Below are 72089 nucleotides of genomic sequence, written 5' to 3'. Positions count from 1 at the left end.
AGGCAACAGTAACAACAGCAGGAACAAAACGCAGCAGGAGGAAGTAGAACTAGCAAGTAACATGAAGAGACCAGCAATGCACTTAATCGACTTAATCACAGAAATGCTTAAATAGAAAGAGATCATAAGCTGGGAGGAGATATAGCAGGAAGTTATCATAACTATATTGAGTTGAGAAGGTTCCATGGAACTACTAATTATAAATTGCCCTAGGACGTGATAAAACTTGTGAAGAAATTCCAGGAAACAATATGTCAGGAAAAGCTGCAAAATCATCAGCATCTACACGGAACCAATGAACAGAGCCAAGAGTCAGAGCCGCCGTGATTCTATCAGTGTTCAGTGGACACATTCCTATAGTCAGAGTATTCAGTCAGAGACCAGCAGTATGCATGCAACACTCTCGATCAGCAGTCCTGTGCTAGCTACAATCCTAGGGAGCCCACAGCAGACGAGGGTTGGTAAACCAGAGAATATTGACAAGTGTGTGTTGTATGTCAATACAGGTTGCATCTCGCAGCATCTCATTCGACAGCACACTCCCCATGTTGACCAGACTAGGTGATATTACCCCTCTTAAAATGTTACGTATGGGGTGTCAACAACCCTGGCACAACAAGACAGGTTTTTGTGTATTTTGATTGACACAAGGTTGATGTTGCGCTCCTACAAGAGACCTACATTGCTGCTCAATTGAACCCGTCCATAATCTCCAGATGGAGCAGTCACCGCTCACTTAACAACTACTCGTCATAAGCCTGCAGGGAGGCTGTGTTAGTCAGGAAGGGATGGCCTATCCACCTGTTGTAGGAGAACAGTGCCAGAGGCAGATACAACATCCTCCAGTGGGTGGTAAGGGGGAAACACATTACACTTGTAAACTCCTACATTCCCAACATTGATGACTCAGATTTCATCAGAAGCATATGGAATAAATGTCATACTTTGGTACACCAAAGAGTATTATGGCAGGTGGGGGAATTTTAACCTGGTTCTGGATAGACAACTGGATTGCTCAAACTTGGTGACACACACCCACCATTCAGCTGCTCTAACCCGCACAATAAATACTCATGGAATGAGGGACAACTAAAGAGCCAGGTAAGCCATCCAAACGGAGGGCACCCATATGTCTACGGCACACGGGACCTGAGTGAGGCTGGGCAACTCGCTCTGTAAAGATGATATCGGTGGGTGGATGACAGGGGGAAAACTACCTCCCATGCATGCTCTCTGACCACTCGCTGATCAAATTAACTATAACAGCCCCGGTCATTAAACATTAAACATTCACTTGGTCCTTCTTGCCTTAGTCCCTGCTCAAAACAGCATTTACTGACAACCTGAAAAGCGAAATACTAACATACTTTCAACTAAACAAAGACTCTGTACAGTCTCTGGGCATACTTTGGGACACCTTCAAGGTGTACCTGAAGAGCATTTCCATCGCAAAGCATGTCAGTCGAAACCTTCTTAGTAGAATCCTTCATTGGCTTGAGGAGGGATTTGAACACTTACAGCTACATACTCCGCTGCCCCATCATCTAACATACTGATCAAGATCAAGGAAAAGCATACTGAGTACATGGAGGCATTGGACCAGGGGTTTAAAGCATTCACAAAAACATGCCAGGGCCAAGATATATGGGAGGTGGAGAGACCGACCAGAACTCTGGCCACTCTGTCATGACCTGGCAGGCTTTTACAGGTAATTACCTGTTTGCAGAAAGAGGATGGTACTATCCTATACTGCTCTTATGCAATACTGACAAAACTAATTTACTACTACTCTAGCCTCTATACTTTGTGCATATATCTAGATCGCAGTACAATTTCATAGAGTATTTCTAAGAGCAGGGGCAGATGCTGGTCATACAATGGCCCTGATCATGCTTGACCTAAGCGCGGCTTTTGACACCGTAGCGCATTCCATCTTGCTACGGTGTCTGAACGAAGCTGGGGTCGCTGGTCCTGCCCTGGGCTGGCTACAATCTTTCCTTACAGAGAGATGTTTCCAGGTTCAGCAGGGGACATGCCGCTCAGGGGAGATGTCACTAGACCAGGGAGTGCCTCAGGGCTCGGCTTTGAGCCCCACTCTTTTTAATTTATACATGGCCTCCCTGGCGAAAGTTGTACACTCTTTTGGGGTGGAATTAGTGTCGTACGCTGACGACACTCAGCTGCTGATCTCCCTATCTCAGAGTACCACCAACACCCCTAAAAATTTTAAATCTTGTATGCAGGCACTAGCAGAGTGGATGGATGCCCATTGTCTAAAACTCAATGGCTCCAAAACAGAGGTGCTGGTGGTAGGGGGAAAAAGCGAAAAATGGTCGGATGAGTGGTGGCCGTCATGCCTGGGCCCTACCCCCATACCATGTCAGGAGGCTAAGAATCTGGGAATTTGGATGAACCCCTCGCTCTCATATGAAGGCCACATAAGGCGCCTTGTGGGCAAATGTTTTGGAGTCCTAAAGACCCTAAACAAAACCTTAGACCTCCTCCCTTTATCGGCCAGAAGAACACTAACGCAGGCACTGGTGACCTCGCGGTTAGATTATGGCAACATTCTGTTCCTTGGGGCAACCGAGGGCAGCATAGGTCGCCTACAAGTCATCCAGAACTCCTCCGCCAGACTGGTGTTAAGAAGACCCAGGAGAGCTAGCTCGAAATTGGCGCTGGATGCGCTTCATTGGCTGCCGGTGAAGAAGCGTGTGCTATTTAAGTGCCTCCTTTTCTGCCACCGTATTGTCTGGGACAAGTCACCAACATATCTGAAGGAGCTAGTTAGCCGATATGAGCCTACCAGGACCCTCCGTTCAGAGGGTACCGGTTTGCTGACAGTCCCCAGGATCAGGAAGGCGAGAATAGGTGGACGGTCCTTCGCGTTACTAGCAGCTCAAAATTGGAACAAATTACCTCCTGTACTGCGTCTGGAGGGCAATGAACTACGGTTCAGGGCTCTGCTCAAAACTCACCTTTATACTGCATAGAGTCTGGGTGTTCTAGGCTGGTTCACTGGTAGCTTAGCGCGGGGACACGCCGTGATGGCGTTACTGAGCGCTCTATAAGCTCTAAAAAAAATAAATAAATAAATTTCTAGCGTATAGCTCTAGCTTGGATGGAGCACTCCCAATGACGATTACTGGAGGAACCACTCACCCTCGAGGGAATCCGAGCTACAATAGCAGGACTCTCCAGAGGCAAAAAGTTTTACAAATGATATGCTAACCTCCTTCCCCACAACATTTGCATGTATTTGAAGATGCACTTAGCTGGAGACACTGCCACCCTAGATGCCTGAGTCTTTAATAGTCACATTCCTTAAACTGGGTAAATCACCCATTTATCCAGAGTCCTATAGACCATTGTTCCTCATAAAAATAGATGTAGAAATCCTGCCCTAGAGCCTAACTAACTGGCTGCTCCCCTTACTAATGGCCCTAGTATGCCGAGACCCGACAGGATTCCTGCCTGGTAGGCCGACTGCGCATAATCTGCACATACTATCAGCTCTTCTCCACCGGTGGACCCCGAGCAAGAGGCGACGGCTGTATTCCTAGATGCTGCTAAAACCTTTGATTCTATGGAATGGCGAGCATGGGGATTACCAAAGAAAATTGTCAGTTGAGCACAACTTCTGCATACATTTTCCTCCTCTCAGATAAGGATGGGAGGTCTCCTGTCTGAGTTGTTCCATATAGGCAGGGGCACCAGAGAGGGATTCCCTTTTGCCCAAAATACTCTACTCCCAGGCAACCACTGGCGTGCTCAATTCTCCAGCTACATGCAGCTACATGGGGGGGGGAGGGCTTGCATTCTCTCATCGTACGTGTGTTTACACTATTCAGTGCCGTCTCAGGTGTCACTGTCAATTGGAATGAATATACTATTTTCCTACTCACACAGGGGACACAACTCTGACTATTAGAATATCCATTGTTTTGGACCTCATATTTCATTACATACCTTTGGGTATGGAATAACCACAATAAAGTGATACAAGATAACATGGTACTGCCATGACCCTAATAGAAGGGCAAATCCGGAGTTGGATATTACTGTTGTTGTCGCTAATGGGGCACACAGCACTAATGAAAATGGTTATCCTAACCAAGCTGCTCTAATTATTCTGTAATATTCCCATACCACCAACCCGACACTTCATGGGGTGTTGACCTGGGGATATCATTGAATAAGAATATTCCAGTTGATCATTGGAAAACTGACATCTCCCGCAGCCAGTTTCCCACCCTAGGCCAGCGGTTATTGCCGCACACACAGCATATCCATATTGTAGCCAGCAGCAAAGTCAGCAAGCATTTATAAACATACCTGCTGGTCCACGATATTGGGGACGCAGATACAGAAGAAGCGGGCAAGAACCGAACGTGCAGACCCACACTATGTATGTCCGAGATGTGTTGGCGCTTGCGGATATGGGGGCGGCTTACTAACTACTAGTGCAGAGGGAAACGCTAATTTCACTTGTGAAATGTGGGTCAGTGCCATGTACTGATGGATCACCCAATGGGGCATCTAGAACGATCACTATTGAGATCACTGTTCTGCCACGATTGTCGAGCACAGTATACCAAATAATGTTGAGCTGTGCTTGCTTGTTTTGTTTTTGAACTGTATCATTAATGTAAAACTGCCTAAAACAAGTATACGTTTTTTTAAAAAAACCTATGTAAGTAGGGCTTGAAGGCCTCAAGGTTCTACTTACAGGCGACTTGGCTAATTTTAACAGTAGGCTTTTAAATATACCAAAATGTTAATTTTGACATGTGCTCTCTGCAGCTAGGCCTACATTGAGTTAGACCTGCAGGGGGCATGCTTTAGAGACACTGGGGGCCAGACTTAGTACTTTATTGTGTTGCCCTTGCGTCACATATGATGTCACACGGGCAACGCAATACTTAAATCAGATTTTCCAAGCAACGCAAGGCCATTTACTTGCGCTGCCTAGCGTTACTCTGCCCTGGGAAGGCATTCCATTGTGGGGTATTGGTGTTCCCATGCAGCCAACCATGGGTGTTGGTGCATTTTCAGATTTACTAAGACTGGTGAACCTGGGAATTTGTCAAAATGCTTTGTCTTCTCAAGGGAGGAGCACCAAGGAGAAATATCTTTATTCCTTCCGCAGCACACTTAGAAAGTGGAAAAAGCATCTACGGATTTTTTTGTGCAGGAAGGTGTCTCTTCCTGCATAAAAATAATAATCCACGTTTGTAAAGCGCGAACAATCACCCATAAGGGACCGGTCTCTAGGCGCTGAGGCCGGCCGTCGGGAAGATTAAGCAAGCTATTGCCCAGAGTCACATGGTGGTGGGCTAACCGGGGATCGAACCGTGATCCCCAGATTCCAGCATCAGTCGCCCTGGCCGCGGTGCCACACCTCTCCCTCATGATCCCCAGATTCCAGCGTCAGTCGCCCTGGCCGCGGCGCTACACCTCTCCCTGCCTGCAATGCAGGCACCCTTGCACCATTGCACAAGGGGGCCTGCCTTGGCGCTAGGCAGGAGGTGGTGTGCCAGTACAGGCAGAGAGCAGGAATGTGGCTAAGGCTGGTAAATATGGCGCATTCCTGCTCTCTCCCTTTTACGCAGCGCAGCGCAGGAAGTTGTCTTGGTACGTGGTGTTGCGAGAAATAGTGATACATTTAGCCCCAAGGGTTCACACTGCATTCTATATGTGACATCTGAGTTTCATGCAACAGTATTGTGGCCTTACCTAAATATCAGAAATGTAGGTTGGGTACATTTAAAACGACCCACTCTCCTACGATGCCATTATTCAATATATTTTCCCCAGGATAAGAGGTGACCTTGCAACTAAGGTCAAATTTGTGCATGATTCTTATATGAAACTTGTGAAGCACTTGTTTTAAACATAGATAAACATTTAAGCCAAGTTAGTCTCTTATCAATTTATTGCAAAATAACTCCTACACAATGTTTTAGGAACAGTAGATCCAGCCTACGTTTTCCTACCCAGTGGGATTCTTAAAGCAGAGCCCCAATCCAGCAACCAAATATTCCCCATGAAAAGAGAGGATTATAGTTTAGAAACAATAAACTCCCCCGCTCTCTGGGGTGAAATTAACGTGCTGAATTTAGGAACCTATCGGAGGCAAGCAGATGTCGAGTGCCTGCAATATACAGCTCGGTTTTAGTGGTTCCTGATATAATAGGCTGTGTTGATCCATAAAAAGAGCCTCACCCTGTATTCCTGATGGGAGAAAGGGCTGGCTCGGTGGTGAAAACTCTTTCTCAGAAACTAAAGGTTTATTTTTAATCCGAAATTTAATGCTGAAGAAGTTGCTCCTTAATACTAGAGTGATTTGCGGCCTGAGCCAAATGGATTTTCTGAGAATAATGCCAGTGTTGTGAGCCACAGCTATGAACTGAAGGGAGGTTCATTGATCCGGGTGTTGGCTGGTGTCATTCAGTTCCCAAAGCCTCATAGTAATAATAGCCTTTGGTCCCCAGACTCTCAATGTCGGGGGGAAATGCATAGCTCCAGATGCGAGCCCATCTCTGTCTGCGGTTACGGCCTACTTAATGGGGAGGAGGAGGAGGATTACAGGAACTCTGTCAAATGTGATATCATTGTTGGCAACAAAACACAACACGAGGCAGCACCGGAGCCAAGTCAGGTTCACAGCAACAGACCCATCGCATGGGGGTGCGCTGAAGGAGAGGCTGACATGTTCGCGCATCTGTCTTATCCGTGTTTTTTCGAGTAGGGTCGATCAGCACAGCTGGCTTTTCAAGAGCAAATTAAGGCCCGCCGCCTTTTTCCAAAAAATAGAAACTGCGTCACGCAAAACATCAAGAGGATTTAAGGGGAGACTGCATTCATCATAACAACGGGGAACTAATAATTGAAGACCAGTAAACAAAAAAAATATAGATTAGAAGTGTTTACAAGCGGTGTGAAGCCTTTGAAAACACACCAGACCCTGAAATAAAAAAATATATATATTTCTTTAGTAATGAGACTGAGATGGTTAAAACACTTTTCATTTATTACGTATTAATTTATTGAGCGCTTTGGTCAAAAAGCCCTTGACAAAGTACCTAAGTGCTATTAAAATTCAGTGGAAAAGTTTAGGGATTCATAGAATTAAACCATGCAGAAATAATTAGAATTACACATTCGTAGTATTGAAACACGTATAAATAATTATATATTCTTAGAACAAAAGCACAATGGGAATGACGCATGTTGAACCTTTGGAAATTACCCAGGGTAAGCAATAACAGACAAGTGATAAAAGGCTAACGAAAAATAGTAATAGAGACTGAACGGACAGAGTCACTGAGGGCCTTCCAGAGTTACAGGTCATTCAACAAACATAATTTAAAGGTGGTGAGAAGAAGGGGCGGGTAATTACATTTTTTTACTGTGTGCAGTTCTGCACCTGGCAAAGTGTGGAAGAGGTGTGGTGCAGTGGCCAGGGTGCCTGACTCCAGACCGCTGGGTTCACGGTTCGATCGCTGGCAGCAGGTTAGCCCAGCATCATGTGACTTTGGGCAATAGCTCACTTAATCTTCCCGACGGCTCCCAGCACCTGGACACCTTTCCGGAGGTAGATGTGCGCTTTACAAATGCTGGTATTTCATTTAATATTTCATAAAGTCAGGGCTTGTAGCTCTGGGTTTGATAACACCGGGCATCTTGGAATCACACATAGAGAAGTTTCTCCAGAGGATGCAGGCAAGTTATGAAACAAACAGAATACAGACCCAGATATACCAAGGGAAGAAAGAGCGTTCACCATTATCAAAGGTGTCAAAAGCTGCAGGCAGATATATGGAATGAACTGAGATGGTGAGATGTTTTTGTGATGGTGAGGAGAGGAGATCACAGTGGGGTGGGCAATAAACTCTGCCCCGCCGGCAGAGCTCACATAGTCTTTCCCGCTCGAAGCACGACCTTCCAGAAAAACTCTGTGACCTGCGTGTGACAGAGTTTTTCTCGTGTGCAGCTCACCGTTAAGATGGCATAAGCAAGTGAGAAAATCAAGCTCTAGGATGAGTCCTAGCGCAATTTCTCAACCAGAGCAGTGGCGACAGGTTGCTACAGTTCGCATTGAGAAAGCTGCAGCTCAAGTAGAAAATCTACACCGACCAGCAGAAAGAAGCAGTGTCCTCTGGTGCAACGCGTGGTGCAGTTTGTGCTATTTCATAGTGCGGATCAAGCTCCCAGCGCTAAAATCAGCGCAACATGCTGAATTTCCACCGTTCGCTGAACTCCCCGCAATCTTTTTTTTTTTTTTTTGAAAACCTTTATTTTGTAAAGGAAGATACAATTACAAACCTACAACCACGGAGGCTGGTCAGTTACACAAATCAGCATCAACACAAGAATACACAGCTCTTCAGCCGACAACCCGGGGGTCCGGCAGCGAGATCTCATGATCCTGTAAAAGCATGTGGTATAAATAGGATTAGTGAAAGGTTTCACGTTTTATATTTTTTAAATAAAAACCAACAAACAAAACACAAAGAAGGTCGAGGCATTACTGTGCAGTAGATTGGCTGTCCCTTATGGCACTGGGAGACGGGTGGATAATGTGTAACAATATGAAGGAGGAGAAATACTTGAGAGGGGAAAGGGGGCCCAGGGGCAAAACAATACAACACAGTCAGCAAAGGCTAAGAATCGGAAACGCACAGTCAAGGGAGGTGAAGCGGATCGGGAGCGTCGGTGAATGGGGGGGTACAAATCTCTCCACTGTACGAATTCCATTGACCCCAGACCCTACCCCATTTCTTAGGTCTGCCACGGGAGACGTACACAGTTTTTTCCCTAAACATGGACCAGTCCATGTTTTCTTTCCATGCTAGGAGTGATGGTGACCTTTGAGAACCCCACAGTCGGGCTATATCTCGTTTCGCAACCATATTACCTAATTTAACCCATTGAGTTTGAGCAACAGTGCAGTCACTTGGCTCCCAAACATTCAATAAGCAGCGTCTGGCCTCAGGCAATAACACAACACCCGTCACCTCACCCATAACCACATGCACTCTGTGCCAGAACACTGCCACTACCGGACATTCCCAGATGATATGTAGAAATGTAGCCAGCATACCACATCCGCGCCTACACAACCCATCCACAGAGTAACCCATATGCACCAGTCGTGGGCCCGTAACATATACCCGGTGTAATATCTTAAGTTGCATCAGCCTGAGACGTGCCGGAATCGCGACCTCTTTGGGGGAGGATATCGCGCCTGCCAGTCTTCATCATCCAGTTCTAACCCGCCACTGGTCCAAGCATTCCGTAGTTGTATAAGAAGGTCCGAGCGATCGTTAATCAGTTTTCTGTAAATGAGAGATATGGTGCTGTCAGGGACGTACCCGTCAAGCACCTTATCCTCAAGAGGAGAGGACTCTGGGATCGTAGTACCAGCCGGGAAAACCGAGTTAAGCGCATGACTGATTTGAAGGTAACGATAATGTTCCCTGTCACTCAATTTATACTCCCGTTGAAGTTCCTCGAAGGTCTTGACTCTGCCCTTAACCCAAAGGTCGCCCACTTTGCTAATGCCAATGAGGTCCCATCTGTCGAAACCCTTCGACGTCCACAGGCCACCCAGTGCCTCTGCGGCATACAAAGGGGTCGATTTAGTCAGTTTATCCGTCCATCCCGTGGCCGCGGTCGCACTTCCCCAGATTCGCACTGCAACCGCAGTAGGGCCCGTTAGGTGCTTCCGGTCGGCTCTAGAATAGAGCACTCTATTGTAGTCACCCCCGGGCAGTTGCCATCTGTCCATCTCGAATGCGGGGTTCGGGACAGGGCCATACATGGCGTGGTTCACAGCACTCAACTGGGACGCCCAGTAGTAGCGCTTGATATCAGGTAACGCAATACCCCCGTCGTACCAGGGCAGGGTCAATTTTGCCAATGCGATACGCGGTCGCCCGCCCCACATCAACTTCCTCTGCAAGCCCTTGATCTCACGAAAATAGCTAGCAGGTACCAAATCAAGTGTATTCTGAATGGCATACAGGAAGCGGGGGAGAGACATCATTTTGAACAGGGCCGCCCTTCCCAAAGGGGAGAGTGGCAAGCACACCATGCCACAACGTCCGACCGAAGCCGGGAGAGCGGAGGCAACAAATTCCGCTCATAGCGGGCTTTGGGGTCCAGTGAAATGTAGATCCCCAAGTATTTAAAGCCGACTCTAGAAACCGGTTTTGGGCAAATGCGGGGAAGAGGGGGCACATCGTCCGTGAGTGGATAGATACAGGACTTGGCCCAGTTAATGACCAAGCCGGAGTTCCTCCCAAAGGAGAGTAACACGTCAAACAGGACACCCAATGACTTACGGGGAGAGGTAAGATATAGCAATATAACATCGTCATAGAGCAATATCCGGTCCTCGAAGTCGGGCGACCAACGGATGCCCTTAAGCGAAGGTTCCCAACGGAGCCACGCGGCCAGGGGCTCAAGGGCAAGCGCAAAGAGAAGCGGCGACAAGGGGCATCCCTGTCTCGTACCGCGTCCGAGGGTGAAGGGTGCCGAAGCCCTGCCATTAACCACCACCTGCGCCAGTGGCTGCTCATACAAAAGCTTGATCCACCCAATGAATTTAGGGCCGAAACCAAACTTAGCAAGGGCTGCCCATAAATATGGCCACTCCACCGTGCCGAAGGCCATCGAGGCATCAAGTGAAACCAAGATGGCCGGCTCCTTAAGAGACCCTGCCCTTGCCAAGACGCCATGGAGGCGACAAAGATTGAGCGCGGTATTACGATGGGGAATAAATCCAGACTGGTCCGGATGGATTAAGTCAGCAATCACCATAATCAGCCGATTTGCCAAAAGTTTTGCGAGAATTTTAGGTTCAACATTCAAAAGCGAAATCGGCCGATACGATGAGCAATGATCATGGGGCTTGCCATCTTCATGAATGACCACGATGGATGCGATCCGAGATCTCGCGATGACTGGAACATCCGACGAAGATACAGCGCCATTTTGTCGGGGCATAGTTTGTTTAATTCCACTGGTATGCCATTCGGGCCCGAGGCCATCCCAGAGCGAAGCGAACGGATAGCGAGCGCTACTTCATCGGTGGAAAATTCCGCCTCCATAAGCTCCTTGTCCGAATCTGACAGGCTAGGCAAGGCGATATCACGAAGTAATAAATGTGAGTCCTCTTCCGGCCTATCAGAGACCGGCGCATAAACCGCCTGAAAATGCTGGGCAAAGACCTGGCTATATCCAGCGGGTCCACGACCCGTGTACCATCCATCCTTTCAACAACAGGCACCACCCGATTCAATCTATCCCTTTTGTCCAACCAGGCAATCAACTTTCCCGCCTTATCCCCAACATCATACAAACGCCCATGTTGCTCACGGTGCATCGCCTTGGTCGCGTCAGTGACCAGCGCCTTGTATTCAGACTGTTTCAGGGCCAAAGAGTGCAGTACCTCAGGGGTGACTCCGGACTCCATCTGCCTCTCCAACTCAGTGATTTCATTCTCTAGGTCCACCACCGCCGCATTCTTACGCTTCCTCTCGCTGGCAATGAGGGACAGGGTGTGGCCACGAATCACTGGTTTATATGCCTCCCACAATGTAACAGGGGAGGATACCGATCCCTCATTCTCAGCGAAATAGTAGTCCATACACTTCACCACCTCCGACCTAATCCTGGGATTACGAAGGTGCCAGGGGTTGATCGGAGCGACCCGGCCCTCGGCACCCAACTGTATGTCAACTGTAAGCCAAAGCGGAGAGTGGTCAGAGATCCCCCTGGCTAAATGCCTGATTTCCCTTACAGAGACCATCTGCACCGCTGGTACAAGAATATATCCAATCTCAAGAGACTCCTGTGGGCTCCCGAGTAGAAAGTGTACTGGAGCTGTCCAGGGTGCAGTTGCCTCCAACAATCAACTAGACCAAACGTGTCCAGAAGACTCCCGAGCCAAATCTGTGCCGCGGGCAGAGTTCTGGGGGCTACGGTCTTCATCCCCACTGACTACAGAATTAAAGTCGCCCCCCACTACCAATAAGCCGTCAGGAAACCCCAGGATCACATTACCCAAATCCGCAAATGTGGTGGTTTGCAGGCCAGGGGGAACATACACAGACAAAATGGAGATCGTCTTTCCCTCCCACCGACCCGTAATAGCCGCATAGCGGCCCCTGTCATCCAACACTACGTCATCTATCTCCAAGGGGAGGGAAGTTCCAACCAGGACCCCCACCCCTCTCGATCCAGAGGTAAATCCAGAGTGGGCCACTAAGCGGTAGCCCCGTCTGTTCAGCGCGTGGCATGTATTATCAACCAAATGCGTCTCCTGGAGTAAAATCACATCTGGGGCACATCGTTTCAAGTACTGGAAAACTACCCCCCACTTTATCCTATCCCAAAGACCGTTAGCGTTCCAACTCAGCACCCTAAGCTCCCCACCCCCCATCCTTGCATTGGGCACTCCGCCCCCCTCGCCCCGGAACAAGCACACAGGATAAAAGCCAGAACATAGCGCAGCCTCGAGCGAAACAAAAAAGAAAAGACCCCCCACCACCCCCAAGAAACCCCGAAAAACACACCCCCCCACCCTGCACCCATGCTGTAGACCAAAAAGCCACCCCAACTTGCAGTGTGCCTGTCACCCCATTAAACTAACCTACAAGAAGAGAGAGAAAGTCCCCAGAGGAGGAAGAAGAGGTCCGATTCCCCCCACCCCCGGGTATCCACACTGTAAAGCAAATCGATCACAAAGCCACTGCTATAAGTCCAAGGAATTTGGCTCGCCGATGCAGACTCACTACCCCTATTCAGCCAGGCCTCCCTCGGCACCTCTCGAACTCTCGCTGCTGGTGCGGTTTGATGGCAATGTGCCCAACCAGTCACTGGCCACTTCGGGGCGATCAAAGAAGAACGCTCGCTCCTCAGATTCGATCCTCAGGAAGGCCAGAAAAAGCATGGCATATTTCAGTCCCATATCCCTGAGCCGTCTCTTCACCCCGGTGAAACCCATGCGTTGTTTCTGGACCGCCTGCGTGAAGTCCGGATAGAAACTAATTGAGGCATTGTCAAACTTAGTGGGACCTGTAGTACGTGAGGCTTGCAGGATAGCGTCCCGGTCCCGAAAATTGAAAATTCTGGCGATGATAGGCCTTGGTGCGGCCCCCAGCTTGGGCTTTCCACCGGGGACTTTATGAGCGCGCTCCACCGTAAAAAAGTTGCTGAGGCCCTTAGGCATAAGATGTTTCAGGACCAGATCTGCAACCAGGAGGTCCGTAGACACGTCCGCAGAGTTCTCCGGAACCCCCACTATGCGGACGTTATTGCGTCTGGCCCGGCCCTCGAAATACTCCAGCCGGCGGGCAAACAAGTCATTGGTGGTTCGGAGAGTGCGAACCTCAGCCTGGAGGTCCGAGACATCAGTAGTCAAGCTCGCAGTTTTGATATCCAGGGACTTGACCCGCTCATTCGTTTTGCCCAGGTCCGCCCTAATAAGATTGACCTCGATCGCCACCGTGTCGATCTTCGCGGCAAGGGTTTCATATTGTTGGCCCATAGTCGTTCGAACACTGGTGATGGCGCCCATGATGTCCTTCAATGTCGGCTCCTCCGTTATAGGAGGACCATCTCCGGTCCCATCAAGAGCCTTGCTTGCTCCGCCTGGGGACCCTTTTGGGCGAGTGTAACGCTCTATGGTCTGGGTTTGAAGAACTCCACCACGATGCGTGCCCTTGGTGTTCCGTTTCTCGGTATCCGCTTTGCCCGCCATGTTGAGCAATGAACTCCGACGGAGCCGGTGGGATCTTGTCAAAATGGTCCCGCTCACGGTGGCTCGCAAGGGCGAGAGGGCTAAGATCCAAAGCAGACGTAGGACCTGCAGCAAGAACAGGACAGTCGTGTAGAGCGGCCTTAGATCGCCGTCAACAATGACCAAGAGCGAAACCGAAAGTACCACAGGGGCTGTGGGCATGTCACACTAGCCGTTGTTGTTCAATTGCCACCTGGGTAGCTCGGGGACTCAAGTCCGAGGATGGTTCACGATGTAGGCCACAAACTTCAGGGTGCAGTAAGTCCGGTTCTCGGCGTCCAAATTGATTTTCGAAAAAAGTTCTCAGGATCAGCAGGGCATCAGCAATAAGTACCCGTTGTTCAAATCAGGATTTGTGGCAGGATAGATGCGGGAGGCGAAGAGGGTCTCGGGAGCCCTTTGCTCACGCGTCCATCTTGGAACCGCGCAAAGCTCCTCCTCCAACTCCCCGCAATCTTGCTGAGTTTTTTTTTATTTTTTATTTTTTTTATTTTATATTTTCCTTTATTACAACAATTAATTATGAGCATTACCTATAACACAAGCCTTAAATATTGACAAATAAATTATACAATAAATTTTTGGCCAAACACAGAGTACACAATTATATAAATCTACTAAAGTTGAAAAACAGAGTCTAAGATCGACGAAGAAAGAGCCAATAAAAAAACACTCAACATCAAAATCAAAAGTAATGGCGACTACCTACCTCTACCCCTAGCTATTCCTTCTTTGGCTCTCTTTCCATTTACATAATGGCTCCCAAATTCTTCTCCCCAACCGTCTTCCACTCCTCCCCTTCCGGGCAAAAATTTTTACCTCTATATTATATGCATATAGAGTGTTTGCCAGCCAGCATTGCATTTTCGGAGGGTTTTTATCTAGCCATGCCCTAGCTATTGTTAGTCTATAGACAGCCATTACTACAAAAAGGAATTCAGCATATTGAGTCTGCACGTCATCACTCACCCCTAACATAATCAAAGCTGGCGTAAGTGTTATCGCAATATCCAATGAGTTCGCCAAAAACCCCTCAATTTCCCTAATCAAAGTTCTTAGTTGTGGGCATGAAGCAAAAATGTGTACACTATCTGCTTCCAATTCATTACATCTGGGACAATTGATTCCTTGATTCCCACCCCATTTAGCAATCTTTGCCGGAGTAAAGTACAAAGAGTACAATGTTTTATAATGCTGCGATTGCAGCGGGGCAGCGCATAATATCGTAGATCCGAATTTCAAAGAATCATAAAAGAGTCTAGGATCAATACCCAATTTATCTTCCCATTTTTTACTAAATTTAACTAAATCATCCTGCTTGTCTTTCACCAATGCTGCATAAAGAGATTTAATAGTGCAATCTCCCGACAATTTTATTTTCTCCATTATATCGACTTTATTAAAACCTGCCGGACCCCCGACTTTATTATTGAGAAAGCTTCTAACCTGTAAATATTTGAAGAATCCCCTATTATCTAAACCGTATTTTCCTCTCAGCTCTGAAAATTGCATAAAGCCATCTTGTGCATAAAAGTCTCCAATTTGTATAACCCCCTTTAGTGCCCACTCTGCCATAGTATAGTCTCCGAAAATTTCCTTGGGGAGTGACCTATTGTTGTTTAATAAGACATATCTGTTGTATCTCCCAAGTTTTACCCTCTTCAAAAATGCATTCCATGTCGTGACAGCTGCTTTGACAGTTTTAAACTTAGTCCTCTTGAAATAGCTGTAATCAATACACTTTAAAAAACAGTTCTCTGCATTTACCCCTAGGGTGACAGCATACACATCTGTAGACATTTTCTGCATTCTATCATCGTCAGGGCTTCCACCAATAAGACCTTGAATATATTGCAGCACACAGGCCATATAATATAAACGAAAATCCGGTGCCCCCCACCCCCCATTTTCTCTAGGGAGTGTCATGTACCTATAAGCTCTCCGGGTTTTACCTTGGGCCCAAATAAACCTATTACATATAGCCTCTATGCAATTAAACCAGCTGGCTTCAATCAACAATGGTACAGCCCTAAATACATACAAACATTTTGGTAAAATCATCATTTTGATGATATTTGTACAGCCAACTAGCGACAGGTGCAAATTATTCATTCTATCTAAATCTTTTTTCATTTGAGTTATCAAGGGATCCATATTATTTTCCACAATTTTACTTATTTCTGCCGTCATTTGCACCCCTAGATAAGTTGCCATATTTGTCACTCTTCCATCATTACACCTTACCCACTGGTTTTTAACTATCTGCGTCTTGGTTGTGTTCAAGCTATACCCAGAGAACTGGCCAAACCTCTCAGCTTCCGATTCAATTGCCCTAATGGCGGCTACAGGATCTGGAGTCAAAATGGCTACGTCGTCCGCATAAGCTAGTGATTTAAGTCTGCACCCGTTTAGTACTAATGGCAATATTTGTTGATTCGTTTCCAGTTTGCGAATATAAGGGTCAAGATACAGAGCGAACAGTAAGGGAGAAGAGGGACAACCCTGCCTTGTACCTCTCTGGATGTTAACTGCGGCTGAGTAACCTCTACTGACTCTTATCTTGGCCGTCGGGGCTATATATAGCGTTTGCAGAGCCTTTATAAATCCTGGTCCTATACCGTGCCACCTTAAAGCTTCCCATAAGTAACCCCATGAGACCCTATCAAAGGCCTTTTCAGCGTCGAGAAACACCGCTGCCATTGGATCTTCCAGGATGTCTGCAGCATCAAATGCCGTAATTACCTGCCTGGTGTGATGGGTTGTCCCTTTCCCTGGAATAAATCCATGCTGAGAGGGTGTAACTAAGGATTCGATTGTCTTAGATAATCTTTTTGCCAATATTTTTGAAAACACCTTGACATCGGCGTTCATCAAAGTGATGGGGCGGTAGGAGCCTGGGACATCTGGTGGTTTACCTTTTTTAGGGATAACAATGATGTCTGCACCACCCCAGGAACATGGAACAGTTTCACCCAGTTGTGCTAACGCCATTATTTTAAACATATCCGCTAACAGAGGGGTCTGGAAGACCTTATAAAATTCAACTGGAATCTGGTCCGGGCCAGCAGCCTTCCCAGATGGGAGTTCCCTCAACGCTTCTACAAGTTCCTCCACCTTAAACTTCTCTTCCAGCTCTATTCTGTCTGACTCCTCCAGGTATGATGGCTCAATATCCCTCAGATATGCCCTCATATCCTCCTCACTTCCATGCCCATCTGCCTGATACAGTTCCATATAGAACTGCCTAAAGACCTCTCTAATCTGCTCTGTACCTTTAACTTTAATTCCATGACTATTTTTCATCTCCTTAATATCAGCCATCCCATCTCTCTGTCTAGCTCGCACCGCTAAAATATGCCCCACTCTTTCGCTGAGTTCATATGCCTTTTCTTTATTGGCTAGATATTTCTCCACCGTCTTTTTTGCCATCCCTTCCATGACCACTGCTTTAAGGGCGACTAGTTTTAACAAAATCTGCTCCACTGGCGTGTGTGCTTGTATAGCCAACATGAGTTCCTCCTCTGCCTCCCTGATTAATTCATTATTTCTTTCTAATTCCTCCCTTTCTCTTCTTTGCGATCTGATAACATAGCTTAGGGTCTCTCCTCTTATACCAGCTTTAAAAGCGTCCCACACAATCCCAGGTGAAGAAGTACCTCTATTGATTGTCCAGAATTCCTTAATCCATTCCACCATCCTTTCCCTGTATTCACTATCCTGAAGGAGTGCTCTATCAAATGTCCACTGCGATGGCTCCTTATTTCTCCTTTGCCCAATATTTACATCTAATACTAGCGGACTGTGGTCTGATATGATCCTTGGTTCTCTTACTATCCTTGCACCTTCTATCAGCCCTCTTGTTATTAAAAAATAATCCAGCCTGACTAAAATCTGATGGGGCGCTGAGAAGAAAGTACTCCCGTCGAGATTCGGATGGCAATATACCCAAGGATCCTCTAGAGAGTTATTCTTTACTAAGTCTGCTAGGGCCCTATAGGTTCTTTTTTTCCTCCCCGCATACTTCCTTTTAGGGTCTAAAAAGCTACTATCTAGATCATGAATATTCAGATCGCCGCATAGTATAATAGGCTCAGGCCATCGAGCAAGTTCTGCATCTAGGAATTGTAGAACATCTGGGTCGTCTCCAGTAGAGCCATAGACTGAAACAAGCGTGAAGGTTTCCCCCCTAAACAATAATTCAACTATAGCCCATCTCCCCCAATTGTCCTCCATCTTTCTCTTAACTATTATATCCTGTTTCCTGCCCAGTATCGCCACTCCTCTTGTCTTAGTGTTCTGATTGGTTTTCGCCAGAACATTAAAACCTAGTTGATCCAGTAGAAAGGCCTTAGTACCCTCAATGTGTGTTTCCTGAAGACACACTAAATCTGGTTTAAAAGATTTTAACAGTGACGCCGCTTTTAACCTCTTATTGATCTCATTAAGTCCACAAATATTAATTGACACTATTCTACAGGTCATTTATATTTCTTAACATTACCATTTCCCAATTTAACCAGCAGGAATTAATAGATACCTGTAGGCTTTGATCCTTCCAACACAATTTTTCCCCCCTACTAGTTTGTTTGTGTACCTCGATCCCTACAACCTTTTTTTAAAAAAAATCTTTTTTACCTCTTTCTTCCACACCATAACTGTGCCCATAGCCATCATGTATGTCTCCCCCCCCTCCCCCCTCCCCCCCTTGCCCCCCACCCCTTGGGAACCCCCCCCCCTCTCTACAGGCAAATAGGCCAATCCTGGCCTATGTGTAGCCGACCGTACTCTGCAGTGTCGCTACTCTCTCCCATCCTTTTTACTCCTCTGTCCGATATTGCCAAATGATCTATTTGGCACTACCATCTAACCGACTTATGGAGTTTTTGGTGGAGTTCTCCGGGGGGACTGTGACGGGGTTCTGGTTTTTGCTCCCCTCTCCTTCCCTTTATTGGTTTCTGAGATTTCTGCCAGATATTCTGCTGCTTTTATCTCGGATGTAAACATTTTGACATAACCTTTCCTGATAACTTTCAACCTAGACGGAAACAAGAGATATGCTTCTGCCCCTTGCTTCTGGAAAGGGCCAATCATCTGTCTTAGTTTCCACCTTCTTTCCACGGTGACGTGGCAGAAATCTGGCCTTGAGAAGAAAGTATTTCCATCAACTGTGATTCTTGAGTCAGGTCTAGCTTTATCAATTATCTCCTGTCTTGCTAGGAAGTTACCCAAAAAAACCAACATTGCTCTTGGGAGTTCCTTCTCCTGCCCTCCCCGGTTTTTCTTTTTGAACAGTGGGTACCTATGTGCTCTTTGCACTTCCACATCCCATTGCCATTTTGAATCAGGAAAGGCCTCTTCCAAGATCCTAACCACATACCCTCTGGGATCCTGTCCCTCTTTTCCCTCCTCCAGACCCAAAAGTCTCACATTGTTCCTTCTTTGGCGATTTTCAAAGCTTTCAAGCTTCCACTGGAGGTCTTCAACCACCTTTTCTTGATCCGTCTTAAAAGCCTGCCAGTCTGTCACTTCGTCTTCCACCCTACTTGTCCTTTCTTCCACTTGTAAAACTCTTTCCTCAACCTCTTCCTGTTTTCTACTTACTTTTCTTAATGATAATTGCAGTTTTTTTGTATCTCTTTTCGCCCTTCTGCTCTCAGTTCTTGCCTCCTTTTGCATCTGTTTCAAGGTCCCAAACAGCATTTCTAGGGTTACCCTTTGGTTATCCTGCCTCCCCTCCTTTTCCCCTCCTTCCTGCTCACTTTCTTTGTAGGTCTCTGAAGTAGCGGAATAGTCCCATGATAATTTCTTAGACATACTGCTTCTTGAGCCTCTTCCGCTTCTTGTTTTTGCTCCCACAGTGCCCTTTTTCTTTTTTGTGCCTAATTCACTGGAACTATTACTAATGTCTGAATCAGGAGTACATTCAGTCCCGCTTTCCTCTTCCTCTGATTCCATCTCGCTTGGTTCTGATGAATCCGTGCCCTCATTAACCGAAAAAAACTCCGGCGAGCCTCCCCTCGCACTTCTGTCTAAACTTTTATTATTTCTCCCCAAGTCCTGATCCAGATGTAGCCCATGCTGTAGCCCATGCTGTTCCGTTAAACTCTGCGTGCTGCCCCAGCTTGCCTCAGTAGCCTTCGGCTGTTTATTAAATAGTTCTGCCTCTACTGACAGGAGAGCGTCTAACATCTGCGCGTTATTTGTATTTACTAATTGCTTAGGAGCATTAACATTGACCGGGTCACAGCCAGATGCCTTACCAACCGCCACCTCCGTCTCCTCTCCTCCCGCGGCTTCTGGAGCTTCTGCTTGCCGCTCTGCATTCACCATGCCGACTCCTACGTTGCTTCTCTGTTGCCTAGCAACCGGGTCTTCGCTGCTTGCGTCCTCGCGGTCCGTTGCGTCTGCTTCCGCGTTTGTCTCTCCGCTGATCCCCTGAGCGCCGGTAGCCGTCAATTGCTGCTCCTTTTGCTGCTGAGTGTCTGCCAGGATCTCTATACGAGGAACCGACAGAGGGGCCCTTGTGGTAAATGACTCCGGTAAGGTCGCTTGTCTCTTTTGATCCTTACCGATTACTTGAGCTGCATGCGCTCGCTGGGGCTTCCCGTCTGGTGCAATATCCCTCGTTGGTTTATGCATCGCTGAGCGGGTCTCCGGACCTGCTTCCAGTTTCTTCTCCTGGTTCTTTGCTGCTGCGTTCTTCAAACTTCGACCCGAAATTTCCGGCGCTTTTCTCACAGGGGCTGTTTTTGGGATAGCCCCCTCTCTTACAGCAGCTCCTGAGGGCTTAGCCGATCCTGCTGCTGTTACTTTGTCTTTATCCGCCTTAAGCCTTTGGGACATCTTCGGAGGCACTTTCACGTCGTTGAACAGACTTCTCCAATAGTTCAACCAGTTTATCAGCTTCTTTTTCACTTTTCTTACAGGGAAGACCCTCAACCAGTCTGGGCTGAGTATATCTACTGTGGCAAGGGAAATCCGGTCAGTCAGAACCCACATCCCTGGGGTCACCAATACTCCATCATCCTAGGATAGGAGAGAGTATAGAATGCGACTTCTCTCTACAGAGCCACGGCGGCCATCTTGCCAATTGTTCAATTGCCACCTGGGTAGCTCGGGGACTCAAGTCCGAGGATGGTTCACGATGTAGGCCACAAACTTCAGGGTGCAGTAAGTCCGGTTCTCGGCGTCCAAATTGATTTTCGAAAAAAGTTCTCAGGATCAGCAGGGCATCAGCAATAAGTACCCGTTGTTCAAATCAGGATTTGTGGCAGGATAGATGCGGGAGGCGAAGAGGGTCTCGGGAGCCCTTTGCTCACGCGTCCATCTTGGAACCGCGCAAAGCTCCTCCTCCAACTCCCCGCAATCTTGCTGAGTTTTAATGAAACTCTGCAAGTTCCATCCACCGGGCATGGCCAAGAGAGTCAAACACCAGCTCAAACTTCTTCTTCAGCATCAAGACCTACAAGTACGAGGAAGATTTTAAAGTTGCATAGAGGATCTTGTGATCTCTCAAACATGCAAAAGGTGATGGGAGGAATGCTTGCAATAAGTCTAACCATTGGCAATCACTCCAGGTAGAATCCAGCCCATGCTTCTTTTGCCACTGTGTGATGCCTCACCTTTGAAAAGGGAACAACTTTCTGACCTGCTTGCCCAAACTCAAAGTTGCCCCCTTTAAAGCCACTATCCATTCAGCAGCTCACCAAATCTCAGATTCCAGAAAAATCCCTGAAATCAGTATGCTCCTGATTCAAAATGGATTTCAATGACACCCCTGCTCCAAAACAAATCGTCAAGAAGTTCAGTAATACCACTACTCCGGTGTTGAACGAGCCTGTAAGGCAGTCAGCACTGCCAAATGGGTCGACTTGAAAGGACAAGTGTGTGGGACATGGGGTGGTTTGACCCCGCCCTGGTCCACGTGACCCCCCACCACCACCCCCAAAGAAAGCCCCATGCACTATTTGTTTCAGTCTGGCCCATGCTGGCAGTGCCAAGCTGCCAAACAGACTAGTCCAACACTGCACTTCTCTGCACTATACATCACTGGCTATTAGCACCCGCAAAAAAGATGGTGCTAACTCGGCATCAGAAAAGCAGAAAAACCTCTGTAAAGTTTGTTTCCACATGTTATTCTCAATTTAATTCTATATTTGTGGTAATATACCAATTACCGGTTGTAATAATACATTTACTGGATTTGTGGTATCTATGTGAATTGCCCATCAAGCTCTAAATCGGAGTCTTTGCATTGTTTTCAACTTTTCCTCCTGAGTTATTAGACATTCTTACTTTTTGTGCTTGTTGCAAAGCTCTGCTATTTCTATATCTACTCGCTGGAATGAGCACTCAGCTGTGAATTCTTTTTGTATTACTTGTTTCTCCTCTCCCCTCCAGTGGCCCTGAAAAAACAGATAAGAATCAGTGATATTTCTAAAGATTAAATGCCACCGACATCACGCTCTGCAAAGACATCTATCCAAAACCCCGATTAAGAATGGACTAGGGCTGACAGCAATGAAAATTATCCATTGTTTGTTGCCTTAACAACGCCAGTCCCTGTTGCTTACAAATACCTCCCACCTAGCAATGGCGCATATTTCACATATCCAAGCTTAGCAGTGATGCTGTACCATTGCTGCCAAATGTATCCGGAAGCAGGATTAAAGTTGAATACAGAATGCCCCTCACTACCCACAGATTTTTTTATTTCTTCTAATATGTTACAAATAATAGCTGATTCTAAACAAGTTTAAACATATCTTTAAATTGTGATAAACCTAACCAATTGTACCTTGTTTAAGAATATTATCTTATGTTTATATATCTACACACACATATTTGTGCTATTGCTGCCAAGTAGTGCCTGAATGCAAAACCTAGACTGGCTTAAGGTATCCTTGAGGGGAGCTATGTAGGATTACTTGAAAAATTTGTTTAGATTTGCTTTGCTTTTGGAGCAAAAATAAATGGTATTGACAAAGGGAAACGGCCTTTACAACGGGGACAGAACCATGCATGTTGTTTCCCCACAAGCGCAACCACCCTTGCCTTAACCACGCACATGCCTTAACCAGGCATATACCTTAACGACGCATATGAGTGGTTAAGGCAGTGCGCTATCTAGATGTCTGGATGGGCAAGACAGTAACAGAAAGCTTGATTTGGACAGATAGGGAAACAACCTGTACAACGTGGTCATTACAATGCAACATCCTTTACGTTGCATGCCATTACAATGCAGCCATTACATCACATGTCACTACATCGCATGTCATTACAACGCATGTCACTACAACACATGCCATTACAACGCAATATAAGGTAAGTAATGGGCAAGAGTAATTTGTACCCCTCTCCTATCCAACACTTACCCTACTGTTGCACTCACTGGAGCGGGAATAGTAATTTTTACCCCTACACTATCCAACACTAACCCTACTGTTGCCCTAAAAGTAATATGCGTTGTAATGGCATGCGTTGTAATAGTATGCGTTGTAATGGAATACGTTGCAAATGTAGTATTTAAAAATGTGTTGTGATGGCATGCAATGTAAAATCATGTTTTGTATTGGATGTTGCGAGGTAAAAACTGCATTGTAAATGTTTGTGTTGTATCATCATATATTCGGACAGATAATATGAGCTGGGGTGGGGGATGGGGTAGTTTTAGGGGTGGGGTAGTATTTAGGGCTCAGGGGGTGGGGTTGTTTTATAGGGCAGAGGGCCGGGGTTTAGGGTTCAGGGCAGTGGGGGATCATGGTAGTTTTAGGTTTTAGGGATGAGAGTCGTTTTCAGGGCTCAGATTGTTTATGGGGCAGGGCCCAGTATTTTACGGCTCAGGGAGGGGCTGGGGTAGTTTTAGGTTGTAGGGGTGGGGGTCGTTTTTAGAGTTCAGGGGATATCAGCTTCTTTATAGGGCAGGGCCAGGGTTTTGGGGCTGAGGGCGGAGGGGCTGAGGTGTGATTTTTACCACGCATCCCTTTACCAATCATGCATTTTCCATGAAATTGTGTGGTAAAGGCATGCGTGGTAAAGGCATTATATTTTTCAGATACATTTGTTATTCAGGCTGCTTTGTAGAGGCACTAGTGGTTCAGCCATGCGTGCCTCTGTCATACAACCAATGACAAATGATCTCTTGTCATTTCTTCATTCACCCAATCAATACTGTCCATGGTATTCCTACACCTTCATAAAGTTCACCCCTCATTGGCCGAATACAAACATAAAAAACTTTGCAAGCTCCTCCCCATCAGCAAGCAACTTTTGTCCAAGACACCTTGCGGACTTAAGTCTAGATTCAAAGAAGATGTGGAAGGAAGAAAAAGTTCGTGGTCACTAGCATGGATGCTGTTTGTCTTACATTCCACCACCGGCCAAGTAAAGCTTTGTATGGGCGGATGTTTCCCAAGGCTGAAATTATGATTACAGTGCTTAAGGCATGACAATCAAAGACCAGTCTCCTTCTGAGTCTAGTGGGACTTGGCCCCAAAGATGTGAATATCTCTAGGGAGAGCAGTGGTGTCAGAGAAGCAATTGAACTGGATAAAGTTTATTTTTTTCAGTGGCATCTACAGTGTCTTGTTTCCTGAGGGTTGCAGGGCCTGGTCTAAGTTGAGTAAAAGACTTGGCTGAAAGTGACAGAGTAAAAGTAACATTTTGAGGTGCTACCTCTCTGCAGGATTCCTGCACAAGGTGCTTCAATGTCACAGGTGGTGGAGAACAACAGAGTTGATCTTGTCCAACTTCTGAATTACTGCTCTGGATTTATCTGGGGCCCTGCCCAGGCAGAGTGCCCCAGCACTTCAGTATGTTAAGACCATGTGCATGGAATGAGGAGTCAAAGGTTAGGTGTACATGGTGTTGGCACTGTCTAGCCCAACTTAGTTAGCAGTCCGAGTGTAAGTGCACTGTATGAGAAAATGTGAGTTCTTGTTACAGTCCTTTCCATGAGACTTCAGGTACTGCATGATTATGTTCCCAATGGTGTGTTGCTTAGATGTCAAGCAGCCTATGCAGAGCATAGACCTATTTTGTTAAGTGGTCTTCGGGTAAGACATTTTAATGCTTCTGGATGGGCTTATGGGCTTTCACACATTTATGTTTCACTCAAGTAGACACAAAATTGAAAGCTAGTGAGCATCAAAGTATGGCAATGAGGCTCAAGCTTTTTCAACACCTCTTTTTCTCCACTTTAGACATTTAGTCTTCTGAAGGCCAGTAGGTCTTGGGTCTGCCATAGTTTTGTGGGGAGGGTGTTCCAGGTCTTGGCGGCGAGGTGGGAGATGGATCTGCCGCCGGCAGTGGTTCTTCGGATGCAAGGGACTGTGGCGAGGGCGAGACCTGTGGAGCGGAGCTGGCGGGTGGGGGTGTAAAAGCTAAGCCATCTGTTGAGGTATACTGGGCCGGGGTTGTGGAGAGTTTTGTTCACTTCTGCTACCTGACCCCAAACAGTCACAGGTGCAGAACTTTCATTGTGCATATTTGTGAGCATGTGCCATGGTCACCCACACTGACCAGTTCTTTAAATAGTCGCACACCTGTGTGGAAATTGTCCACTTATAAATGGTGACTGTCACGGTGGCCAGGATGACACTTTCACCTTTGATGAGATGGGTGACGAAGTGCTGTGGTTTGTGACCGGCTTGCAAAACTCCTAAGCGCAACCGCCTGTTCTTTGTTTTCAGCCACCCAAGCAAAGTCAGGCAAAAACGAGTGAGACACCAGAAAGTCCTGCCTCTGTACCATTTTCCCAGAACTTTGAAACAGTTTAGACCACCAGAGATTGGACATGACCAAAAGAGGGAATTTGACGTGGTCACTTTAAAATCTGAGCGGAGGCAATAGGAGTGTCTTCAACCAATAGAGAGAGAAGAGGCTGCTCTGGGTTCATGGTTGGATACCAAGAGAATGGCTTTCTCAGGTATGGGCACATATCCTGAGCCATTAAAGGAAGAAAGTAAGTTGAGCATGAAGAAACGGAGCACTGAGCTCTCCATACTCCATTAGGGAATATTAGTAATGTGTTTCTCTGACCGAGTTGGATCTTTTTGAGTTGTTTCCATGTGCCTAGAGCCTATTTCCCCTACACAAGTATTCTCTGTGGCACCCAAATCCACAACCCTGGTATCCTTCATACTGTTACCGAAAATCTGACCTGAACCTTTTGTCTTCTTCTGAGGGTCATTCTCTGTATCTGTGGTCCTGAATTCCCTTGCTTCATCCAAAGGAAAGAAGAACTGACGGTTCAGATGCACCAAGATTTCTTGCTAACCCCCTTAAAGCTACGGTAAAAAACATAAATAGCACTACCTTTAACAGTGCCCTATGTAAAAAGTGCTGCTCTGGCAAGTTCCCACACTTTTTTCACTGACATCAAAAGTGGAAGGACAACAGGGGGGTCAATTAATAATCCCTAGTAAAATAAACCCCAAAACAATGCACATATCAAATGGCACTTTCACACAACATATATGTTGCTTAATACCATGCATGCTCTCTTGCTGGGTATATACTGTCTGAAAACCAAACTCCCCTTGAAAAGGACCAGAGACTCATCCACAAATATATATTGACACAGAAGATATATCTCTTAGAAAAGATAAACTAAATGGTCAGGGAACAAGCCTAATCTTGAAGAGACGGTCACAATCAAGGTGATCTTGTGGCAACGCTGTAGTATTATCCACAAACCGCAGCATCCGCAGCAGAAGCAAATACTTATCACAAACTATGATTGCTGGAAAAATAGCAGTTATCATCAAAGGACTAGTAGAGCAATATAAAGACAATGGTGCCTTCCTGTGCAACCCAGCACAAAAGTTAAACCCAAGAACTGCTTCATCTCATGGTGATTCGTAGGAGTCCACCGGGTAGCTCTAGACCAGGCAGGTCTTATGTGTGGCACTATTGTCCCTCAAATACAAATTGGTCTGTTCAGCAATACCATATAAAAATATCCCATCATAAAGAGCCAGAAGAAATTGTTGGGCAAAACGTTTTCTGTATTAACACTATACCCTGCAATGGCACTAAAGGCTGGAAAAACATGCTGCAACATGTTCAGAGATACCTAGAGTTCAAAGCTTCCAATGGGAAGCCTTCCAACCTCTTGTTGCAAACTAGCTCACTCATGCTGCTCTACAGGCACATCAATGTCCTCTTCTAAATGAAAAACTTCATCAGCGCTAATAGTGGAGTCATCATCAGATGATTCCTTTCTGACTGAAAATGTAATGCCATAATCTAGTACTTGGTCCCCTACCTTAGATGCAGAGTAAGTCTCAAACCCATGTTCGGAGGCAGATTTAAAAAGCAACCTAACAACCAGTTGGGTGGTCGTCTTTTAATCCGCCATGATGCTTAGTAATAAAATGGTCACAAACAAAACAGACAACTGCAACCAACACTACATCAAACTAGAACTCAACAAACTGTGGCTGTATCAAACAGTAAATACAACTATCAAAATATAATGATCTGTAAAGAAACTATCAATACAAACCACAATGAACATTCTACTACAAAAAAAATATCTCTTGCTTTCTACAGACAGCTATATTGAGGATCAACTTCACCTACCCTGCACAGACACATTAAGCGCCAGATATATCCCACTAGAGAGGAAAAACAAAAACAAAAACTACACACAAGACAATTCATTACAGTTCTTGCACAAATTCAAACATGAATTTGAAACACAATAAAATGTCAACTAAATTATGCCACAATAATTACAACAGTTAAAAAACATTCAAGCAGGGTAATGACACTCATTTGAGATACACATTACAAAAGAAGTTCCTTACCAAACACATGCAACTAAACAAACTGCAGATCAACCTATGCCAAAACCACAAGCAGGAGTGGACATCAAAGAAATCAGAATCTTTGCTCTACAATAAAAGGAGAACTTAAACATTAAGTGCTCAATTGCAAATGATGACAAGTAATAAAACAGTTAACATTATAAAACACAATGAAGTCTGTCCCTGGGGCAGACTGGCATCAAAAACATCTGATCTGTCCCCAAGGGAGGGCGCAAAGCAAAGAAAAAAAATGCCCTACCACAGAGGCAGTGCACCCTACATACAGAAACATATATCCTGCCTTGTAATCGTTTTCTGCCCCCTCCCCTGGACAGATCAACCTAAAAAAACACTGATCTGCCCTAAGGGAGAGCAGAACAAAAACATACATGGCCAATACTGAGGTGCGACCCTTCCCCAAGGGACTTCTCCTCCAACATATCTAAGAAGAAATCCTAGTGCCTAGTGGTTTTCCAACAATTGTGGGCAAATTGGCCTAAAAGTTATCTCACCTGCATAAAACAAAGGACACATGTGGGATTTTATTGAAAGTGACCCATGGCCAAGGGGCCTCCCCCTAATTTATATCCTGTAAAATATTCCTATTATTAGTGGTTTTTTGTCTCTTTTTAGAAGTGATCTTGTTTCCTAAAATATGGCCAATCTGCCCCCTGGGTGGCAGAAATCAAAAGGAAATGTTAATTTGAATATGGAGCTAAACCCTTGCCGTAGGGGCCGCTCCCCCACATACATAGTATAATAATATTGCTTTCCATACATACTATAAAAATACCGCTGGTGTATAGCAGCTCTCAGTCTCCACCCCATCTTAAAAATTACAGATTTTCCCCTAAGTGGGTTGAAAAACAAAGGAGCTGTGCATTTGAATATTGGGAGTTACCCATACAAAGGAACCACACACTTGCATAACAACCCAAAATATATCCCTAGTGTCTAATCATTTTCTGCCTCCACCCTTTCCCCCAGGGCAGATTGACCTAAAAAAATGGTCGATCTACCCCCAGGGGAGCAGGAACCAAAGGAGATGTCCTTTCCAAACTGGAGAGAGATCCTTGCACAAGCCGTCGCTCCCTAACCAATATAAATCTCTGGTGGTCAAGTGGGGTGTGGTCCCACTCTTGATCTCGCATCAGTAATGTACTCATGGGAGACACTGGGTTAAAAGAAAAACTCTTTCCATTCCCCCTGTTGCCTCTCTGCCCTGATATCTCCCAGCATATGACATACTTTGATGGAACTCCTTCCGCTGGCCAGGCTGGAAGCAAGTGACTGTCAGCTCATCCCCGGTTGCTTACGATGATGTCCACGCGCCATGGAGGGTAACCTTGGGGCTGCTACTGGCTCATTGATACTGCTGGTTTCTTCCCAGTGGCAAATACTATTGTGTTGATTGCCCTGATCAGGCTAGTGCGGACACTAATTACCTGTTGTAAGGATCTGGGTGTACTATATGATATGGTCATTGAGCGGTATCACATAGTACACTCACAGACACCGTCTTGGGTCCAGTCAGTATCGTTTACTTAACCATAAGCTCAACCCTGGGTAACTATGGCTGTGAGCAGTAAGACATGGCAAATTAACTTAGTGTGAAGCATCTAACAGCACCAAACAATGAAATAAAAATAGCACATACCAATAAAAAGACGCAACAACAATTTATAACCATAGAGTGTATTTTATGATTTTTAGGGACCTTCATCATCAAAATCCACCAGCAGGTTCTGGAGATAAAGATTTTAGTTCTAATTATCACTTTTAAATGGAACAGCAAACAAGAATTGGCAACTGCAAAGTTTGAAAACTTGAAAAGATTGGAAAAAAAGTGTGAGTACTCCAGCCTGACTTTGATGACCAAATACATGCTCCTGATGCTGTGCAGTCAACAGGGATTAAGTCTCCTTGAGCCCTCGTTCCACAGATGAGTGGGGGCGTCTCTGTCCATGGATCTTGGGGTCCCTCAAAGTCCTCTGTGCAGGGCACCAATAGCTGCTGATGTAGACCCTGAGCTTTTTCAACACAGCAGTCATGGTGCGATTCTTTGGTGGAGGCTGGGGTCCCTCTTGGGTGATGAATCCCATCACAACCAACACCCACAAGTCCAGCAGACACAGGTGCATCCTTTGGCTATCTCTGAATTGCCCTTTTTGTTCCATGGTGTCTGGTAGAGGCAAAACCTCTGCAGTGGCTAAATGGGCTCTTTCAGCTTTAATGTCCCCAGTGCCATTCAGGGAAGTCAGCAAACTGACCCTTTCAATCTCTGCTTTTGACTGGGGCCAGGAGTTAACTTTTTACCAAGCCAGGCATGCAGAACAGGGTTCAAACTCTGATAGCCCAAAGTGCAGCAGGTGCAGTTCCTCTGACGTCACAGACTCTCTTTGTACGCTTCCAATGGGTGCAAAGTGGTCTTCTGGTCCTCTTCCCAAATCCAGTGATGACTGAGTGGTAGGGTGCTAGCAGTGTCCTGCTTATCCCAGATAGGTGCATCAGGGGGACCATGCAGTCACTAGTCAATGGACTCTGGTGACAAAGTTCCTGTGTTGTGTGGCATCTGGCAATCCAAGAGTGCCACATTCATGCACCCTTCAAGATAAACAGGGCAGCCAACCCTAGAGGGTTAGCTACAAGTGGCCTACATGCCCATGGAAAAACTGGTTTGGACACAGGTTCCTCTCCCTCTGTCTCCTAATTGTCTGCAGGAACAAAAGGCATTCAGCTAAGGGATGTTGTCCCAACTGTCCTTTCAAAGGTGCTTCACCATTGAAGCCTGCCTTTTGGGCTAACATCCTAAGGGGGCATCATGGGGGAGGAGGCAACACCTCCCCCTGTGGCAACTGCCTTTGTTCCTGGGCTGGAGAATCATTCGCATGTCTCTCCTTTGTGAGGCTCATGGACTAGCTGAAGGGCAGAGTGGCAACTTTCTAAAAGTTGCTTAACTTTATTAGTGACTTTAAATCTGGCCTAGGTATCATGCTGGATGTAATGTCCCAATTAATTTGATACCTTACATGACCCTGTTTGGTGGTACCATTCAAGAGTTGGATGGGTTGGGGTGCCAACCGTTTAACTCTGTTTTAGCCAACGGGGCTCCTAGCATTTTCACAGCAAAACAATAATTTAGAAGTGTTACTGTTAAGTCATATTAAAAATCATATGTCTTACTTAGTAATATACAGATCCTTGACATAGGGCTCTATAGGCCTTCCTTAGGGGAGACTTAAATATATTGTTTAAGTGAAGTGGTGGCTTTGTCATTAGGTGTAACTTCAAAGTCGTACAGGTAGAGTCACACACTGTCCTGTCAGTCTGCAGTGGCACATGCAGGGTGGCACAACCATTGCTGTAGCCCTTGGTGAACACTCTGCCTTACATGCCCTTGGTACCCTGGGTACCATATACTCTATCCTTAAAAGTAAACCAACTGGGTGTATCCAATTAAACATGCCTTTTGAAATGGGTCAGAATGCTGGCCTTTGTGCACTTTCACAGGCATGATCAAAGGCAGGATTTCAACGTTTTTGACAGTGCTAAAAAAAATTGATTGGCACATGCACCTCTGAACAAATCAGATAAATATTAATAACATGATTGACACTGTAATATTGTTATTTTTTTACAAACAAAAAACAACATTTAAAAAAAAGATTGTTCTAGTACCGGGACCTGAATCTCCAACAATCTAACCCTTTGCTTTTGTCTTGAAAGCAGGATGTAAAGAGTTATCGGATCCTGGAGGTAGAAAGGTCCTTTGCCGCGGTAAGCCATGTGCATAAGGATAGAACGTTGTACATTTTCTTTCATACTCCACAGGGCGGCAATAGAGCATTGTCACAGCTGGATTCTCATCATCACATCTCCTCAGGTTAACACAATGTTTTGACTTGAATGAGTGTGTGTGAGGTGGGGGGAGGGCGTTCCTGAATTAGTGAAAGCCAAAAGCTTACCCCTGCAGTGACGTTTTAACCATAGGCACCTGACCAGGGCCCCCATCTCTACAGGGACCACCTGAAACATGATCAGGACAGACCCACGGGGCCAGAAGGACCTTTTAAAATAAAAGTTCTTATATTTTTCTGCTTATATCAACTAAGTATATCATTTTCTTTGAGAGGTTTTAAACAGCTTCAAAGAATTATACTGTGGTATGACCTTCTTCCATAACCTGCGACCACTGCAATTGGAAGGTTATCTTGTGGACTCTATGAAGTGATCATTTTACCTCATGCGATGCAAAGTACAAAAACATCTCATGCTGTGGACGAGTAAAATTAACTGCTGAAAGAGTCACACCTTACAGGGCTTACCAAAAGCACCTAGAGGCTGTTTACTTTGAAGTATGGTGCAGTAAAAACTCTACTATAAATGAATACTCGACCCAGGCAAGTGGGGCCTTCCTACAATAAACGTGATGGTTCAGATTTTAACCTTATTAGATTTGTAAAACTCTTTATTGTGCAGAATTGCCTAGTCAATTGAATGTTTCTTCATAGTCATGAAACTCACTGTTTGTAACAAGTTTAAGTACAGACAAGGCTAACTCAGTCTTCTATCCATCCGTTGGCCTGTAAATTGAGTACAATTAACTAGTTAACAGCAGCATGTGTTATATACAGTGAATAGAGAGATCAATATCAAATAGGTTTTATTAAATAGCTAGGAGGCTGCTATGCTCCATCATTCATGCTATATTGTGAGCAAAGGTATGCTATAATTTGTTAGTAAAATCTTAGTATGACACATTTCAGGCAGCAAGATTGGCTGGTAGTCACAGGAGTATGGGGTGTGGTTTCAGACATAATCAGGTATTACTCCATAAAGCAAGCATGACATTACTCATGCACTGCAAACACATTATATATTGTCCATGCAGGTCAATCTGTGAGCCCAGTGACCTCTATTAACTTGCATCCCCTCCAGCTCTCTTGTTTACCCCCTCAATCCCTTTCTCCATTTCTGAGTTTCTACATATCATTCCGTCAGTTATTTTTCTGCTCTCTACATTTCCTGAATATATAGATAAATACACAAACATATTTACTCAGTCATTTACTCCCTCACTTTATCCAGCATTCTCTCGCCTTTCTTTCATTTCTCACGCTCTCTGTCTTCTTTATAATCTCCTCTGTCTGTGGCATCCTCTCTGTTACTCTTAATAACCTTACTATTAAACATGCATGTAGCGCACACGTGTCAAAGTTGCACTCACCAAGCAAATAGGATCCAACTGAACAATGCTGACACTTTAACTTCCATGAACACACTGATGACCATGTCAGTGGCAGCTTCTCCACTAAGGTGGAGGAGCGTCCCCCCACTGCTCTGCAGCAGTGAAATAAAGTGGACATTTTTTTTATAATAACTTGATGTTATTATCATTTTATTTTTCCCTGCTGCAACAGCTTTGCGGTGGAGGACTGCTGTGCTCACAGAGCAGGGGAGGAGTGGTGGGTACACTGTAAGTGTGCATGACTGTTTGGCCGGCCATCTCGGGCCGGCCAAACAGTCATGCACACTTTGCATGTTCCCCACCCAATCTGCATTCCAGCCTGAGTGGAGACCATGCCAAGGCTACCTGTCCCTGTCTGTGCTCTGAACCAGGGTGCTCAGACCAATCACAACACTGAATTACAGCATTGTGATTGGCTCGGGGGAGCATGGGTGCTTACTATCTGTCCTAATGCGGAGGAGAGATGATGTGAGAGACGTGGCGAAGAAGTAAGTCTTTTTTCTTCTTTTTAAACACACCTGTACTCCCCACCGCCCCCACCTTGCCACCCCCGATCCGTGCCAGCCACCACTGGACCACGTAGGTGATTTTTATTCTGGTCAGCAAAAGATCATGGGAAAGAGTAATAAGACAAGAGAGAGAAACTGAGATACTGGATATCTTTGCTTTGCCAGTTTTATCTTCCAGTGTCAACCTGCACTGTAGAGTTGTAGATATCTACAAGAAGAGGATATTCTTTTATTTTTTTGGTCAACAAGGGTATAATTTACTGGTTCTAATATATCATATGATATGCCCATGATAATCTCCATATATCCCCATGTCTAAAGTTTCTGGCAACTCTATAATTTCATTGAACTGCAAGATAGGAATAATTTATCTTCCAAAATACTGAATAGAACAACCTGATCTGTAATACACGTTCTAGTATGCATAACTACCTTCAGCAGGTTAGAAGTTACATCTGCAACATAATGAATGCACATTAATATTATACTTTCACTTCTGGTCATATGGATTACTTTTCCAACCACTGTTAATATTTTAATACCCAATGCAAATTAAGTGAAGTTCACAAAGACTGTACAATAGAGCTTGTTCCCAAACAGGATGGCTACATTACTGAGATTCTAGTTCTAAACAAGAACACTCTAGTACACAGTGCACAATCTCAAACAAGATTAGTCCAGTATAGAGTTTTGAATTCTAAAGAGGCTCAATGTAGTATAGAGTTTAAAATCCCTTATAAGTTGACTCCAGCATAGACTTAGGGGCACATGCATCATTGTGTTGTTTTGCGATTCGTAATTTGCGAATTTTAAGGAAACGCAAGTTGCGAGTCGCAAAACGGCATGCATCATTATTTTAGCGATTTTTTTGAGAATCAGTGAAAATCGCAATTTTTTGCGAATCGCAATTTATTGGTGATTTTTCTGCGAATTCGCATTTTAAGAAATCGCAAAAAAATCGCTAAATTGCGAATTCGCAAAATCATGCATTGGATTGAGGACACACCCAGGAATCACACACACTGATTAAACACACCTAAAACCTAGTTTGAACTAGAGAGTGGCAGTTGGTCATTTGAACTTTGTTTGCTGCACCAGGAGGAGTGTTTTTGGAGTGCAGCAGAGGGACAAATGGAGCCAGAAAGGGCTAGTCAAGACCTTCAAGCCAGAAAAAGGAAGATAAAGTTTAGTGAGCAGGAGTTGCAGATTTTATTAGAGGAGGTTACTCAGAGGCAGGAACAGCTGTTTGGGAAGCAGTCATTGAAGGTTCCAGAAGCAGCCAAAAGAAATCTGTGGCTGGCCATACAAGCAAATGTAAATGCTGTGGGGGTTGCCCACCGAGATATCACCAACCTTCAAAAACGGTGGTATGACTTACGCTCTCGCGCAAAAGAAAGGATTGCGACAAGGATCAAAAGTGCCAACAGAACTGGTGGAGGCCCTCCCAGGGACAGACCAACTACCCCCCTTGAGGATTTGGTTGAGGGGACCCTTGTGACAGAAGCAGTCATTGGAGTGATTCAAATAGACACCTCTGAGCATGCTGGCACTTCACAAGGTAAGATTATTGTCTGCAATATTTTTTATTTTTTAAGTATATGAGGTTGCAGGATGTAATTAAACATTTTATTACTGCTCATGTTCAAACCCCTAAAGATTTCTACACTTTGCTTTGGAATATGGTGGTTTAAAAGGCATTTTCATGAAGGAAGCAGTGCATCATGGGACTTGTAGTTTTTCTAACATGGTTAGTAAAATGTTTTAAAAAGTTTCATTTTTAATTTAAAAAATAACACATCACTAATGAGATAGTTCAAAGGCATGCATTTAGCATGTTTATTACCCAACAAATGTGCATTTTAGTGCTTTTTCTAACATGTCATTTCAATACATTTATATACTGAATGCACTTTATCATTTATAGATGTTGATACAGAAACTGAAAAAAATGTTTTTGAAGACACCAACATGGATTTACAGAACACTTTAGATCAAAACTCAGAGACATCTTCACCAACTGTGCACACATTGCAAGGTAGAAAGAGAGTGTGTCAGCTTCAGAATTCAGACACTGAAGAAGAACATAATGTCCCAGAACTTGAACAGCAAAGTGCGGGAATCACTGGCACTTCAAATAAGTAGTCAAATCATCGCAGAAAGCTCCAAAAATTCTTCAGAAGAAGGCCAAGGTCTTCAAATCAAAGAAACTCCATAGAAGATAACGCCCTTGCAAGTGATGTTGAATTAAAGTTATTGAAAGTGCAGCGTCTGCAAGGGAAGGATATGAGGATTATGAAGGGCAAACTGAGTCATATCAGTGATGACATCAGTGAAATGAGTAAAAGTTTGACTACATTAACAAAAGTGATTAAAGGTGCACAAAAGGCGTCATGTGGCAATTTTGACCGCATAGCAAATGCATTGGAGACTATTTGTCATGGCATGGAAGGACAGAAGATTGCAAATTGCAATAGACACATGAGAACAATGATGAGCATGCACACATATGCCAGGGCTTTGAATAGAGTAACTACCAGCAATGCACAACTAATTAAATATACAATTTCCATTCAGAAGGACATTAGACAATGTTGTGGGGAGCTTTGTGAAGGTATGATGTCTATGAAAAGTGCTGCTATTGAGATGCAACCTATAGAAAACCTAAATAAATCTGTTGAAGGGGGTTTAAACATTGATTGTGATGGAAGCAGTGTCAAAATTAAAGCAAAAGAAGTGTCTGAACGCCGTAGCGCAAGAGGCCACAGCCTAAACACCAGAAAACCTATAATTTCAGAGAATGTGAAAACCAAAGCTTTAGGTTTGCATGGAAGGAAGAAATGATTATCTGTAATAAGTAGTTAGTATGTTCATGATTTCAGTAAATGCTTAAAAGTGGACCTTGACTGATTAAAGTTTGCTAAAAGTTTATGTTTTTTTTCAAATTACATGCAGTAATGTTTTTGGATACCAAGCTCTTCCTTTTATTTGAACAATAAATAAAATAAAAATTTTGAATGAAAATTACATTAATCTCACCTTTATTTTAAAAATAATGCTGAGTAATTTTTGCCCTTCTTCTCCTCCCTTCTGCTGCGTCAGGTCCATGTAATCTTGCATGGGGTTGTTGAGGCTGATTTTCATTATTTGGTAGCACATCCTCCACATCAAGTTCAAGGCCTCTCCTAGTAGCTAGGTTGTGCAGGATAGCACATGCTGCAACTATTTTGCAGCAAACATCCGGACGATATTGCAGTGCTCCTCCAGTCTTATGCAGTATTCTGAACCTTGACTTCATAACCCCAAAAGTCCTCTCTATGATACTGCGAGTTGAGATATGGGCATGGTTATATTGCTGTTCTTTGTGGGTTGTTGGAGTCAGGTAAGGTGTGAGTATGCATGACCACACACCATATGCACTATCTCCTATGTTTTAAGGTAAAAGTTGGAAATGAGTACCGGTTCAATGCCAAAGCACAATAGTAAAATACATTACACATTGATTAATTACATTTACCTAGTAAATATCCATCTCCAAATTCTCCAGAAAGCAGGCGAGCATGGATGGCACTATGTTTAAAAATGTAAGAGTCATGGGCACTCCCTGGGTAACTGACAACTAAGTCAGTGATGATTCCTTTTGCATTGCAGATTGCTTGAATATTTAAAGAATGGTAATTTTTCCTGTTTCTAAAAATGTACTCATTTGCAGCAGGGGGACAAATGGGAACATGTGTTCCATCAACACATCCTATTACATGTGGAAAATGTGCCATGTTGTAAAAGTCTAATTTTGTCTGAAGCAACTCCTGCTGAGTGGTAGGAAACTTTATGTGATGGAGCATTGCATTGAGAAAGTCATAAAAAAATCTAGACAATGCACTCTGTTAACCCCCCCCCCCCGCAACAGCAATGACACCTTGAAAGGACCCAGAGGATAGAAGATGAAGACAACATAACACCTGTACATGGGTGGGTATGGCTTGAGTCCTACGCGTTTGCCTATGCAATATCGGGTCTAATTCTGCTATCAGCTCTAAAATTGAGTCTGCATTAAGCCTATACTTATCATATATGTCTGCCTGTGTCTGCCCAAGCAAAGTGATGCGCAATCTAAATATTCTTTCATTGAGTATTCTTCTCCTCCTTCCTGCTGCTCTCAAAAGCCACCTACGTGCTAGCACAATGACTGCTGCCATCCTGGAAGAGTTCCTGAGGGACTATGGAACACCTTTTATAGTTGCCCAATCATTTGCACATGTTTTGAAAGAAAAAAAAAATACCACCTGCTCACACTTCTAGTTTTAGGAATTCCTAATTGCGATTTCTATGAAAATCGCAAATAGCGAATTTTCATGCATTCCAGTTTTCGCAAATAATTTAAGGAATCTTTAAAATTGCGATTATTTAAAAACTCGCAATGCCATTTGCAAATTTATAAGGAATCGCAAAGCCAATTGCGATTCCTATTTTGAAAAAAAAATGATGCATTCCAAAAACAGAAATTGCATTCGCAAATGGGCTATTTTAGCGATTCGCACTGTTTGCGAATGCAATTTCTGATGATGCATGTGCCCCTTAATATCATAGCCTAAATCCACTTGGGCATATTTACAATTACTGGCGCATCCCTGCAAATTAGCAGGGATGCTCCAGTAATTGTGCGCCATGCCTCCGCCACCCATGATGCGGCGCATTTACAATGCGGCGCACCATGGGGCAAAAACGGTACAGATGCGTCACGCATCTGTGCCGTAAAGGTATCGCATTGCTGGAGTTGCGTCGTATGCGCAACGCAGCTCCAGCAATGCTCTGGGGGCCCATTCTAGTAATGCTGAGTCAAGCCTTACGCCTGCTTCAAGCAGACGCAGGGTTTTTACGTAGCATTGGCCTGAAAGTGACTGAGTGAAATCTTGTAGATTTCACTCAGCCACTTTTAGGAGGCGTTCCTGCGCCGGAACGCCCCCCCCCTGCACCAGAACACCTCCTTAAGGCCCAGATGCATCACGTTGTAAATAGCCCGCACCATGGCGCATCTTTTGCGCCGCCGCTGCTTCACAAAAGTGAAGCAACGGCGGCGCAAAAGAGGCGGAAGGGGCTTGTAAATCTGCCCCTTAGTCTCTATTGCCATCCAGTATGCTTCTTTGCATACGAAGTCTTGAATCACTTTGGCGTGAAGGCACAAATAAATGGGGCTTCTGGGAACAAGGTTTCAACCAGCAGGAACCACTGAATCGATTGTCTAGCAAGGTACACTGTGAAACGAAAGGAACGCATGCTCACTGGATCAAGATGATCACCGCCGTAGCCCTCAAGAGCATCCAAGGTGCTTTAGGAAATATAGCATGTTTTATTTCCAATAAGTATGATTAGCTTACACACCTAATCGAACCCTCACACCGGACAGCAGCCTCACTTTACATGCACCTTAGACCTCCTCTGCAGAAACTCAAATGCCCTTGAAGTTCGAGGGTCTAACCAGGTCTCCGTGATTCCCCGGCACACACAGATTAGATTGGACCATGGTTCATGACAATACAATCGACTTAAGTCCCCCTTGAGGGTCAAATGCTGTGCCTTATTATTACCTACACCAATGACAGTCTTCTATCAACCAGGGAATGATTTCGGCTGTTTACACCACTGGGATTTAACCAGACTCTAGGCGCATGATATTTAGATCTCTACAACAGGTGTTGAACCTGCTCAGTGATCATATGTCTCCCCTCTTTCAATCTATATCACTTCATGTTACTGTTTCTTTCCTCAAGCCTACCGCTCTAGGAATGTCTCTTACATTTCCTTTGCTCTCAGGTTCTCTCTCCATCTTCCCTACCTCGTGTCTTGCCTTCTCCTACTTTCTTTGCAGCCTTGCCCCCTTTATTTCCGGAACCCCTATCTTTTTTCCTGCCTCTCCCATCTCACAGAAAGCAATTCCAGCATGCCTGTACAGCTCTTTAAGAAGATCTGCAGCGTGCCCTTCGCCTGAGTAAGGGTTGACACTTCTGTCCAAGGTGAGATGTGCAGGCAGTGACTCATTCTGCCCCTCTTTGCTGTGCAAACAACGCACTGTGCTAGGATGAAGAATAAATTAACACATATTTCGAAGTGGAGGCCCCAATATATGTATGTGGCCCAAAATGTCCCTATGATGACCCTGTACACCATTGGCCATCGATTGACTTTGGAAGAAAAGGTGTGCAGCAACTTTAATACGAATTCCAAGATATTTGCTTTATGTGTGGAAGTGGGGGCCGATAATGTGGCATAAAGTTTCTTCTCCCACATTGATGGCATCAGCTGTTATTCTGTTGAGCTGCTCGGGTGTAATTAGGACACACAGGGGCATATTTACAAGCCCCTATCGCCCCCACAATGTCATTTTTGACGCCGGTGTGGTGGCGATAGGGGTACTGCCTTATTTACAAGGCAGTGTTAAGCTACTTAACGTGGCTTAACCGCTGCTTTGTAAATAAGGCACCCTTTCACGCTATGCTTAGCGTGAAAGGGGAGGTCAATGGGTGTTGCTGTGGGCGTTCTACCACAACACCCATGGATTTTGAAGGTGCCCCCTATTTACAAGGGTGTCGTAAATAGGAGGCAGCACCACAATTAGGACCAGGTAAAACCTTTTCTTAAACAGGCGAAACAAAGAGAAATGCTACATTTCTCCTAGTTTCTGTTGTTTCCATGTGTGCTGCCTTGTGCAGCACACATAGAGACAGCAAATTGCCTTTGATTGTTTATGTGCAGGAAGGTCCCTCTTCCTGCACATAAACAAACATTTTTAAAAAAAATGCTGTTTTGCAACTTCTATGTATGCTGCATTAAGCAGTTCACATAGAAGTTACAAAACAGCAATTAAAGATTGATTATGTGCAGGAAGGGGGACCTTCCTACACATGCCCATTATCCCTAGAAACCAAATCATGGACCTACAGAGATAACACAATGGACTAATCATACACCAATTGCAACACGAGTGAGGTTATATATGCCATCATATGCCCGTGTGACTTGGCCTACTTGGGTCAAACCAGAGAGAAAGTTAAGAACCGTATCTTACAACACTGTAGCCGCATCAGATGCCAAACAGCAGGCGCACCCCTGGTAGAACACTTCCGGGCCAAATCCCACACCCCCGAATCCATGAAATGGCTAGTACTGGAAAAAATTACACTTGGCCCCAGAGGTGGAGATCTGAGCTCCATCATGAATGTAAGGGAATGCAAATGGATGCATCAGTTGGACACAGTAGAAAACGGCCTGAACGAACTTGATGCCACCTATGCACAGATGGCAGGCTTGGACCCAGAACCATGAGATCAGGACGTCTTGCTTTCCCCCAAGAATCACATGTTAAGAGTAGTTTTTAGTAATGATATATAGTATGTCCTCAACACAATACATACCGCCTAATCAGCCATAGAGATATGCCATGATGCAGTTTTCAATGACACACTATATGTCTCCATCACCATGCAGACGGTTATACACGTAATACCACACCCAAGTCAGAAGCATTATGTGACTACACCGTAATTATATGTGATATCTCATGACCATCTCTTGATTTGCATTTATACGACCATCACTGAATGTGTAAAACAGTGGGAAATAAGGCATATGTAAGATCTTTCCCTTCTTACTTGGCCATGTTTGGAAATGATATAATAAAATATATATATATTTTTTCATGTCGTGATGGACGTATGTCCTCCTTTTCTAAATGCTACTTGTATAAATATGCACGATATGTACGGGACATAGTTGTACGATCACTCACTCAAAGTAGGTGTTTTTTAGATTAAACTAGGTCCACACACGAGAACCTCTCCAGATGGCTCCATTCCACCGTCAGACCGAGTTACTCACACCAGTTCCTCGGCCAATGTACACTTGAAGTGATGCTAGCATCTAGCGCCAGCACCGCGAGGCGAACCACGCCCCCCTGCATCCTAAAAGCTGACAGAACCGGCCAGATCCACCCTGTGCAACAGCAGAGCGGTCGTCTGACGCTTTCAGGTAAGACGTGCTCTTAGCTCCCCTCTCGCCTCTCTTTGTTAAACTTTATGCCTGAGCCCGATATACCAAATCTCTGACGAAATGCCCCTCAAGGATCTAACTGATCGGTGTGCGAATTGATAAACATGGCACGCACGATCAAATACCCTTAAACCCTAGCGCAACTATCACGGCACACAGTGTTTAGCACATTGTTTTGTCCTGATGACTTATTGTAATTCATCCTTGCTTAAATAATTTTGAGTCATTTAGCACTCACACGCAATGTCACTAGGACATGGCAATTGGCGCCTTGACCAGATCGCGCCTGTACACAGACCGCGATGCTTAAGTAATGGCTTTTGGTAATACTGGAAAGCTATGGAGATATCTGGACTTCTGTCTGGCCCAGGGACAACATTCACGCTCCTATCTAACGGAACCTTTACGGTAGAACGGTCTTTATTACTGTAGCCTTGTTCGAACACAAAGACTCGTGCTCCGATGGTGAGAGCTACTTCCGCTATTATCTTTATCTACATTGCGACTCCATGCCCACACAGTGAACTAATAATGTCATGTAGTGTAAATGCACCCCTCTGTCCACCGGTGCGCACCCCAATTTATGTATCAATATGATTTTCTTTAGACGCTGATACCGTCTGTTTAGCGGTAGAGGACCCAACTACGATCGGATTGATAACGATCATCTGTCCACACACTCGCCAGTAGACGACTGAACACAATTGAATTCCAAGTTTTTCCAAGTGAGTTTTTAATCCATTTCTCACAATAATGGATCACTCAACAAAGAAACCCCCCTTTTATTGTTCACTAATGTGGTGATCATCATCCACAGATACGGCACCAACGCTGCAGCCGTCAACCAAGATCGGACACCCTGAGCCGATAAATATAAGTAGGTAACCCACCAATTCCTCTTTTATAATGGTAGATTATGTAACCCCCATCCAGGCACTGACTCACATTTATGTTTTCAGGTGCTCATACATCTCAACCTGTCCTGAGGAAGACCCCAGAAAGAGGACCAATTAACCCTTTGTATCCAGGGGTCGAAACGTTGACAACCTTCTACACACCTACATACACTATAGGATTGTGAAATAATTCATTATTTCCCTATGTGTAATGTACTAATATGGGAACTTTTGACCGAAAGTAGGCTGTATAGGTTCTACCATATATCAATGAATTGTGTCGTTATCACAACGCCTTTACCCTGTCCCTCACTGACCCAACCACCTCCATCCTACTCAAATTCCTTTTCCTTTATCTTGCACCTATGAGCACTGTAATATATTGTATGGAATGCTATCATGTACTCTTAGAAATGTTGAAATAATTTTGAGCAAAAAAAGAATGTATTGACACTGATGACTGAATGAATTAAATTCAGATTCACAATAGAAGGAATCGCCTTTTCTTTGTAATTAGTGCATAGTCTACCGCTAAACTGCATGGGTGCTAGGCAGATGAATTGAGCTCCAGTGCTAGTGGAAACGCAGGAGTGCACCACATTCTTGTGAATACGGCACATCCCTGTGTTTTCAAAATGGAGAAGCGATGCGTTAGCAATGTTTGCTTATCAGCACACTTCTCCATTCTGCTGTAAATATGCCCCACCGATGCATCTCGAAATACTAATTGTTGTTGAAGCCGGGTGTGGCTTGTTCCTTATATTTGTGTAGCTGTCTGCTTCGCTTTTCATAGTTTTGCTGGCTCAGAGAGATTGGCTGGAAGGTTTACGGAACTTGAGTGTTAACCATTATTTCCTTTCAAAATCGGGATGCCAATGGCATGCTTCAACGTGTGAGAGCAGATCCACGAAAGATGTGGATGAGGGAGGTGGGGGCGGAGTACTGAGCAGCAGTTGGCTCTGGACTGTTCCTATTGAAGCAGAATTTGATTACTTTTCAAATAGTTGGTCTCTTTCTTTAGTGGCACAGCAAGAATACTGTTAACTGGAATGAAGCCCAGAAGAATTCATTACCAGTGTCTGAGATTAAGTTAAGTTTTACAATCGCCCCCATTTTAGAATTTTTCACATATGTTATTGGGCAGATTCTCTGTGTTAGCTTTTTCATCACTCATAATTTGAAGTTAATAAACGAGGATTGAATTGGAGGAGAACGGCAGGTCATGTGATGGTTCTATGTCAATCGCACAAAATTGACCAATGTTCAAAATGTAGGTGTTGAAGAACTTCAGAAGAGCCTTGTAGTGCTACCAAAAGACAGAATTTAACACGCTGGACACTTTCTGTTGGATGCAACATGCCCTTCATTTGCGTTGGAGTCTTTTTAATCTGTTTTGGGGGTAATATTATTTTTCTCATAAGGTGGGAGCATCATTTCTCTCGGATCTAAGTGTATTTTATGTGCCATACTCATTAGTGGCACAGTGGCCTATGCAATCCCTATGAAATGAAAATCCCTATCCTATGAAAATTCAAAGTCACAGACTCCTTAGCATAATACACCGTATACAGAATGGTCCATGGCTTAAAAATACCATGCAATCTGAATAAGAATGCTTCTCAGTTCATTAGGCAGACTAGGTCTATTTAGTTAACAATGCAAGATTAATTCTTGCCTACCCTGGCTTTTGATAGGAAGTGATACTAATGTTAAATATAGCTGTGCGAAGGGGAAACACTAATCGCTCACAATCAAGAGTCAGGATATACATATATTAGTTTGTATCATATTGTTACCTGAACATTTAATTATGTCACTGTTATGCTAATGAGAACAAAAGAAAAGACGCAATACAGGCCTCGAATAATCAGTTTGTATAACTGTCAACCCCATAAAGGGATGTTCAGGACTCTCACCCTGAATGGTAATGTTCCTGGAGAATGACATTCATGACAGCTAATTTCCTAAGAATTAATTGTTCATCTTGCTCTATTCCCAAATGCAGGGAGCTACCCAGAGTTCCTTGCTGCTCTTCTGCATAGTTTGTGCAGCACTCCAAGCTTGCAAGCGTTCGTTTTTTACCTGTACTGGGTGCCCTCTTATGCCCTGACAAAGCTTGGTGTCTCTGATGAGCTCTAACAGGAGGTGTGGCGCAGCAGCCAGGGTGCCTGACTCCGGACCACGGCGTTCACGGATCGATCCCTGTCGCCGGTGGCAGGTTAGCCCAGCACCATGTGACTCTGGGCAATAGCTCGCATAATCTTCCCACCGGCCCCCAGCACTGGGACACCTCTCGGAGGTAGCTGTCGGAGGTAGCTGTGTGCTTTACAAATGCTGGTATTTCATTTCAATAGTGCTGGTGCGGTATGTGCGCTCCATAGAAAGAAGCTGCTCTCCACCTAAATACATCAAACTACCCTATAGTTTAATTACCATAACATGGAGTCAATTATATTAATTTCCATTATTTTTGCCAACTCAAGTGTAGGGGAAAGTATCTGTACACGTCAAGGGCCCAATTCACAAAGGTAAACTGAGCGGAAAGTCTAACTTTACAACTTTCGGTATTCACAAAGGGAATTAATAAATAATAGTAGTAGTAGTAGCCAATATGCACGTTGTAAAACATCACCAGGAGAAGTGCCTCTTTAGTGAATCGGTCCATGTTCTGGGAGGATATGTGTTAATTGGCATGGCATTTATTCACCGTCCTCTTCCAGATGATGTTTTGGGGGGTTAGTACACATCATAACTGATTTTGTGTGCTTCTAGCTTATAACTGACTCTTCAAATTCATGTGACGGTTCAATCATGAAATTACAATATCTCAGACAATTTCTTTGATCACCTGTGTGCTTTTTGTTTTGTGACCTGTTCCTAGGATAACATTGATTCTCAATAAACCACTATCTTTAATGTCAGTCAAATATAAAGATGGAAGATAGGTTTTGTGTGTTGGGTTACAAATGTCTCTGATCAGCAAAAAACCTTAAAAATTATTGTCGACAATAGAAAACACAGATGGATGTCTTGCAAAAATTGATCATTAAAACTTGCCTAGTATTAGTAAGTTTCTCTTCCCATATCTTTGTTGCATTGTGCGGAAATATATTATATATGCAATGTCAAAACACTTGCCAATATCTCGGGATGTTTTGAAAAAACGTGAACTCCACTTCAGGCTACTTCATGTCATCCTGCTTTACAAACATTAGCAAAGCCAAAAGGTCTCGACTTATACACCTATAGACCGCCACTTTTTACCAACGCTGTGCAACATCGGCAAGAAAAAAGGGGGAAAAAGGCACAATGGTGTGTCCTCTGTTGCTGGTCATGTCATTCTGTAAACACGCAGATGTGTTATGACATATATCTTCTCATGGGCAACCATGCAGGCACTCACCTGCAGAATGATTTCTTTTTTTATTGACCAATCTAAGATGGTGGATGTCACTAAGATCAGTAAATAAAAAAAATAAAACATTTAAGTACACAAAATGACTCTTCTTATAGCACAGCTCCCAGCAACAAATGGCAGCTCCTTGGCCCACAAATTATTTTTTTTAATGTAAATCCTCGTGAGGGGCAAGAGAGCAATTGAGAAATGTGTGGGGGGAAGCAATGTGGAGTGGATAAAATATAAATGAAGTTGCATCGTTTACGAGGGGAAAGCAGCACACGAGGGAGAGAGCAAAAAAGAGTGGGGCGTGCAAGGGGAAGACACGCACAAGAGTGAGAACAGCACACAAGGGAGGGAGCAATACACGAGGGGGAGAGCTTCACGGGGGTTATTTGGGTAATAGGAGACCAACACAGGGAGAGACTTTGAAAACCCTTGCACTCTCAAGGTGTGCTTAGAAAAAATAAAAGAAAAAAATAATTTCTGAATATTGAGCAGTGGAAGAACAAAAGTCAGCCAGTCAAACGGATGGTGACGAGGCAATGCTTGGGGGGTGGATGGGGGCGCGGGGGGGGGGAGGAGGGGCAAAAGAAAAAAGATGAAAGAAAGCCATTGAATAAGGCACAAGCAAATAAGAATGACAACAAAGCCAACCGATGGAAGCAGTGACCTCCTGTAAGTTCTTGGTACAGCTCACAGGTCTTTCACAACCAAACAGCTCAAAGCTGTCTGGTAGGGGAGGCCTCATAAAGAACCCCCTGTCTGTCTTCATCGGGTGGTAAAACCTTAATGCACAGATGTATCCAACAGGCAGTCATTCATTCTATCCCACATGAAACTGCCAACAAGTAGACATTTTTTAAATCAGGCAGAACCAACACTTCTAGGTTGCATGTCAATTCTGCATACTCTTGTTCTGATTATAGGGCAGAGAGATGTAACAGACCAGGAAAAAACCAACAATGGGGGATCAGGTGATTACCAGCTTTAGTAATACCTTGTGTTCTAATGTTTCCACTCAGAAATAGGTCTTAAGATGCAGGATATGGTGTTTACAACACTGATTTATGCAAGTCTCTGTACTTTGTCCGCTTGATAATTTTAGCACATTTGACCTGCAGAAATTGGGTTGTGAAAAATTGTGAGATGCCTTTATTATTCCACCCTTTAATTGCCTCATGTGGCGAATTTTGGAAAGCTCAGAATCTTACCCCATGCTGAGGGCCTTCTTATGAGAGCATATAAATCTGATTGTAATCATTCTTTAGGAGTGACTTAGAGTTTGGGGGCAGGGTACTCCATCACAAATGCCAACAAGACAGTCTGCCTGTCCATTTGGGTAGCAGAGTACGGGCACTTCAGAAGAAAAGGTTTACACGGTCAGCCATATTTATGGTGGATGGTGTGAGGTCCTTTTTATGTCACTGCTAGGTAAAATGTGTGTGAAAGGACAGATAAGGACCCCCACACTGAGAGGGAAAAAAACCCAGAACCTTGTTAATGTTCTGTGGCTAGCCGTCAAACCTTACCACAGCGGACAGAAACCACCATGACAGCAGTTCTTGTCAAGGTACAGAGATCACAGCTGGGCCAGTAGTGATCTCTCTATTTGGTGGACTGTCAGGATGGCAGATGTCATGTCTTCCCCCAGCCTAACGGATCGAGTACCATCTACCAATCGATAGATACCCCCCTAAATTTCTTAACCAAGAGAACCTACAAAGGAATAGTCGAAAACAAGTAAAGTAATATGGATTTTGATGATACTGCTTGTTTCTATCATGTACATCCATATGGCGGTTTAATTAGTATGCCTGGCCTAGCTTTGGTTCCCTTATGTAGTACCTTACTTGACACTTTAGTTAGTTTTACCCTTAGAAAGCCAGGTGATTGTGAGACATTGTGTAACAAGTACACTGTGATCTCAGATTGTACTATGGAATTTTAATCTATTTTAACACCTTAGCTGCTTTGGAACGTCCAGCTCCAGTGCTGAACGTTCCATTGCGCAGGTGCAGCTGGAACGTCCAACGGCCGACGGCAGCACTCCCGAGGTAGTGGTGCCGTCGGCCGTTGGTATAGGCGCAGCACTTAAGAGGTTAAAGCATCTCTCAAAATCCCTAGCTTGGTCTTGATGGATCAAATGGATGATTCTGAGTTACCATGCACCAGAATTTGTTGCTCTCCATTATTCCTTGCACTGGTGATACATGTGCCTCCCTTGCTATGTTGGTAACAAATAGGTCCATGCATAATAAATAATCTGCATATGTTCAGAAGCCATATTTGTTTTCATGTCAGTTTTTATTTTTAAAAACTGGGAAAACTGTGAGCAGTTCTTCTTTTGTGTGACTTCTGGTGTGTTATGCATGACTGCCAGACCAGCAACTGTACGTATTGAAATTATGTGATATGAAAAAACAAGAATGAGATTTCCAAAAGAAGCTTAATGAATTCTAGAAGTGCTGTTACCAATTAGTTGATCACCTCATTTCGGAAGCAAAAGCACTAAGTGTACACCTATTAAATGGAGGGAAATGCATGCAGTTCCAACATCCCTGATGGGAGCCTATTGGAGGAAAATAATCACACTAAGTCCTCTTTCCAGTAGCTGTCACTCAGGGAATGAGCTATTGAGATGATGTGGACCAGTCGGTGCAAATTCAGACCCTTCATACCCAATGGTAATAAAGAATTCTTACAAACCTCACCAGCAATCTCAACACTGAATGCTGCCAGCAAGTCCCTAGCCTTCAGAACGTAAAACATCCTATATACAAACTACTAAGTAAGAAATAAAACTTTGACCCAACATACCCCAAGAAATTCAGATCCATTTACATTGGCCCATTCCTTGTAAACTAATATAATGGGCCGAATTTCCCCGTCATACTCTTAGTCATTTGCCCACTAAACAAACTTCCAACTAGGAAGAGACACTGAAACCAACATGATCTTCTTTTGGGAAGAGCTGAAATCTACAGAGGATTGAGATAGACTGAGAAGAATCATTATCTTAGCAGCATTCAACATTGCACATCATGAAATCTTTCTAAGCAGACTAAATGATAGTGACATCAAGGATAATATTCTTGATTGGATTGGCTCCTACCTTAAAGACAGGTCAAGAATCATCTCTATTATCCCCCATTCTTTTCCAACCTCTATCAATACAGTTTTGAGAGAGTTGTTCCGTAATGATCCATTACCTCCTCCCTTTTGTTCTATGTCTACAGAAAACCAGTCCTGAAACCTATCAATTCTGTTAATCTAACATGCTACAACTATGATGACAATAGTTACCCAAATAATCGTCCTACAGATAAACCAAATAGACTCTCTCAGAATTAGGTGACTGCCTCCAAGCCACTGACCAGTGGATGATTGAGAGTCAACTTAAACTCATAGTCTCAAAAACATAAATATTAACTTGTGGGGAATGGAAAATCTTCAACTTCACTAACAAAGTGGCAGAAATAACTTGAAACACCACCAACAACATCCTCTAAGGTATGAAATGTAGGAATTATCATTGATGCATTCTTCTCCATAATGCCACAAGTCAACTAATTGACCAAATCCACCTTCCACACAATGAGCACACCGTTATGCATTTACTGTCATCTGGGATTTCTGCAGAATGTCCAGGCCATCACCTCACTCATTTTATCTTGTTTGGACTGTACCAGTAAATTATACCATGTGGCGGTAATACACAGTAGACATTTCACAAAAATGTCTTAAAGGATTCGGAGTAGTGGGGGTGTGGCCAACCATGCATGTTGGAGGTCACACTTTAACTTAACTCTGCAAATGCGTCAATATCCTGGACTGTTTGGCCGACCCAGCCGTAACTATGTCACAGACGTGAACTTGACTGGGCTGCCAGAGACTCCTACAGCCCCAGAGGCAGACCTGATGTCTTGATCTCGCGACTGGGTCAGAGATTGGGGACCATGGCCTGTGAGTTTGAGAGCAAAGCGGCTTACCCCTCATCCACTGCCCAGCAACAGGGGTCAAGGTATTAGGTGACTGTGCCCCTGGACCCGACAGACGGTACCTGGATGGGGCACATCGACCACAGCATGTAACAGGCTCTGGGGATTGAGTCCGGGCACCCACACACCGGTTGCAGGTAGAGCAGAGAAGGCCAAGCTGCACCACAGACTGATGGCCTAGAAAGAGGAGTGCTGCTCTGCAGTGAGGCTGGACTACACTGGCCCAAGTGGCCCTGGGGCACTTAGCATTATCCAAGAAGCTACATGGGAGATTGCGGGGCTCCACCCTTACGGAAGCAATTCCCCTTAACTCTCTTCACTGGTGGAAAGGAGCAATTGGTTGCCATAAGCGAGAGAGGCAGTATCCTTCGCATCTCCTGAGCCTTGCCCAGTCAGGCTCGGACCTGATATCCTTGGAGAACTTGCGGGGGACCCTCGGACTCATTGTCAGGCAACCACCCCTTGGGTAGACGCTGACCCCAACCCTTGCCGAGATGGGGATGACATAGGCGGCAATGCCCATGAAGCAGAACAAAAGAGATAAATACACCAACATGGCGTTTATACCCCAACCTCTACGGAAGTCATAGACTGACAGGCCACCCCTGAACAAATCCTTCACACCATTTGCGAAATGGGGACACTGGTTCACTAGTGGTGAGCAGATGTGGAGCACACTTTCTGGTTCTGCATGGGTGGCTCCACAGATAAACTAAAACACATGCACTAATGCTTGCTCGAAACATGGCCAGGGCCATACACCCGGCAACGTAATTATATATGGTTTGGAATGGGCAATTGATACTTCACACTGAGAAGTGAAGGGGGATGGTTGGGATTTATTTATTTTAGTTTACTGAAGTTCATGTTCACTGTAGACCAGTAGGCACTTGAATAACTTGCTACAACCACAATTCATTACAGATTTACATGAAGCCACCACAAGACACATTTGAAATACTTTCCTGGAATGTCAATGATTTAAATAACAAAATAAAGAGGGGTGCAGAATTAAAATCCCTCAGATGACACCAATCACTGGTACTGTTATTACAAGAAACAGAGCTGCTGGGGAAGAAATGTCACTTCCTTCACTTCATAGAGCATTCGACAATGGATACATGAATGCATACAGATGGATCGCCATTCTACTTTCACAAGCATTTGCCCATGTAAGTCACGACAACACAGTGTGATGGCCTCAACTGATTCACAATGATTGAAGGAAAAATGGAAAAGGCACTTTGGACCATTGCCTTGGTTTTCGTCCCCCAAGCACTCATAGACAACACTATCCGGGCACTAACAAACACTCTGCTACAATCCCTCTCAGAATATGCAATAGTGGGGAGAGATTTTAATGCAGAAATGGATCCTGTGGCCGACACTGACTCCACTGGTGCCACAAATCCACCATACTGAACGCATGGGCCAGTTCATTGTCCCTCACTAATGCTTGGCAGTTACACCCTCACGCCACACAATTTCCATTTTACTCCTACTCACACAGACCCTCCTCCAAGTTTCATGTTTATTTATTATTCCTCAGTTAAAGCACTGCAAACAATTAAATTAAAACACCAAAGCACAAATAGAAGTACAATGCCAAATACACCATTGCCACAATTTACCATATATGCTGTGCCTCTCATCATTCTTATAAAGCAAACCCTGCACAGATGGACATTGTGACACAAGTTTCTAAATGGAATTCTTGGTGCCAATAGTTATGTGGTATTAGAACTTAACCATGGCCAGGAAGAAGCCCATTTGTCAAGCTGCTATTAATTGCCACCAGCTCCTTACCAAGCTGGTGGGTTTAGAATGAAAGTGCAAAAAGTGCAGGAACTCATTGGTGTGAGATAACCTCCAGAACAGATTACTTCTTTTTGTCCTCAGCTGACAGGACGCAGTGGTAAATACCCAAATCTTTCTATGAACTTTGACATACCATGTCCTGATAATAATAACTCTTACTCAGCTGGTACGCAGACAGACCGGACAATGGCAGCTGAGCACCTGGTGGCTTCAAGACACCCCCTTTGCTGACTTCTTGAGACTGCACATAGTGGATTACTTAGACAACAACAAGGATACAGTTACTAGTCTGACGATAATATGAGAGGCATTAAAGGTAGTCTTGAGAGGAAGGGTGGTGTCATTCATACCAGGCACTAGCCAAGCACAGATGAAATAATTACATAGTTCAATTAGAAACGGAGCTAGCTAAGGATGAAGGGGAACTGACGAGACCCCTGGACACTCAAATGAGACACAAAATTGAGATGCTAAGACAGTCACTTCAACAGAAATGACTCAACACAGCCTCATTGGCCTACACAGCGACACAATACGGTCTTAGCATTGACTTGTTAGGCCCCATTTTTATTTTACACTATAATTGATCTAATTGACTCCTATCCCAGATTAACCATAGCTATCATACCATATCTCTGCAGTCCTCCGATTGATCTTGTTCAGTGCTTGAAATGGAAAAATTGAAGTGCAGGTACTCTGTACCAGAGTACCTGCTTGTTTCTGAGAAGTGCTGTTACTCTCGAATTAAAAGTATTAAGTCACTCTTGAGAAGTGCTGGTACTCTCTCTCTCAAAATGAAAAAGTGCTGGTACTCAGTACCAGAGAGTACCAGCCCATTTAAAGCACTGATCTTGTTATGTGCTGGAAGGGACTAGAATGAGGAATTATACAAAGTGGACCTGGGATAAGATAATTGCTAACATTCAATATTATGCAAATCACTCAAAGTCCCACATCTGTTTCAAATGAAAAGCACCCAATCAAACGGATTTAGTCACAAACAAATAATGAGTCAGAAAGAGCAGCTTTATTGAATCTTAATTTTGTATTTTTATCTAAGTTTCAAATGAATAGCAATACAATCCTAAATTCAAATTAAAACAGGTTTAATAAAGCATTAGTAAACTCTGCGAGATCCAAATTTAAAAGGAATGACTTTCCTCAGCCGAGGAAGTTATTATCTTAAGAAAAGTTGATTAACTGCGGGAAATCAGTTGTATCTTATACCAACCCTTTTAGGAAAGTTCAGTACGTTCCAAATGACTAGTTCCAATTAATAAAACAGAATATCTGCCTTTGTCCAAGGCTGCAGCATCAATGCCACAGCTGCTCTGCCCTGATCCCTTCCAGCCAAAAAGGTTCCACTATCCTAGCATACCAGCCAGCAGCAAATCGCAGTGTTTCGCCACAGTTTGCGTTGTTTCTGGAAGTCCAAATCGGCAGTCTCTATACCGCAAGATGGGTAAAAGGGTGTCTTCATTAGTTCCAAAATCTGAGCAATTATACTTTATTGATTCCAGATTTTCATTCCTTGACATCGCCAAATTATTTGGACCACTCTGTCCCATTGGTTGCTCTCGATAGGATGAGATGATGTAGCAAGTTAAAAGTATACAGATCCGGAAGAATTAAGTAATCAATCACTCACAGTTTCCTTACATCCATTGTAGTTTAGTCATATGATCATTGTGACATTTAGAAAGTAGGCGATTTCATGCTCTCATTCCTTGTCTGTCCATTCTCAAGCATTCGCTCAATAAAGTAACACTTTTGTTGCAAATATAGTCAGGTAGGCTACAAACGTCAAAGCAGGCGATTGAGAGCTAAAACACAAGTGATAACTTTACAAAAGGTTCACCTAGGCTTCAGAGTATTCAGTTTATAAGTTCATATTGCGAAAGGTAGTAAAGTTGAGGCCTTCATGAAATACAGCCTATAAATGATGAATTTGTGCTTAAAATATGAATCACCCATTACATGTAATTAATTCATTAATCTTTCAATAAAAAGTATTAATATCAGTTCAACATGATCGCAATTAATTTATGTAAGTATAGGGTACTCATAACATTTTAATATTTCACTACCATTCACATAAGTTTTGGTAAGTTTATTTTGCGCATCATATTATTACAGCATACAAGTTTAAAGGCACATCAAAGATACGTTTTACGAAAAGTAATCTTAACATAACCTTGTGTAGCACTTACTTTTCTCTTGTCTTTTTCAGTTCCCACTTTACACATTCTAATATGCTATTCACAGTTCACACATGAAACACTTCATTCTGACATGAGTGTCTGTGTTATTGTTTATTACCACGTCTTTGTAATCACAAGAACACGTCATTAAAGTGTCAGATTTCACACTTTCTTGTTAACTGTTATGTGTCACACAAAACTACTTCTAACATTCTGCAAGCTTTTACAGTGCAGTACCTAAATCAGAACTTCATTTTGGGTGTTTCTTGAAATGTGATTTCTTAACACACGTTTGTTATTTCGTGCAAAATGGTGTCACAAATCATTTCAGTGTAAAATTGTCGTAAATAAATGATAGGAAACACCTCTGCTCCATCAATACAAACTACACGAAGTCAGGGACAAATTAGGGAAACTTCTGCATTAGTTGGAAAATAGGGACCAGGGTCTTTATTTCATCCTCAACATCACCTCCCATACGTACCACATTTACATAGACCCCCAGTCAATCGCCTGGGAATTTGCACCATATTACGTTCACCTTCATGGGGAGCAGCGATTATCTACAGCAGAGCATACTCGCCTGATTTTGAGGATTACCGATGCAGATGACCATGGTCTCGAAGAGCCACTAAGTGCCACTGAAATCCTAGAGGCCATACCGTACAGTCGCTCCCCTCATTGAAACCCCGGGCCCTAATGGCTATACCCCAGAATCTTCAAGAAGTATGGCCCACACCTGACCTCTCCACTACTAGATATGTAGGGGAAGGCATTTGAACTGGGTGAGCTGCCTCATAACCTATGAAGATCCACTATCTGAGTAATTTTCAAGCCACAGAAAACCCTGGACAAATGCAATTCACATTTCATTACTTAATATAGGGAACACAATCTTGGTGAAGTCATCAGCAAATAGACTGGTAAAGAAAATAAGGACCATAATACACCAATATCAGAATGAATTCGTACCCAAACGTTGCACCCACTGCTGCCTGAGGTGCCTGTACAACGCACTACCAATAACAACAAATGCCATGGAACATAGAGCTTTAGTGTCTTTAGAATTTGAAAAATCCTAGACTCAAGCCACTGGCGTTTCATGTTCCACTTTCTGGAGTGAACAAACTTTCGGCCCCCCTTCATACATTTCAGTTAAATACTCCAGACCCTTGGCATGGGTTAGAGTAAATGGAGAACTATCCCCAATCTTTCATATTCAGCGAGGAAGGATTGCCTCCTGTCACATTTCCTCTTTACTCTGGCCATGGAATTGCTGGCAGAATGGATGAAGTGCGATGCGATGCGATGCGCAGCTCAGCTGATTCTAGCAGTTATATTGCCGCAAAGACAGTGTGTCGCTGTACTCCGATGATATCCTGGTTTGCATCAATGATCCCCAGAGCTTCGTACACCAGCTGCTGCACATGCTTGGGGTTTATGTGGATTGAAGTTAACTGTACTAAATCCACCTATGTTCCATTAACTGGAGCACACAAGGGCATTTTCGCAAACACCCAACTGCATTGGGCTGACCAGTGCTTCACATACCTGGGCATGTCTATAGCCCTCTGCAAAGAACAGGCATGGGGCTTGAATTTTGCCGCCCTGCTCTCCCAGATACAGCTAGATATGTATGTACGGTAAAGCCTCCCATTAATATTGCAGTCAAAGGGGTACTTTTCAAAGTGATGTACCTCCCATGCCAGCTATGCATGTTACAAGACTTTCCTTATGACATAACGCACACATTCTTTCAAACCCTGCAATTGGCAACAGTAAAGTTCCTTATGACAGAGTGCTGAGAATCCTCTACATCAAACTATACTACTGGGATAGCCAGATAGTACCCATCAACAACTGGCTACATGTAGACAAAGATGATATGGTGATAGCAAATAAGCTGCAGGGCTTTAGAATACCATAGCTCCTCCCCGCACGCCCTCCAAACCCCTGCTGACCAAATTGCATTGGCTATCTGTCAGACAGAGGGCAAAATTTAAGGTATGCTGCATCATACACAAAAGCCTACATGGTATGGGCCCCGCATACTTAACCACCAAATTTACGCCCTACATTCCCACTCGGACACTAAGATCAAGTGAACAAGGTCTCCTGTGTGTACCCAGAGCTAAGAAGGCCAGACATGGAACTAAAACCCTATCAATAGCTGGCCCCTCTCTCTGGAACAGCCTCCCTGTATCTCTTAGGCTATGTGTAGACCATCTCCCCTTTAGGAAAAGGTTGAAGACCTTTTTGTTTGAACAGTAAACCCAGACTGGAACAGCTTTAAAGACTCCCTCCCTCAAAACCCTCTGTAGAAGCCAAAGGCGCGGAGATACTCCCTTGGGAGTGAAGCCAGCGCGGTACAAACCTGCAAATAAATAAATAAATAAATAAATAGCGCACTTGGCCTACTCTATAGTCCCTGTAAACGCACCAGTCTCCCCCCATGATCCAAACTACGTTAGCATACTGGCACCAGGCTCTAAGATGGATCAGATGGAAGGATATGCCAACAGTGGAAACACTACTATGGGCTGCGACCTAGCCATGACATACAGTACAATTAGAAGGCTTTCATCTCCAGGTAGTGGACAGACCAGTTATGTTGGAACCAAAAATTAAACTTGGGGTTGATGAATGAATATAATGGTGGACAAACCACTTAGGGCCAGATGTAGGTGGCCGTTACCGACCGGTATTTGGAGTATTAGATGTAGGGGGCCTTAAAAATGACTGATTCGGTAAATTTACCGAATCAGTAGATTTACTGAATCGGTAATTTGAGATGTAGGTGGCACTGTAAACAGTGCCACAGGGCCTTAAGGATTCGTTATTTACCACCAACGATTAGTTGGTGGTAAATAACGAATACCTGTGTATATGCAAAACTGTGCATGTACACCTGTGCCATGTGGCACACATACATGCCCTAAGGGCATGTATGTGTGTCACATGGCACACAAGCCTGAATCAGGGGTGCAACAGGGTTTCAAAGTGACACCCTGCCACCCTTGACTTTTCGGTAATTTTACCGAATCGGTATTTACCGATTCGGTAATTGCCATTGATTCCTAAGGGCCTCAAGGCCCATAGGAATCAATGGCAATGACTGAATCGGTAAATACCGATACGGTAATTACCGAATCTTAACGATTCGGTAATTGTTACCGAACATTTACCTACATGGCAGTTACCGATTTGTAAATACCGAATCAGTAAAATTTGGTATTTACGAATCGGTAAATGCCATTTACCTACATCGGGCCCTATATTATTTGTATCATTTGGATTCATAATCATCAAAAGAGTCATTGCAAGGCACTGGCGGTCTAAGCCTGCCCCCTCATGCGAGGCATGGACTCCTGTGCCAAGGCAGAACAATGTGTGTACAAAAAGAGGGTGTGTCTGGAAAGTACAATGAAGTCTGAGGGCATGACTGTATACATCGCAAGTTCCGCTGTGTATTGATGTAGGAACTGGTGCAGTCTTTCTTCCATGTAATCCTGTCTTGGAAGTGCTCACTAGCCTGCCTCCTATCACTAGTTGTATTCCAATTGCTGTGCTCCTATCCACTGCTCTGTAGCTCCACAGTTTAACCACTAGACAGACATAGACTCAGAGTAGATGAATAGAGATGCCAGAGAGACCAGTACTGTGTGCAATGGCCAGGTTACTTCTTAGACCAACAGGAACGGATCCTGTTGATATGTAATGGAGCAGCAGCTGATGTAGGCTGCTCATTGTGTACATGCGAAATGTGAAAACAAGGGAACCCTACTCACAGCGGAACCAGGGCAGTACGTTTATATAGAAAGACAATGGTTCCTATGGCATACGATTTTAAATCACTTAATATTTATAACAGGCTCAATGGCAATGGAAACTTTGGAAGGAGGGTGGCAAAAGAAAGAGAGACGCACACTCGTACCATAAAGGACATTTCCTTATATTTAAGAATTTGATCATAAAAAATACATGTAGATAACTTGCGACATACAAATATTACACAAAGTGCAGTGTATCCCAAGTGAATAATAAGTGAACCAAGAAAGTGTATAAAAAAGTGAACTATACAGGTTTCAACTGTGAATATTTACAAAAGACAGGAAACTAGACTCTAAACCAATTATATCAACAAATGATTAGCCAGCTGCTATAAAATTATAGAAACTGTGTTGGTCTGATTTGTTTCCTGAAGCGTCGACGGCGTTTCGACCATTAGAATAAAGGTCTCATCAGGACTGGGCAGTGAGGGACATCTATCAAAATACAGAAACAAAAATAGTTTGTAACTATTGGCAGTCGCCATGAATAAATAATATTCATGAATATAGTCAGGGAGGTTTTGTACCTTGCACCAGGGTGTAGATAGCCCAAGCGTGTGATAGTAAATTGAATTTACTTACAGTGAACCCGGCCGGGCACTGTCAGAAACAGGGAGAGACCAAGCGTCAATGTAATATATCTGGAAATGACTGAGTCCTCAAAAAACGGGGGTGCCCAATTACAAATGCAACTTACCACTGTAGCCACAGTTGGTAGCGTGTCTTTGTTTTATTTACTTTTGAATATTGAATATTCGCGGTCAATGCCGTTCCACCGCCAAGTTTCACAGGTGTGCTAAAGATAAAAAGTGAAACTGAGTCAACCGCTCTTGTAGAGCGAAATACTTCCGCTATCTTTCCTAGTTAGTTACAGGCTTTTACAGGGCTTCCACATACCTTGGCGCTTTCGAATCGTGCTGCTCGATGGCGGCTCCGATCAAACCTCTAGTAAGGGGAGTGTCACGGAAGGCGGCGTGATCGCCGTTATGACATGATGGGCGGTGTGTATCAGCATAGAAAGAGGACTTGCGCGTCCTCATAGTATTTACTCTTGCAAATGGCCACTGTGCCGATATCTACGTATTATATCTCGTTCTTTCATAGCTACCAGTTCAAGTAATGAGCATTTTACAAATAACAAATCACAATTGCATTATATAACCAGTGAATTACAATGGAGCTCTACAATTTCATGGGCACCCACCCTTATGAAAACATAATGAAGCCACAACTATATACAGGCATTAACACATATATACATTTTTAAAAAACATTTTGCAAAAGAAGACTCCTTTCTTTACAGAAACACTGAGTGCACAATGTCGATATTTGGAATTACATTATTGCACATACTAGACCCAATAACGATGTTACACCATCGAGTCAACCAATTGAATGTTTACAGAATCTGACATATTATCTATGTCATATTGGATACAAAACCTCTCCATTCATCGGCCGTATTAAGACCTTTATTTATGGAATTGATCTTATCAATCCAATGGCACTCGCGACGCTGCAATATTTGGGCAATATCGCCGCCTCTTTCTGGTAATGTTGCGATATCAATCACTTGCCACCTCATTTCATCCGCAGAATGGTTTAACTCTTTGAAGTGGGCAACAAGAGGTGCAGTCAAAACAGATTTCCTTATGCGGCTGCGGTGTTGTCCTATTCTGGCCTTTACTAGTTGTTGCGTTTGTCCAATATAGGGTAAGCCGCAGGGACACCAAATGCAATACACGACATTCCGTGTGTTACAATTTGAAAAGAAATCAAGTTTATAGTCAAAGTTGCCATGTTTAAAATTCAATGTCTTACATGTTAATGGGCAGATCACACAATTTCCACACGGGTGATGTCCCAAAATGGGAGGCAGGTTCCAATTAGATTCTAACGTGCCACTCTTCTGGACAGCTGTTTCAGTGGACGATCTAACTAAATGATCTTTTAAGTTTTTTGCTCTCTTATAAGCAAAGAGGGGTGTCTCGATCGCTGAGTCAATGCTCCTAATGATGTTCCAGTTTTTCGTGATGGTTTTACGAATCATGTTAGTATGAACTCCAAATGTCGTGACACAGACAATTTTATCCATCACTTTTTTCGGTCTAATGACCAACAATTCCTCTCGGGGACAGTACCAGGCTCTTTTTAGTGATTTTTTAACCAATTTATTTGGATAGCCTCTCATTAGTAGTTTGTTTTTTAGGACTTCTGACTCTCTCATATAATCTTCACGTCGTGCACAATTACGGCGGATTCTCAAGAATTGCCCAAAGGGCAATCCATCTCTTAGAGCCCTGGGATGTTGGCTCTCATACGATAATAACGTATTTTTCTCCGTAGGCTTTCTATGAAGAGATGTTATTAGTTTACCATCCATATTCATGATATTGAGATCCAGAAAAGGAATGGTTTCTTTATGCAATGTGGATGTAAAAGTAAGATGGGTTTGAACCGTATTGAGATATAGAATGAATCCAGTGAAATCCTCTTCATTACCCTTCCAAATAAGGAAAATGTCATCAATATATCTATGCCAGCCATTAATGCTGGCATAGTATGGGTTATGATTGTTCAGGACATATAGTCCTTCCACATGGTTCATATAGATATTTGCCAGATTCGGAGCAAAAATTGCGCCCATACTGGTGCCACAGCATTGTTCATAGAACTGTCCATTGGATACAAAATAATTTCTCTGGAGTGCCACTTCCAATAGTGCAATTATAAATGAAGTTGGCACATTCCAGGGCCTAGGCCTAGTGTCAAGAAGCTCTCTTATACATTGGATACTATCTCTCTGTGGGATGTTTGTGTATAGAGATGATATGTCCAAAGTGGCTAACCAATCAGTGTCTCCATTATATGATACACCTTCAACTAGGTTAATCATGTGCATGGTGTCACGCACATAGCTCTGCTGAAGGGGAACGAAGTCTCTTATAAAAAAATCAATGTATTTACCTAACGGTTCTAAAATAGAACCACAACCAGACAAAATTGGTCTACCTGGGGGATGTGTTATACTTTTGTGGACCTTGGGGAGGGTATACAGAACCGGGGTTCTAGGATTAGATGAATTTAAGAAATCAAATTCTTTTTTTGTAAGAAAGCCTTCCTCTAGTCCTTCCTTAGTGATAGAAGCAATCTCCTTTCTGATTTCACCTAAGGGATTGCGGGCAAGTTTTTTATAATGCTTATCCTCTGAGATTTGTTTTTTAATCTCCGCATCATAATCAGTCCTTTCCTGAATAACTATTCCCCCGCCCTTGTCCGCTGGTTTCAAAATAATGGAGGTATCCTTTTTTAAGCTGTTGAGTGCCTGTCGTTCTGCGAGAGTAATGTTATATGGTATGAACTGTTTGCTTGTCCTTAACTTATCTACTTCGTCTAAGACGAGTTTCTCAAAAGTGAGCAGTTCTGGGGGCATCATGTTATTAGTAGGGTAAAAGGTTGATGGTAATTTTAATCCTGTCACTGACTCTTTTATGTTAAATTCACGATCTTTAAAGAAGAGTTTCAAACGAATCTTCCTAAAAAACTGAAAAAGTTCAGATTTTAAATTGAAATAGTTAGGCTTTTCAGTCAGCACAAATGACAATCCTCTACTTAATAAGGAAGTTTCAGGCGATGACAACACATGTTTGGACAAATTAAAAATCGGTATTATTTCCATATTGTCCACTGAGTTTAATATGGCTGGGGTCCCCACTGATAATACTTGTTTCTCGTTTGGCGTTTGCCTGAGTATTGATGCCAGACTCTTTTCTTGGTTTAGCCCCCTCTGTCTAAAAAAGGTTGGCCTTGATGGTTAAAGTTGCTCGGGCCTGGTTGACCGTCAGAGTCACTGGAACCACCAGATGATTCCGAGAATGTAACTGGCTGGTTCTTTCTAAATCGACCCCAAGTATTTTGTCTGTTCTGGGTGGGAAAAGTGGTGAAATAATCCTCTTTCAAATATGGAAAGGCTCTTTCTTTACTATAATTTTTAATATCCTTTGTGACCTTGTCTGCTTTCTTTTTTTAGCTCAAAGGAGTTGAACTCTTCTATGGTTTTATTAAGTTTATCAAGTAGTGACTTAGCTTCCCCTACCGCGTCGTCACCCAAAAGTTCTTTCTCCAGTTCCTCTATCTCCTTAATCTCAGCCTTGGAGTGCTCTATAGAGGTCTCGACGCCAAGGACCATCCAATGGCGAGAGCACGTGACAGAAATTCCACAAACTTAAAAGATCATTTAGTTAGATCGTCCACTGAAACAGCTGTCCAGAAGAGTGGCACGTTAGAATCTAATTGGAACCTGCCTCCCATTTTGGGACATCACCCGTGTGGAAATTGTGTGATCTGCCCATTAACATGTAAGACATTGAATTTTAAACATGGCAACTTTGACTATAAACTTGATTTCTTTTCAAATTGTAACACACGGAATGTCGTGTATTGCATTTGGTGTCCCTGCGGCTTACCCTATATTGGACAAACGCAACAACTAGTAAAGGCCAGAATAGGACAACACCGCAGCCGCATAAGGAAATCTGTTTTGACTGCACCTCTTGTTGCCCACTTCAAAGAGTTAAACCATTCTGCGGATGAAATGAGGTGGCAAGTGATTGATATCGCAACATTACCAGAAAGAGGCGGCGATATTGCCCAAATATTGCAGCGTCGCGAGTGCCATTGGATTGATAAGATCAATTCCATAAATAAAGGTCTTAATACGGCCGATGAATGGAGAGGTTTTGTATCCAATATGACATAGATAATATGTCAGATTCTGTAAACATTCAATTGGTTGACTCGATGGTGTAACATCGTTATTGGGTCTAGTATGTGCAATAATGTAATTCCAAATATCGACATTGTGCACTCAGTGTTTCTGTAAAGAAAGGAGTCTTCTTTTGCAAAATGTTTTTTAAAAATGTATATATGTGTTAATGCCTGTATATAGTTGTGGCTTCATTATGTTTTCATAAGGGTGGGTGCCCATGAAATTGTAGAGCTCCATTGTAATTCACTGGTTATATAATGCAATTGTGATTTGTTATTTGTAAAATGCTCATTACTTGAACTGGTAGCTATGAAAGAACGAGATATAATACGTAGATATCGGCACAGTGGCCATTTGCAAGAGTAAATACTATGAGGACGCGCAAGTCCTCTTTCTATGCTGATACACACCGCCCATCATGTCATAACGGCGATCACGCCGCCTTCCGTGACACTCCCCTTACTAGAGGTTTGATCGGAGCCGCCATCGAGCAGCACGATTCGAAAGCGCCAAGGTATGTGGAAGCCCTGTAAAAGCCTGTAACTAACTAGGAAAGATAGCGGAAGTATTTCGCTCTACAAGAGCGGTTGACTCAGTTTCACTTTTTATCTTTAGCACACCTGTGAAACTTGGCGGTGGAACGGCATTGACCGCGAATATTCAATATTCAAAAGTAAATAAAACAAAGACACGCTACCAACTGTGGCTACAGTGGTAAGTTGCATTTGTAATTGGGCACCCCCGTTTTTTGAGGACTCAGTCATTTCCAGATATATTACATTGACGCTTGGTCTCTCCCTGTTTCTGACAGTGCCCGGCCGGGTTCACTGTAAGTAAATTCAATTTACTATCACACGCTTGGGCTATCTACACCCTGGTGCAAGGTACAAAACCTCCCTGACTATATTCATGAATATTATTTATTCATGGCGACTGCCAATAGTTACAAACTATTTTTGTTTCTGTATTTTGATAGATGTCCCTCACTGCCCAGTCCTGATGAGACCTTTATTCTAATGGTCGAAACGCCGTCGACGCTTCAGGAAACAAATCAGACCAACACAGTTTCTATAATTTTATAGCAGCTGGCTAATCATTTGTTGATATAATTGGTTTAGAGTCTAGTTTCCTGTCTTTTGTAAATATTCACAGTTGAAACCTGTATAGTTCACTTTTTTATACACTTTCTTGGTTCACTTATTATTCACTTGGGATACACTGCACTTTGTGTAATATTTGTATGTCGCAAGTTATCTACATGTATTTTTTATGATCAAATTCTTAAATATAAGGAAATGTCCTTTATGGTACGAGTGTGCGTCTCTCTTTCTTTTGCCACCCTCCTTCCAAAGTTTCCATTGCCATTGAGCCTGTTATAAATATTAAGTGATTTAAAATCGTATGCCATAGCTCATTGTGTACAGGCACATTTCTAGAGACACTCACTCCAACAGTCTTAGAGGAGGAAAGGACAAATCCATGAAGAGTCTGACCAAGACTTCTGCCCTCTTTGTCAGTATCTCGGGAGAGTTTACCTGATGAACTGACATGCCCAAATTCACCTGGGGTTGAGAAGCTGCTGACATATAATACCGACAATTTCCTTTGGCACCACCAAAGTTAAACATTGCACTGCTAACCTAGTATTCATCACCTGCATATTGCCCTCCATTGCTGGTGTGTTGTCCTTCTTAGCATTGTGTGTCTTGATTTATCTCTCTGGGACATGCTGAGGCTCAAGCAATGTTGCCCACTTCTGCTGTGCTCACCTCCCTATCACCCCATTCTTATTGGGAAGGACACCCTGTTGGTGTGAAACGGCACTCAGCATTCTATCTGCAACTTATAGGGTGACTTCTGCCTTGTCCTGCTGGCAGCTCTGCCTCTGGGCTGCCTGACCACTGCCACTTTGTGAATCTGCATCATGGGCTTTGATTCCATTTATTAAATCAGTGCATTCTGTGGGCTGTAATCGAGGGCTGTCTTAAATTGAGTCAGTTGAAGAATAATGTTTGATTACATTGGAATGTAGAATGAAACTATGGGCTAAAATATGGTGTTCAAGATTTAATGATGCAATGTAGTCTGCTGGTAACAGGGGCAGCTCCTACTCAATGGCGGAGGAGCATCGCCCAACTGGGTCATAGCCATTAAGTGAAAAATAAAACGATCATCACTTTATTTTTAATTTGCCGGATCTGAGCCAGCAATGTAGGGAAGGGCGGGGCTGAGACATGGGAGGGGAGGAGGAGTGCTATTTGCACTTCCAAGTGCACATGGGTGTTTCGCCAGCCGTCGAAAGCCGGCAAATACACATGCGCACTTAGGTTTCTCCAACCCGGCTGAATTGTACAGCTGGAGAAGCTTACTGACAAATGTCAAAGAATAAGGAAGAGCAGAGAAAATGACCATGGGTGTTTCTTGAAGGGACTGAGTAAACACTTTGGGCCTGATTCAAAGATTGGCAGACAAAGACATGATGAATATGCCACCCTCAATATTACAAGTCATTGTATCCTGTGGCAATTGTAATAACATGGACAGGATCTCTATCACGTTTCGGATTCATCTGTCAAACTCTATTTCAGACTCTTTATCATCACTTTTCACTGTTTTTGAGGCGAGATTCTTTAAGAAAATGTTCTTGGTGAACAGGAAACAAATGCATCATTTGAATTACTATAAATTGTATATTTTTTAATAATTCATCTTCTGTGAACGAGGTGTCTGACTCTTAAAAGATCATCTTTGAGTTCATAAAAAATAAGAAGGGTAAAGTTGTTGATTTGTATTCCTTTAGAAGCCAATTTACCAATGCGGGAATTCAGTGTTGGAGAACCGTTTCTGACCCTTCCTGCGTGTATGTGTATTCACTTACATAGTGTCCCACCCTGGAAACAAAGTGAGATTTACTTCTGGCAATGGCGGGTGCTAATGAGCAAGGAGCATTACCAAAATTGATGTGAATGTAAGTAGGTCTATTGAAAATTGCTAGAAAGGTAAGTATGTTATGCCAATTTTTATAATTTGGGAGAAAAACTGTTACTTATAGGTGTGAAAATTTGCAATTTGTGTTCCTGATGGGAGTAATTTTTATGTGGGTGAGAAATTCAAAGTATATGGACTCCCTTTAAACCAGAGGCGATTATTGCTTTGCAGGTGGAACTGCAGGTACATGAAAAGATATATATATATATATATATATATATATATATATATATATATTCACTGAAAAAACCATAGGTTTCACACCAGTTATAGTTAGGAATTAGCAGTTAAAAAACCTTTGAAATTCACTGAAAAAAAAATAGGTTTCACACCAGTTATAGTTAGGAATTAGCAGTTAAAAAACCTTTGAAATTCACTGAAAAAACCATAGGTTTCACACCAGTTATAGTTAAGAATTAGCATTTAAAAAACCTATCAAATTCACTGAAAAAACCATAGGTTTCACACCAGTTATAGTTACCTGGAAATTTTACTGACATAAAACCATTGAAATTCCCACGTTATAGTTAGTTGGACTCACTATAACTTGCGCATGCAATACACTGCTGATGACATCACATATTACATTACTCATGACATGGTCAGTGACATCACTCATGATATCACTGATGACACCATCCTTGTGACAGAGAGACTGACCTACTTTCACTGTAAAGTAACCCTTGAAACACATTTTGAAAAAAAAACTAACATTTAAAAAAAGTGGACATACCTATACCAGTTACAACAACCAATTCAGTAATTCCACCATTTATATACACATCCACTCACTCACCAACACTTCTATATAGTCACTCATACATATACTCACTCATCATATGTAGTGAGACACCTATACATCCGTTAATACACCGACAGTCTTCCAAAAGTTGCCCACACACATACTCACACATGCAAATAAACTATTGAACATCCATTTATTTGCATATACAGCTATACACACAACACCACCTTACTTCTAAGGAAACTTACACATACTTACTCTCTTAAACAATCACTTATAGAAACACATACTTATTAAAACAAGAACTCTTTCAATCTCTCACTCTCACATATACTCACTTATATACACCAATACTCACATATACTAGATTAAAACATATGTAGTTACTGATAAAGACAGTAGTGAGACAGTCATTCACTTACTAACACATACATATACACACTCACTCACTTATACAGTCTGGCACATATGCTGTCTTCAAAACACATAGAAACAGTGAGACATTCATTTATGCATCAGTGTGATAAGTAACACCCCCACCAAATCATACAGACATTTATACTGATACTAAAAAAACATCGAATAAGCCATAGAAACACACATGTAGCTACTCACCAACCCATGCACCCACTTATATACAAAGTGAAACACTGATACAAACATTTAAATATTGAAACAATACTTGCTAATATATGTATTTACTATGATACACTTAATAAGCCAGTTAACCAATCATTTAAAAAAAATAATCCATTAAGACACTTATTTAACCATTTATTCTTCTATCGACCTTTACATATACATATATAAAACATATTTATGTTTCAGAAAGACACACATTCACTGGATGGTGTCATCAGTGATGTCATGAGTGATGTCACTGACCATGTCATGAGTGATGAAATATGTGATGTCATCAGCAGTGCATTACACAGCAAGTTATAGTGAGTCCAACTAACTATAACGTGGGAATTTCAATGGTTTTATGTCAGTAAAATTTCAAGGTAACTATAACTGGTGTGAAACCTATGTTTTTTTCAGTGAATATATATATATATATATTCACTGAAAAAACCATAGGTTTCACACCGGTTATAGTTAGGAATTAGCATTTAAAAAACCTATTAAATTCACTGAAAAAACCATAGGTTTCACACCAGTTATAGTTAGCTGGAAATTTTACTGATATAAAACCATTGAAATTCCCACGTTATAGTTAGTCGGACTCACTATAACTTGCGCGTGCAATGCACTGCTGATGACATTACATATTACATCACTCATGACATGGTGAGTGACATCACTCATGACATCACTGATGACTCCATCCTTGTGAAACAGTGACAGACCTCCTCTCAGTGTAAAGTAACCCTTGAGACACATATTCAAAAATAGAAACTGAAATTTTTAAAAAATGGACATACCTATATCAGTTACAACAAGCAATTCTGTACTTCCACTATCTATATACACATCCACTCATTCACCAACAGTTCTATATAGTCACTCAAACATATACTCACTCATCATATGAAGAGATACACCTATACATCCTGTTACACACCGACATTCATCCAAAAGTTATTCACACACATATTCACACGTGCAAATAAACTATTGAACAACCATTTATTTGAATATAGAGTTATACACACACTTCCACCTTACTTCTATTGAAAATTACACATATTTATTCTCTTAAACAATCACTTATAGAAACACATACTTATTTAAACAGGAACTCTTACAATCTCTTACTCTCACATATACTCACTTATATACATCAATATTCATATATACTAGATTAAAACATATGTAGTTACTGATAAAGACACTAGTGAGACAGTCATTCACTCACTAACAAACACATATAGACACTCATCCACCCATACAGTCCTGTACATATGCTGTCTTCAAAACACATACAAACAAAGAGTCAGTCACTCATGCATCTATGTGCTAAGTAATACCCCCACCAAACCATATAGACACTCAAACTGATACTAATAAAAATATCAAATAACCCATATACATACGCATGTAGCTACTTATCAACACATGTAGCCACTTATACACAAAGTGAAACACTAATATATGTATTTAAATATTTAAACATAACTCACTAATATTTATTTTTCAGAAAGACACATATTCACTGGATGGTGTCATCAGTGATGTCATGAGTGATGTCACTCACCATGTCATGAGTGATGTAATATGTGATGTCATCAGCAGTGCATTGCACGCGCAAGTTATAGTGAGTCCGACTAACTATAACGTGGGAATTTCAATGGTTTTATATCAGTAAAATTTCCAGCTAACTATAACTGGTGTGAAACCTATGGTTTTTTCAGTGAATTTAATAGGTTTTTTAAATGCTAATTCCTAACTATAACCGGTGTGAAACCTATGGTTTTTTCAGTGAATTTCATAGGTTTTTTAAATGCTAATTCCTAACTATAACTGGTGTTAAACCTATGGTTTTTTCAGTGAATTTCATAGGTTTTTTAAATGCTAATTCCTAACTATAACTGGTGTGAAACCTATGGTTTTTTCAGTGAATTTCATAGGTTTTGTTAATGCTAATTCCTAACTATAAGTTTCACTTTATAAATAAGACTGTTAGCACTCTAGTTGTTCTTTTTAACACTCTGGTACATTCTGTCATTGGGCTACAGTTGGGCTACATCTAGTTGAAATTTGGGCTACATTTACAATTTTTGGTCTCTGGTGGCCATCTTTGGGGTACATTGGGCTACTTTGGGCTACATTTGGGCTACATTTTGGCTCTAACATATATTAAGCCCAATGTAGCACAATACATATTTTTATAAAGTTAATTTTTTTACAAACCACTTCAGAATAGGGCTACCTGTCCCTACAATTATCCCATTTTTTTATTTTTTATTTTTGGGGGGAGCGCTCCCAGAGCGCGCCCCGCAGTGCGCCCCGAAAAGCGTATTTCTGAAAAGCGCCCCCGGGCGCGCTCCGGGGAGCGTCTCGTGAGCGCCAATATCGCAAACGAAAACATGATCGTGACGTATCGCGTAGCCGCGACCGCGTGATACGCACGGCGTAAGCGCACCCGGAAGTACTCGAGCGAATACGATCGCACAACGTAAACTTCCGACGCGCTTACGCTGCGCGCCCCCGTGCGCGTAGCGTAAGCGCGTCGGGTCATGTGAGCAGAAAATAACACTTTTCATTGGTTCATAACAGTTTTAGTTTCATAATGATGAAGCCCCTGGTCTTGTGACCTGAAAATAACACTTCTCATTGGTTCAGGACAGTTTTTATTTCTAAATGATGAAAGACCCCACCTTTTTTCCTTATTCTGACTTTGTCCTTTGACTGAGGAAGACCTGTTTGTTGCTCTCTCTACTTATTTGCTCCAAATAATGGCTTCAGTAGTAGCATCAGCTGGTGCATCTGCCCCACCACCACCACCACAACCACCAAGAGGACCAGCTCCAAATTATATTGGTGGTCAAGAACAGGAGGAGGAGGAAGAGGAAGAGGAGGAGGGGAGAAGAAGATGGCTGCCAGAAGAAAATACACCTTACAAACCCAAACCACACATTTTATGGCAGTTTTTTTCAATCCCAGAGGGGCAAAAAAAGGTGAATGCGCGCAAGGTGACTTGCCTCATCTGCAATGATGAACTTTCACGGGGCAACCCAAACAAAAAATATTCTTTTGGTAACTATACCATGATTCGGCACATGACCAGAAAGCACCCAAACAACTACTCTCGAGCAGAGTTCAGGGAACTGGCCAGTAACCTCCCCCAGTCATCAAGGACCTCCTCCCAAAGAAACCAACCCACCTCATCAGAACCAGAAACATCCGAGGTGATGCCTTGCATTCAGCCGAGATTTGCTGATTTTAAAATCACTTGTTCTGCATGTGGCAAGCTTATCGCCTATGGCGAAAAAAGCGTTAAGCTCATCGTCCTTGCAGGTGATAATCACAAGTGCCCCAAAAAGAAATAATTTTTTGGGTTTTTTGTTTTTTTGCTCCAGTTGAGCCAGTTTCAATTCCCTTTTTTGTTTCTCCCCCTTAAAAAATACAAAAAAAATATAAAACTGTTTTGAAAAGCCAAAAAAAGTTCAAAAAGTTCAAAAAACACAAAAAAAATATAAAACAACAAAAAGAAGAAGAAAAAAAGTTCTTTTTAGAACTACCTCCAATTTCTAAATAAAAACTTCATTTTTTTAAAAACTGTCATCTTTTTCCCTCATTTTACGCTCCCCGGTGCGCTACCTGGTGCGCGCACCGGGCGCTTCCCCCGCGCAAAACGAAAAAAAAAAATATTTTAAATGCCCCGCGGGGCCCTTTTATAGCCCTCACATCAAACCTAGGGGGTCAAAGGGGTCTATCCCTGACGCCTTATGGTCAGTTCCCCCTTTGTTTTAGCCACCTCTTATGTCTCGATTTTACCGAGACACAAGATGGCGGCCGCTCTGGACTGTTTCGAATGTTTGCAGACACCCGAGAGCCAATCAGCTTTCCATGCGCACCTCGCGTCACGCGCCTGGAGCGCACTCCGGTGCGCGCACCGGTGCGCAGCTATAGATATATATATTTTTTGTAACCTAAATTACTCAAAATCCACTGCAGCACATATCTTGAGACATAGCAAAGGCACATCAGGCTACCAATCCCTACAATTTTGCCAAATTTGGTGGAAATCCATTCAGCCGTTCGGGTTAAAAGTGAAATCGACAGCCCTATGGAAATTAACATGGGGAAAACGCGTTTTAGGACCCCCCTTTTATCTCGGCCCCCGCTTGACGTATCCCCCCCAAACTTTCAAGGAAGAACCGGAACTCGACGAGGCCATTTTCAGGAAATTTTCAGGCAGATTCGTAAACCGGTGCCAAAGTTATTCCAAATAGAATTTTGAGATTTAACATTGAAAAAAATCCTAACTATAACTACCTACTGGCGACCGCCAGTAGGTAATATATATACATATATATATATATATATATATATATATATATATATATATATATATATATATATATATATATATATATATATATATATATATATATATATATATATATATATATATATATATATATATATATATACATATACATATATATATATATACATATATATATATATATATATATATATATATATATATATATATATATATATATATATATATATATAGATAGATATATATATCCAACATCAGGTAGCACCAGTATGAGAGATGCCACAGGAAGCGAATAAAGTTATTGTTTTCTTTAATTGATCAGCAGCTTGCAAGCAGTACCACACCAGGATTAGGCATCAAACATCATGGCCAGACGCGTTTCAGGATTTGTATCCTTTCTTCAGTGGCTCAGCAGGAGAAGTGAAAAGCCGCGATGCTCGCGCACATTTAAATATTCCAAACACCTGCCCCGATGGGCGCGGCTGTCAACACAGCCTCCTGGTGTTTCTGGTGTTTGTAGTTCCATTTCAATTACTACCACAGTGGGTGCGCTTTACATTTCCCAAATTTGCAAAAGTTTGAACCCCATGTGGGTAGGTGCATAATTCATGGCGTTGTAACTGCCCTGCTTTTCAGCCGTTGATCGAACTTAATGCAAGTTGCAGCCCTGAACTGTGACCTTACATACCTTACTCCCAGTAAGTCTAGCTCCCGTTTGAGGCCAGACCGGATCTGCAATACCAGCAGTGAGCCCCTCTCGGCGGCCGTGCCAGACCGTAAATTAATCCAACATCAGGTAGCACCAGTATGAGAGAGGCCACAGGAAGCGAATAAAGTTCATTTTTTCTTTAATTGATCAGCAGCTTGCAAGCAGTACCACACCAGGATTAGGCATCAAACATCATGGCCAGACGCGTTTCAGGATTTGTATCCTTTCTTCAGTGGCTCAGCAGGAGAAGTGGAAAGCCGCTCTGCTTGCGCACATTTAAATATTCCGAACACCCGCCCCGATGGGCGTGGCTGTCAACACAACCTCCTGGTGTTTGTAGTTCCATTCAATTACTACC

This window comes from Lissotriton vulgaris, chromosome 9 (genome assembly GCF_964263255.1).
Source record: "Lissotriton vulgaris chromosome 9, aLisVul1.2, whole genome shotgun sequence".
NCBI lineage: Eukaryota > Metazoa > Chordata > Amphibia > Caudata > Salamandridae > Lissotriton > Lissotriton vulgaris.
The sequence above is the reverse complement of the archived record's forward strand: the minus strand, read 5'-3'. Positions refer to the sequence as shown.